We start from the raw sequence: 72,089 nt of genomic DNA, 5'->3' as shown, positions 1-72,089 counted from the left end.
TACAGATAGCGGTGTAGATATTTCCATGTTCATACAGATAGCGGGTTAGATAATTCCATGTTCATACAGATTGCTCTGTAGATATATCCATGTTCATACAGATGGTGGTGTAGATATTTCCATATTCCTACACATAGCGGTGTAGATATTTCCATGTTCATACCGATAGCGGTGCTGTTATTTCCATGTTTATACAGGTAGCGGTGTAGATATTTCCATGTTCATACACATAGCGGTGTAGATATTTCCATGTTTATACAGACAGCAGTGTAGATATTTCCTTGTTTATACAGATAGCGATGTAGATTTCTCCTTCTTAATACAGACGGCGGTGTAGATGTTTATATGTTCATACAGATGGCGGTGCAGATATTTCCATGTTCATACAGATGGCGGTGTAGATATTTCCATGTTCATACAGATAGAGGTGTAGATATTTCCATGTTCATACAGATAGCGGTGTAGATATTTCCATGTTCATACAGATAGAGGTGTAGATATTTCCATCTTCATACAGATAGCGGTGTAGGTATTTCCATGTTCATACAGATAGCGGTGCTGATATTTCCATGTTTATGCAGGTAGCGGTGTAGATATTTCCATGTTTATACAGATAGCGGTGTAGATATCTCCATCTTAATACAGATGGCGGTGTAGATATTTATATGTTCATACAGATGGCGGTGCAGATATTCCCATGTTAATACAGATGGCGGTGTAGATATTTCCATGTTCATACAGATAGCGGTGTAGTTTTTTCCATGTGTAAAGAGATAGCTGTGTAGATATTTCCTTGTATATGCAGATAGGTGTGTAGATATTCCCATTTTCATGCAGATAGCGGTGTATATATTTCCATGTTCAAACAGATAGCGGTGTAGATATTTCCATGTTTATACAGATAGCGGTGAAGATGTATGCATGTCTACACAGATAGCAGTGTAGATATTTCCATGTTCATCCAGATGGCTGTGTAGATATATCCATGTTCATACAGATAGCGGTGTAGATATTTCCATGTTCATACAGATAGCGGTGTAGATATTTCCATGTTCATCCAGATGGCTGTGTAGATATATCCATGTTCATACAGATAGCGGTGTAGATATTTCCATGTTCATACAGACAGTGGTGTAGATATTTCCATGTTTATACAGATAGCGGTGTAGATATTTCCAAGTTTATACAGATAGATGTGTAGATATCTCCATCTTAATACAGATGGTGGTGTAGATATTTATATGTTCATACAGATGGCGGTGCAGATATTTCCGTGTTCATATAGATGGCCGTGTAGATATTTCCATGTTTATAGAGATAGCGGTGTAGTTATTTCCATGTTCATACAGATAGCGGTGTATGTATTTCCATGTTCATACAGATAGCGGTGTAGATATTTCCATGTTCATCCTGATGGCTGTGTAGATATTTCCATGTTCATACAGATAGCGGTGTAGATATTTCCATGTTCATACAGATAGCGGTGTAGATATTTCCATGTTCATCCAGATGGCTGTGTATATATATCCATATTCATACAGATGGCGGTGAAGATATTTCCATGTTCATACAGATGGCGTTGTAGATATTTCCATGTTCATACAGATAGCCGTGTAGATATTGCCATGTTCATACCGATAGCGGTGCTGATACTTCCATGTTTTTACAGGTAGCGGTGTACATATTTCTGTGTTTATACAGGTAGCGTTGTAGATATTTCCGTGTTCATATAGATAGCGGTGTAGATATTTCCATGTTTATACAGATAGCGGTGTAGATATCTCCTTCTTAATACAGATGGCGGTGTAGAGATTTATATGTTCATACAGATGGCGGTGCAGATATTTCCATGTTCATACAGATGGTGGTGTAGATATTTCCATGTTTATAGAGGTAGCGGTGTAGTTATTTCCATGTGCAAAGAGATAGCTGTGTAGATATTTCCATGTATATGCAGATAGCTGTGTAGATATTTCCATTTTCATGCAGATAGCGGTGTAGATATTTCCATGTTCAAACAGATAGCGGTGTAGATATTTCCATATTCATACAGATAGCGGTGTGGATATTTCCATGTTTATACAGATAGCGGTGAAGATGTATGCATGTTTACACAGATAGCGGTGTAGATATTTCCATGTTCATACAGATAGCGGTGTAGATATTTCCATGTTCATCCAGACGGCTGTGTAGACATATCCCTGTTCATACAGATGGCGGTGAAGATATTTCCATGTTCATACAGATGGCTGTGTAGATATATCCATGTTCATACAGATGGCGGTGAAGGTTTCTCCATGTTCATACAGATGGCGGTGTAGATATTTCCATGTTCATACAGATAGCGGTGCTGATATTTCCATGTTTATACAGGTAGCAGTGTAGATATTTCCATGTTTATACAGATAGCGGTGTAGATATTTCCATGTTTATACACATAGCGGTATAGATATTTCCATTTTTATACAGATAGCGGTGTAGATATCTCCATCTTAATACAGATGGCGGTGTAGATATTTATATGTTCATACAGATGGCGGTGCAGATATTTCCATGTTCATACACATGGCGGTGAAGATATTTCCATGTTCATACAGATGGCGGTGTAGATACTTCCATGTTCATACTGATAGCGGTGCTGATATTTCCATGTTTATACAGGTAGCGGTGTAGACATTTCCATGTTTATAGAGATAGCGGTGTAGATATTTCCATGTTTATAGAGATAGCGGTGTAGATATTTCCATGTTTATACAGATAGCGGTGTAGATATCTCCATCTTAATACAGATGGCGGTGTAGATATTTATATGTTCATTCAGATGGCGGTGCATATATTTCCATGTTCATACAGATGGCAGTGTAGATATTTCCATGTTCATACAGATAGCGGTGTAGTTATTACCATGTGTAAAGAGATAGCTGTGTAGATATTTACATGTATATGCAGATAGCTGTGTAGACATTTCCATTTTCATGCAGATAGCGGTGTATATATTTCCCAGTTCAAACAGTTAGCGGTGTAGATATTTCCATGTTCATAAAGATAGCAATGTAGATATTTTCATCTTTATACAGATAGCGGTGAAGATGTATGCATGTTTACACAGATAGCGGTGTAGATATTTCCATGTTCATCCAGATGGCTGTGTAGATATATCCATGTTCATACAGATAGCGGTGTAGATATTTCCATGTTCATACAGATAGCGGTGCAGATATTTCCATGTTCATCCAGATGTCTGTGCAGATATATCCATGTTCATACAGACGGCGGTGAAGATATTTCCATGTTCATTCAGACAGCGGTGTAGATAATTCCATGTTCATACAGATAGCGGTGTAGATATTTCCATGTTCATGGAGATAGCGGTGTATGTATTTCCATGTTCATACAGATAGCGGTGTAGATGTTTCCATGTTCATCCTGATGGCTGTGTAGATATATCCATGTTCATACAGATAGCGGTGTAGATATTTCCATGTTCATCCAGATGGCTGTGTAGCTATTTCCATGTTCATACAGATAGCGGTGTAGATATTTCCATGTTCATACAGATAGCGGTGTAGATATTTCCATGTTCATACAGATAGCGGTGTAGGTATTTCCATGTTCATACAGATAGTGGTGCTGATATTTCCATGTTTATACAGGTAGCGGTGTAGATATTTCCATGTTTATACAGATAGCGGTGTAGATATCTCCATCTTAATACAGATGGCGGTGTAGATATTTATATGTTCATACAGATGGCGGTGCAGATATTCCCATGTTAATACAGATGGCGGTGTAGATATTTCCATGTTCATACAGATAGCGGTGTAGTTTTTTCCATGTGTAAAGAGATAGCTGTGTAGATATTTCCTTGTATATGCAGATAGCTGTGTAGATATTCCCATTTTCATGCAGATAGCGGTGTATATATTTCCATGTTCACACAGATAGCGGTGTAGATATTTCCGTGTTTATACAGATAGCGGTGAAGATGTATGCATGTCTACACAGATAGCAGTGTAGATATTTCCATGTTCATCCAGATGGCTGGGTAGATATATCCATGTTCATACAGATAGCGGTGTAGATATTTCCATGTTCATACAGATAGCGGTGTAGATATTTCCATGTTCATCCAGATGGCTGTGTAGATATATCCATGTTCATACAGATAGCGGTGTAGATATTTCCATGTTCATACAGACAGTGGTGTAGATATTTCCATGTTTATACAGATAGCGGTGTAGATATTTCCAAGTTTATATATATAGATGTGTAGATATCTCCATCTTAATGCAGATGGTGGTGTAGATATTTATATGTTCATACAGATGGCGGTGCAGATATTTCCGTGTTCATATAGATGGCCGTGTAGATATTTCCATGTTTATAGAGATAGCGGTGTAGTTATTTCCATGTTCATACAGATAGCGGTGTATGTATTTCCATGTTCATACAGATAGCGGTGTAGATATTTCCATGTTCATCCTGATGGCTGTGTAGATATTTCCATGTTCATACAGATAGCGGTGTAGATATTTCCATGTTCATACAGATAGCGGTGTAGATATTTCCAGGTTTATACAGATAGCGGTGAAGATATCTCCATCTTAATACAGATGGCGGTGTAGATATTTATATGTGCATACAGATAGCGGTGCTGATATTTCCATGTTGATACAGGTAGCCGTGTAGATATTTCCATGCTTATACAGATAGTGGTGTAGATTTTTCCAAGTTTATACAGAAAGCGGTGTCGATATCTCCATCTTAATACAGATGGCGGTGTAGAAATTTATATGTTCATACAGATGGCGGTGCAGATATTTCCATGTTCATACAGATGGCGGTGTAGATATTTCCATGATTATAGAGATAGCAGTGTAGTTATTTCCATGTGTAAAGAGATAGCTTTGTAGATATTTCCATGTATATGCAGATAGCTGTGTAGATATTTCCATTTTCATGCAGATAGCGGTGAAGATGTATGCATGTTTACACAGATAGCGGTGTAGATATTTCCATGTGCATACAGATAGCGGTGTAGATATTTCCATGTTCATCCAGATGGCTGTGTAGATATATCCATGTTCATACAGATGGCGTTGAAGATATTTCCATGTTCATAGAGATAGTGGTGTAGATATTTCCATGTTCATCCAGATGGCTGTGTAGATATATCCATGTTCATGCAGATAGCGGTGTACATATTTCCATGTTCATACAGATAGTGGTGTAGATATTTCCATGTTCATAAAGATAGTGGTGCAGCTATTTCCATGTTCATACAGATAGCGGTGTAGATATTTCCATGTTCAAAGAGATAGCGGTGTAGATATTTCCATGTTCTTACAGATATCTGTGCTGATATTTCCATATTTATACAGGTAGCGGTGTAGATATTTCCATGTTTAGACAGACAGTGGTGTAGATATTTCCATGTTTATACAGATAGCGGTGTAGATATTTCCAAGTTTATACAGATAGATGTGTAGATATCTCCATCTTAATACAGATATTGGTGTAGATATTTATATGTTCATACAGATGGCGGTGCAGATATTTCCGTGTTCATATAGATGGCCGTGTAGATATTTCCATGTTTATAGAGATAGTGGTGTAGTTATTTCCATGTGTAAAGAGATAGCTTTGTAGATATTTCCATGTGTATGCAGAGAGCTGTGTAGATATTTCCATTTTCATGCGGATAGCGGTGTAGATATTTCCATGTTCAAACAGATAGCGGTGTAGATATTTCCATGTTCATACAGATAGCGGTGTAGATATTTCCATGTTTATACAGATAGCGGTGAAGATGTATGCATGTTTACAAGGATAGCAGTGTAGATATTTCCATGTTCATACAGATAGCGGTGTAGATATTTCCATGTTCATCCAGATGGCTGTGTAGTTATATCCATGTTCATACAGATGGCAGTGAAGATATTTCCATGTTCACACAGATGGCGGTGTAGATATTTCCATGTTCCTACACATAGCGGTGTAGATATTTCCATGTTCATACCGGTAGCGGTGCTGTTATTTCCATGTTTATACAGGTAGCGGTGTAGATATTTACATGTTCATACAGATAGCGGTGTAGATATTTCCATGTTTATACAGACAGCAGTGTAGATATTTCCTTGTTTATACAGATAGCGGTGTAGATATCTCCTTCTTAATACAGACGGCGGTTTAGATGTTTATATGTTCATACAGATGGCGGTGCAGATATTTCCATGTTCATACAGATGGCGGTGTAGATATTTCCATGTTTATAGAGATAGCGGTGTAGATATCTCCTTCTTAATACAGATGGCGGTGTAGATGTTTATATGTTCATACAGATGGCGGTGCAGATATTTCCATGTTCATACAGATAGCTGTGTAGATATTTCCATGTATATGCAGATAGCTGTGTAGATATTTCCATTTTCATGCAGATAGCGGTGTAGATATTTCCATGTTCAACCAAATAGCGGTATAGATATTTCCATGTTCATACAGATAGCGATGTAGATATTTCCATGTTCATACAGATAGAGGTGTAGATATTTCCATGTTCATACAGATAGCGGTGTATATATTTCCATGTTCATCCAGATATCGGTGCTGATATTTCCATGTTTATACAGGTAGCGGTGTAGATATTTCCATGTTTATACAGATAGCGGTGTAGATATCTCCATCTTAATACAGATGGCGGTGTAGATATTTATATGTTCATACAGATGGCGGTGCAGACATTCCCATGTTAATACAGATGGCGGTGTAGTTATTTCCATGTTCAAACAGATAGCGGTGTAGATATTTCCACGTTTATACAGATAGCGGTGAAGATGTATGCATGTCTACACAGATAGCAGTGTAGATATTTCCATGTTAATCGAGATGGCTGTGTAGATATATCCATGTTCATACAGATAGCGGTGTAGATATTTCCATGTTCATACAGATGGCTGTGTAGATATATCCATGTTAATACAGATAGCGGTGTAGATATTTCCATGTTCATACAGATAGTGGTGTAGATATTTCCATGTTCATACAGATAGCGGTGTAGATATCTCCATCTTAATACAGATGGCGGTGTAGATATTTATATGTTCATACAGATGGCGGTGCAGATATTTCCATGTTCATACAGATGGCGGTGAAGATATTTCCATGTTCATACAGATGGCGGTGTAGATACTTCCATGTTCATACTGATAGTGGTGCTGATATTTCCATGTTTACACAGGTAGCGGTGGAGATATTTCCATGTTTATACAATTAGCGGTGTAGATATCTCCATGTTTATACAGATAGCGGTGTAGATATTTCCAGGTTTAAACAGATAGCGGTGAAGATATCTCCATCTTAATACAGATGGCGGTGTAGATATTTATATGTGCATACAAATAGCGGTGCTGATATTTCCATGTTAATACAGGTAGCCGTGTAGATATTTCCATGCTTATACAGATAGTGGTGTAGATTTTTCCAAGTTTATACAGAGAGCGGTGTCGATATCTCCATCTTAATACAGATGGCAGTGTAGAAATTTATATGTTCATACAGATGGCGGTGCAGATATTTCCATGTTCATACAGATGGCGGTGTAGATATTTCCATGATTATAGAGATAGCAGTGTAGTTATTTCCATGTGTAAAGAGATAGCTTTGTAGATATTTCCATGTATATGCAGATAGCTGTGTAGATATTTCCATTTTCATGCAGATAGCGGTGAAGATGTATGCATGTTTACACAGATAGCGGTGTAGATATTTCCATGTGCATACAGATAGCGGTGTAGATATTTCCATGTTCATCCAGATGGCTGTGTAGATATATCCATGTTCATACAGATGGCGTTGAAGATATTTCCATGTTCATAGAGATAGTGGTGTAGATATTTCCATGTTCATCCAGATGGCTGTGTAGATATATCCATGTTCATGCAGATAGCGGTGTACATATTTCCATGTTCATACAGATAGTGGTGTAGATATTTCCATGTTCATAAAGATAGTGGTGCAGCTATTTCCATGTTCATACAGATAGCGGTGTAGATATTTCCATGTTCAAAGAGATAGCGGTGTAGATATTTCCAAGTTCTTACAGATATCTGTGCTGATATTTCCATATTTATACAGGTAGCGGTGTAGATATTTCCATGTTTAGACAGACAGTGGTGTAGATATTTCCATGTTTATACAGATAGCGGTGCAGATATCTCCATCTTAATACAGATATTGGTGTAGATATTTATACGTTCATACAGATGGCGGTGCAGATATTTCCGTGTTCATATAGATGGCCGTGTAGATATTTCCATGTTTATAGAGATAGCGGTGTAGTTATTTCCATGTGTAAAGAGATAGCTTTGTAGATATTTCCATATGTATGCAGATAGCTGTGTAGATATTTCCATTTTCATGCGGATAGTGGTGTAGATATTTCCATGTTCAAACAGATAGCGGTGTAGATATTTCCATGTTCATACAGATAGCGGTGTAGATGTTTCCATGTTTATACGGATAGCAGTGAAGATGTATGCATGTTTACAAGGATAGCAGTGTAGATATTTCCATGTTCATACAGATAGCGGTGTAGATATTTCCATGTTCATCCAGATGGCTGTGTACATATATCCATGTTCATAAAAATGGCAGTGAACATATTTCCATGTTCATACAGATAGCGGTGTAGATATTTCCATGTTCATACAGATAGCGGTGTAGATATTTCCGTGTTCATACCGATAGTGGTGCTGATATTTCCATGTTTATACATGTAGCGGTGTAGATATTTCCATGTTTATACAGATAGCGGTGTAGATATTTCCATGTTTATACAGATAGCAGTGTAGATATTTCCATTTTTATACAGATAGCGGTGTAGATATCTCCTTCTTAATACAGATGGCGGTGTAGATATTCATATGTTCATACAGATGGCGGTGCAGATATTTCCATGTTCATACAGATAGCGGTGTAGATATTTCCATATGTAAAGAGATAGCTGTGTAGATATTTCCATTTTCATGCAGATAGCGGTGTATATATTTCCCTGTTCAAACAGATAGCGGTGTAGATATTTCCATGTTCATACAGATAGAGGTGTAGATATTTCCATGTTCATACAGATAGTGGTGTAGATATTTCCATGTTCATACAGATAGCGGTGTAGCTATTTCCATGTTCATACAGATAGCGGTGTAGGTATTTCCATGTTCATAGAGATAGCGGTGTAGATATTTACATGTTCATACAGATAGCGGTGCTGATATTTCCATGTTTATACAGGTAGCGGTGTAGATATTTCCATGTTTATACAGATACTGATGTAGATATTTCCATGTTTATTCAGATAGCGGTGTAGATATTTCCAAGTTTATACAGATAGCCGTGTAGATATCTCCATCTTAATACAGATTTCGGTGTAGCTATTTCCATGTTCATACAGATAGCGGTGTGGATATTTCCATGTTCATAGGGATAGCGGTGTAGATATTTCCATGTTCATACAGATAGCGGTGCTGATATTTCCATGTTTATACAGGTAGCGGTGTAGATATTTCCATGTTTATACAGATAGCGGTGAAGATGTATGCATGTATACACATATAGCGGTGTACATATTTTCATGTTCATCCAGATGTCTGTATAGATATTTCCATGTTCATACAGATAGCGGTGTAGATATTTCCATGTTTATACAGATACTGATGTAGATATTTCCATGTTTATTCAGATAGCGGTGTAGATATTTCCAAGTTTATACAGATAGCGGTGTAGATATCTCCATCTTAATACAGATGGCGGTGTAGATATTTATATGTTCATACAGATGGCGGTGCAGATATTTCCATGTTCATATAGATGGCGGTGTAGATATTTCCATGTTTATAGAGATAGCGGTGTAGTTATTTCCATGTGTAAAGAGATAGCTTTGTAGATATTTCCATGTGTATGCAGATAGCTGTGTAAATATTTCCATTTTCATGCAGATAGCGGTGTAGATATTTCCATGTTCAAACAGATAGCGGTGTAGATATTTCCATGTTCATACAGATAGCGGTGTAGATATTTCCATGTTTATACAGAGAGCGGTGAAGATTTATGCATGTTTACAAGGATAGCAGTGTAGATGTTTCCATGTTCATGCAGATAGCGGTGTAGATATTTCCATGTTCATCCAGATGGCATTGTAGATATATCCATGTTCATACAGATGGCAGTGAAGATATTTCCATGTTCATACAGATAGCGGTGTAGATATTTCCATGTTCATACAGATAGCGGTGGAGATATTTCCGTGTTCATACCGATAGCGGTGCTGATATTTCCATGTTTATACAGGTAGCGATGTAGATATTTCCATGTTTGTACAGATAGCGGTGTAGATATTTCCATGTTTATACAGATAGCAGTGTAGATATTTCCATGTTTATACAGATATCGGTGTAGATATCTCCTTCTTAATACAGATGGCGGTGTAGATATTTATATGTTCATACAGATGGCGGTGCAGATATTTCCATGTTCATACAGATGGCGGTGTAGATATTTCCATGTTCATACAGATAGCGGTGTAGTTATTTCCATGTGTAAAGAGATAGCTGGGTAGATCATCCCATGTATATTCAGATAGCTGTGTAGATATTTCCATTTTCATGCAGATAGCGGTCTATATATTTCCCTGTTCAAACAGATAGCGGTGTAGATATTTCCATGTTCATACAGATAGTGGTGTAGATATTTCCATGTTCATTCAGATAGCGGTTTAGATATTTCCATGTTCATACAGATAGCGGTGTGGATATTTCCATGTTCATAGAGATAGCGGTGTAGATATTTCCATGTTCATACAGATAGCGGTGCTGATATTTCCATGTTTATACAGGTAGCAGTGTAGATATTTCCATGTTTATACAGATAGCGGTGAAGATGTATGCATGTTTACACATATAGCGGTGTACATATTTTCATGTTCATCCAGATGGCTGTGTAGATATTTCCATGTTCATACAGATAGCAGTGTAGATATTTCCATGTTCATCCAGATGGCTGTGTAGATATATCCATGTTCATACAGATGGCAGTGAAGATATTTCCATGTTCATACAGATAGCGGTGTAGATATTTCCATGTTCATACAGATAGCGGTGTAGATATTTCCGTGTTCATACCGATAGCGGTGCTGATATTTCCATGTTTATACTGGTAGTGGTGTAGATATTTCCATGTTTATACAGATAGCGGTGTAGATATTTCCATGTTTATACAGATAGCAGTGTAGATATTTCCATGTTTATACAGATAGCGGTGTAGATATCTCTTTCTTAATACAGATGGCAGTGTAGATATTTATATGTTCATAGAGATGGCGGTGCAGTTATTTCCATGTTCATACCGATGGCGGTGTAGATATTTCCATGTTCATACAGATAGCGGTGTGGTTATTTCCATGTGTAAAGAGATAGCTGCATAGATATTTCCCTGTATATGCAGATAGCTGTGTAGATATTTCCATTTTCATGCAGATAGCGGTGTATATATTTCCCTGTTCAAACAGATAGCGGTGTAGATATTTCAATGTTCATACAGATAGTGGTGTAGATATTTCCATGTTCATACAGATAGCAGTGTAGATATTTCCATGTTTATACAGATAGCGGTGTAGATATCTCCATCTTAATACAGATGGTGGTGTAGATATTTGTATGTTCATAGAGATGGTGGTGCAGATATTTCCATGTTCATACAGATGGCGGTGTAGATATTTCCATGTTTATAGAGATATCAGTGTATTTATTTCCATGTGTAAAGAGATAGCTTTTTAGATATTTCCATGTATATGCAGATAGCTGTGTAGATATTTCCATTTTCATGCAGATAGCAGTGTAGATATTTCCATGTTCAAGTAGATAGCAGTGTGGATATTTCCATGTTCATACAGATAGCGGTGTAGATATTTCCATGTTTATACAGATAGCGGTGAAGATGTATGCATGTTTACACAGATAACTTTGTAGATATTTCCATGTTCATACAGATAGCGGTGTAGATATTTCCATGTTCATCCAGATGGCTGTGTAGACATATCCATTTTCATACAGATGGCGTTGAAGATATTTCCATGTTCATACAGATAGCGGTGTAGATATTTCCATGTTCATACAGATAGCGTGTTAGATATTTCCATGTTCATACAGATGGCTGTGTAGATATATCCATGTTCATACAGATGGCGGTGAAGATATTTCCATGTTCATACAGATGGCGGTGTAGATATTTCCATGTTGCAACACATAGCGGTGTAGATATTTCCATGTTTATACAGACAGCAGTGTAGATATTTCCTTGTTTATACAGATAGCGGTGTAGATTTCTCCTTCTTAATACAGAGGGCGGTGTAGATGTTTATATGTTCATACAGATGGCGGTGCAGATATTTCCATGTTCATACAGATAGAGGTGTAGATATTTCCATGTGCATACAGATAGCGGTGTAGATATTTCCATGTTCATCCATATGGCTGGGTAGATATATCCATGTTCATACAGATGGCGGTGAAGATATTTCCATGTTCATACACATAGCGGTGTAGATATTTCCATGTTCATACAGATAGCGGTGTAGATATTTCCATGTTCATACAGATAGCGGTGTAGATATTTCCATGTTTATACAGATAGCGGTGTAGATATCTCCTTCTTTATACAGATGGCGGTGGAGATATTTATATGTTCATACAGATGGCGGTGCAGATATTTCCATGTTCATACAGATGGCGGTGTAGATATTTCCATGTTTATAGAGATAGCGGTGTAGATATTTCCATGTGTAAAGAGATAGCTGTGTAGATATTTCCATGTATATGCAGATATCTGTGTAGATATTTCCATTTTCATGCAGACAGCCGTGTAGATATTTCCATGTTCAAATAGATAGCAGTGTAGATATTTCCATGTTCATACAGATAGCGGTGTAGATATTTCCATGTTTATGCAGATAGCGGTGAAGATGTATGCATGTTTACACAGATAGCGGTGTAGATATTTCTATGTTGATACAGATAGCGGTGTAGATATTTCCATGTTCATCCAGATGGCTGTGTAGACATATCCATTTTCATACAGATGGCGTTGAAGATATTTCCATGTTCATACAGATAGCGGTGTAGATATTTCCATGTTCATCCAGACGGCTGTGTAGACATATCCATGTTCATACAGATGGCGGTGAAGATATTTCCATGTTCATACAGATGGCTGTGTAGATATATCCATGTTCATACAGATGGCGGTGAAGATTTTTCCATGTTCATACAGATGGCGGTGTAGATATTTCCATGTTCATGCAGATAGCGGTGCTGATATTTCCATGTTTATACAGGTAGCAGTGTAGATATTTCCATGTTTATACAGATAGCGGTGTAGTTATTTCCATGTTTATACACGTATCGCTGTAGATATTTCCATGTTTATACAGATAGCGGTGTAGATATCTCCATCTTAATACAGATGGCGGTGTAGATATTTATATGTTCATACAGATGGCGGTGCAGATATTTCCATGTTCATACAGATGGCGGTGAAGATATTTCCATGTTCATACAGATGGCGGTGTAGATACTTCCATGTTCATACTGATAGCGGTGCTGATATTTCCATGTTTATACAGGTAGCGGTGTAGATATTTCCATGTTTATACAGATAGCGGTGTAGATATGTCCATGTTTATACAGATAGCGGTGTAGATATTTCCAGATTTATACAGATAGCGGTGAAGATATCTCCATCTTAATACAGATGGCGGTGTAGATATTTATATGGGCATACAGATAGCGGTGCTGATATTTCCATGTTTATACAGGTAGCCGTGTAGATATTTCCATGCTTATACAGATAGTGGTGTAGATTTTTCCTAGTTTATACAGATAGCGGTTTAGATTTCTCCATCTTAATACAGATGGCGGTGTAGAAATTTATATGTTCATACAGATGGCGGTGCAGATATTTCCATGTTCATAGAGATGGCGGTGTAGATATTTCCATGATTATAGAGATAGCAGTGTAGTTATTTCCATGTGTAAAGAGATAGCTTTGTAGATATTTCCATGTATATGCAGATAGCTGTGTAGATATTTCCATTTTCATGCAGATAGCGGTGAAGATGTATGCATGTTTACACAGATATCGGTGTAGATATTTCCATGTGCATACAGATAGCGGTGTAGATATTTCCATGTTCATCCAGATGGCTGTGTAGATATATCCATGTTCATACAGATGGCGTTGAAGATATTTCCATGTTCATACACATAGCGGTGTAGATATTTCCATGTTCATCCAGATGGCGGTGTAGATATTTCCATGTTCATAAAGATAGCGGTGTAGATATTTCCATGTTTATACAGATAGCGGTGTAGATATCTCCTTCTTTATACAGATGGCGGTGTAGATATTTATATGTTCATACAGATGGCGGTGTAGATATTTCCATGTTCATACAGATGGCGGTGTAGATATTTCCATGTTTGTAGTGATAGCGGTGTAGATATTTCCATGTGTAAAGAGATAGCTGTGTAGATATTTCCATGTATATGCAGATAGCTGTGTAGATATTTCCATGTTCATCCAGATGGCTGTGTAGATATATCCATGTTCATACAGATAGCGGTGTAGATATTTCCATGTTCATACAGATACCGGTGTAGATATTTCCATGTTCATAAAGATAGTGGTGCAGCTATTTCCATGTTCATACAGATAGAGGTGTAGATATTTCCATGTTCAAAGAGATAGCGGTGTAGATATTTCCATGTTCATACAGATAGCTGTGCTGATATTTCCATATTTATACAGGTAGCGGTGTAGATATTTCCATGTTTAGACAGACAGTGGTGTAGATATTTCCATGTTTATACAGATAGCGGTGAAGATGTATGCATGTTTACAAGGATAGCAGTGTAGATATTTCCATGTTCATACAGATAGCGGTGTAGATATTTCCATGTTCATCCAGATGGCTGTGTAGTTATATCCATGTTCATACAGATGGCAGTGAAGATATTTCCATGTTCACACAGATGGCGGTGTAGATATTTCCATGTTCCTACACATAGCGGTGTAGATATTTCCATGTTCATACCGATAGCGGTGCTGTTATTTCCATGTTTATACAGGTAGCGGTGTAGATATTTCCATGTTCATACAGATAGCGGTGTAGATATTTCCATGTTTATACAGACAGCAGTGTAGATATTTCCTTGTTTATACAGATAGCGGTGTAGATATCTCCTTCTTAATACAGACGGCGGTGTAGATGTTTATATGTTTATACAGATGGCGGTGCAGATATTTCCATGTTCATACAGATGGCGGTGTAGACATTTCCATGTTTATAGAGATAGCGGTGTAGATATGTCCTTCTTAATACAGATGGCGGTGTAGATGTTTATATGTTCATACAGATGGCGGTGCAGATATTTCCATGTTCATACAGATAGCTGTGTAGATATTTCCATGTATATGCAGATAGCTGTGTAGATATTTGCATTTTCATGCAGATAGCGGTGTAGATATTTCCATGTTCAAACAAATAGCGGTGTAGATATTTCCATGTTCATACAGATAGCGATGTAGATATTTCCATGTTCATACAGATAGAGGTGTAGATATTTCCATGTTCATACAGATAGCGGTGTAGATATTTCCATTTTCATACAGATAGCGGTGTAGATATTTCCATGTTTATACAGACAGCAGTGTAGATATTTCCTTGTTTATACAGATAGCGGTGTAGATTTCTCCTTCTTAATACAGACGGCGGTGTAGATGTTTATATGTTCATACAGATGGCGGTGCAGATATTTCCATGTTCATACAGATAGTGGTGTAGATATTTCCATGTTCATACAGATAGCAGTGTAGCTATTTCCATGTTCATACAGATAGCGGTGTAGATATTTCCATGTTCATAGAGATAGCGGTGTAGATATTTTCATGTTCATACAGATAGCGGTGCTGATATTTCCATGTTTATACAGGTAGCGGTGTAGATATTTCCATGTTTATAGAGATGGTGGTGTAGATATTTCCATGTTCATACAGATAGCGGTGTAGATATTTCCAAGTTTATACAGATAGCGGTGTAGATATCTCCATCTTAATACAGATGGCGGTGTAGCTATTTCCATGTTCATACAGATAGCCGTGTAGATATGGCCATGTTTATACCGATAGCGGTGCTGATACTTCCATGTTTATACAGGTAGCGGTGTACATATTTCCATGTTTATACAGTTAGCGGTGTAGATATTTCCATCTTCATACAGATAGCGGTGTAGATATTTCCATGTTCATAGAGATAGCGGTGTAGATATTTCCATGTTCATACAGATAGCGGTGCTGATATTTCCATGTTTATACAGGTAGCGGTGTAGATATTTCCTTGTTTATACAGATAGCGGTGAAGGTGTATGCATGTTTACACATATAGCGGTGTACATATTTTCATGTTCATCCAGATGTCTGTGTAGATATTTCCATGTTCATACAGATAGCGGTGTAGATATTTCCATGTTTATACAGATACTGATGTAGATATTTCCATGTTTATTCAGATACCGGTGTAGATATTTCCATGTTTATTCAGATAGCGGTGTAGATATTTCCAAGTTTATACAGATAGCGGTGTAGATATCTCCATCTTAATACAGATGGCGGTGTAGATATTTATATGTTCATACAGATGGCGGTGCAGATATTTCCATGTTCATATAGATGGCGGTGTAGATATTTCCATGTTTATAGAGATAGCGGTGTACTTATTTCCATGTGTAAAGAGATAGCTTTGTAGATATTTCCATGTGTATGCAGATAGCTGTGTAAATATTTCCATTTTCATGTAGATAGCGGTGTATATATTTCCATGTTCAAACAGATAGCGGTGTAGATATTTCCATGTTCATACAGATAGCGGTGTAGATATTTCCATGTTTATACAGGGAGCGGTGAAGATTTATGCATGTTTACAAGGATAGCAGTGTAGATGTTTCCAAGTTCATGCAGATAGCGGTGTAGATACTTCCATGTTCATCCAGATGGTATTGTAGATATATCCATGTTCATACAGATGGCAGTGAAGATATTTCCATGTTCATACAGATAGCGGTGTAGATATTTCCATGTTCATACAGATAGCGGTGGAGATATTTCCGTATTCATACCGATAGCGGTGCTGATATTTCCATGTTTATACAGGTAGCGATGTAGATATTTCCATGTTTGTACAGATAGCGGTGTAGATATTTCCATGTTTATACAGATAGCAGTGTAGATATTTCCTTGTTTATACAGATATCGGTGTAGATATCTCCTTCTTAATACAGATGGCGGTGTAGATATTTATATGTTCATACAGATGGCGGTGCAGATATTTCCATGTTCATACAGATGGCGGTGTAGATATTTCCATCTTCATACAGATAGCGGTGTAGTTATTTCCATGTGTAAAGAGATAGCTGTGTAGATCATCCCATGTATATTCAGATAGCTGTGTAGATATTTCCATTTTCATGCAGATAGCGGTGTATATATTTCCCTGTTCAAACAGATAGCGGTGTAGATATTTCCATGTTCATACAGATAGTGGTGTAGATATTTCCATGTTCATACAGATAGCAGTTTAGATATTTCCATGTTTATACAGATAGCGGTGTAGATATCTCCATCTTAATACAGATGGTGGTGTAGATATTTGTATGTTCATAGAGATGGTGGTGCAGATATTTCCATGTTCATACAGATGGCGGTGTAGATATTTCCATGTTTATAGAGATATCAGTGTATTTACTTCCATGTGTAAAGAGATAGCTTTGTAGATATTTCCATATGTATGCAGATAGCTGTGTAGATATTTCCATTTTCATGCGGATAGCGGTGTAGATATTTCCATGTTCAAACAGATAGCGGTGTAGATATTTCCATGTTCATACAGATAGCGGTGTAGATATTTCCATGTTTATACAGATAGAGGTGAAGATGTATGCATGTTTACAAGGATAGCAATGTAGATATTTCCATCTTCATACAGATAGCGGTGTAGATATTTCCATGTTCATCCAGATGGCTGTGTACATATATCCATGTTCATAAAAATGGCAGTGAACATATTTCCATGTTCATACAGATAGCGGTGTAGATATTTCCATGTTCATACAGATAGCGGTGTAGATATTTCCGTGTTCATACCGATAGTGGTGCTGATATTTCCATGTTTATACATGTAGCGGTGTAGATATTTCCATGTTTATACAGATAGCAGTGTAGATATTTCCATTTTTATACAGATAGCGGTGTAGATATCTCCTTCTTAATACAGATGGCGGTGTAGATATTTATATGTTCATACAGATGGCGGTGCAGATATTTCCATGTTCATACAGATGGCAGTGTAGATATTTCCATGTTCATACAGATAGCGGTGTAGTTATTTCAATATGTAAAGAAATAGCTGTGTAGATATTTCCATGTATATGCAGATAGCTGTGTAGATATTTCCATTTTCATGCAGATAGCGGTGTATATATTTCCCTGTTCAAACAGATAGCGGTGTAGATATTTCCATGTTCATACAGATAGAGGTGTAGATATTTCCATGTTCATAGAGATAGTGGTGTAGATATTTCCATGTTCATACAGATAGCGGTGTAGCTATTTCCATGTTCATACAGATAGCGGTGTAGATATTTCCATGTTCATAGAGATAGCGGTGTAGATATTTACATGTTCATACAGATAGCGGTGCTGATATTTCCATGTTTATACAGGTAGCGGTGTAGATATTTCCATGTTTATACAGATACTGATGTAGATATTTCCATGGTTATTCAGATAGCGGTGTAGATATTTCCAAGTTTATACAGATAGCGGTGTAGATATCTCCATCTTAATACAGATGGCGGTGTAGCTATTTCCAAGTTCATACAGATAGCGGTGTGGATATTTCCATGTTCATAGAGATAGCGGTGTGGATATTTTCATGTTCATACCGATAGCGGTGCTGATACTTCCATGTTTATACAGGTAGCGGTGTACATATTTCCGTGTTTATACAGGTAGCGCTGTAGATATTTCCATGTTCATATAGATAGCGGTGTAGATATTTCCATGTTTATACAGATAGCGGTGTAGATATCTCCTTCTTAATACAGATGGCGGTGTAGATATTTATATGTTCTTACAGACGGCGGTGCAGATATTTCCATGTTCATACAGATGGTGGTGTAGATATTTCCATGTTCATACAGATTGCGGTGTGGATATTTCCATATTTATACAGATAGCGGTGAAGATGTATGCATGTTTAAACAGATAGTGGTGTAGATATTTCCATGTTCATACAGATAGCGGTGTAGATATTTCCATGTTCATCCAGACGGCTGTGTAGACAAATCCATGTTCATACAGATGGCGGTGAAGATATTTCCATGTTGATACAGATGGCTGTTTAGATATATCCATGTTCATACAGATGGCGGTGAAGATTTTTCCATGCTCATACAGATGGCGGTGTAGATATTTCCATATTCATACAGATAGCGGTGCTGATATTTCCATGTTTATACAGGTAGCAGTGTAGATATTTCCATTTTTATACAGATAGCGGTGTAGATATTTCCATGTTTATACACGTAGCGGTGTAGATATTTCCATGTTTATACAGATAGCGGTGTGGATATCTCCATCTTATTACAGATGGTGGTGTAGATATTTATATGTTCATACAGATGGCGGTGCAGATATTTCCATGTTCATACAGATGGCGGTGAAGATATTTCCATGTTCACACAGATGGCGGTGTAGATACTTCCATGTTCATACTGATAGCAGTGCTGATATTTCCATGTTTATACTGGTAGCGGTGTAGATATTTCCATGTTTATACAGATAGCGGTGTAGATATTTCCATGTTTTTACACATAGCGGTGTAGATATTTCCATGTTTATACAGATAGCGATGTAGATATCTCCATCTTAATACAGATGGCGGTGAAGATATTTATATGTTCATTCAGATGGCGGTGCAGCTATTTACATGTTCATACAGATGGCGGTGTAGATATTTCCATGTTCATACAGATAGCGGTGTAGTTATTTCCATGTGTAAAGAGATAGCTGTGTAGATATTTCCATGTATATGCAGTTAGCTGTGTAGAATTTTCCATTTTCAAGCAGATAGCGTTGTATATATTTCCCTGTTCAAACAGTTAGCGGTGTAGATATTTCCATGTTCATAAAGATAGCAGTGTAGATATTTCCATGTTTATACAGATAGCAGTGAAGATGTATGCATGTTTACACAGATAGCGGTGTAGATATTTCCATGTTCATCCAGATGGCTGTGTAGATATATCCATGTTCTTACAGATGGCGGTGAAGATATTTCCATGTTCATACAGATAGCGGTGTAGATATTTCCATGTTCATACAGATAGCGGTGTAGATATTTCCATGTTCATACAGACAGCAGTGCAGATATTTCCATGTTCATCCAGATGGCTGTGTAGATATATCCATGTTCATATAGATGGCGGTGAAGATATTTCCATGTTCATACAGATAGCGGTGTAGATATTTCCATGTTCATACAGATAGCGGTGCAGATATTTCCATGTTCATACAGATAGCGGTGTAGATATTTCCATGTTTATACAGATAGCGGTGTATGTATTTCCATGTTCATACAGATAGCGGTGTAGATATTTCCATGTTCATCCAGATGGCTGTGTAGATATATCCATGTTCATACAGATAGCGGTGTAGATATTTCCATGTTCATCCAGATGGCTGTGTAGCTATTTCCATGTTCATACAGATAGTGGTGTAGATATTTCCATGTTCATACAGATAGCGATGTAGATATTTCCATGTTCATACAGATAGCCGTGTAGATATTGCCATGTTCATACCGAGAGCGGTGCTGATACTTCCATGTTTATACAGGTAGCGGTGTACATATTTCCGTGTTTATACAGGTAGTGCTGTAGATATTTCCATGTTCATATAGATAGCGGTGTAGATATTTCCATGTTTATACAGATAGCGGTGTAGATATCTCCTTCTTAATACAGATGGCGGTGTAGATATTTATATGTTCATGCAGACGGCGGTGCAGATATTTCCATGTTCATACAGATGGTGGTGTAGATATTTCCATGTTCATACAGATAGCGGTGTGGATATTTCCTTGTTTATACAGATAGCGGTGAAGATGTATGCATGTTTACACAGATAGTGGTGTAGATATTTCCATGTTCATACAGATAGCGGTGTAGATATTTCCATGTTCATCCAGACGGCTGTGTAGACATATCCATGTTCATACAGATGGCGGTGAAGATATTTCCATGTTGATACAGATGGCTGTGTAGATATATCCATGTTCATACAGATGGCGGAGAAGATTTTTCCATGTTCATACATATGGCGGTGTAGATATTTCCATGTTCATACAGATAGCGGTGCTGATATTTCCATGTTTATACAGGTAGCAGTGTAGATATTTCCATGTTTATACAGATAGCGGTGTAGATATTTCCATGTTTATACACATAGCGGTGTAGATATTTCCATGTTTATACAGATAGCGGTGTAGATATCTCCATCTTAATACAGATGGTGGTGTAGATATTTATATGTTCATACAGATGGCGGTGCAGATATTTCCATGTTCATACAGATGGCGATGAAGATATTTCCATGTTCACACAGATGGCGGTGTAGATACTTCCATGTTCATACTGATAGCAGTGCTGATATTTCCATGTTTATACAGGTAGCGGTGTAGATATTTCCATGTTTATACAGATAGCGGTGTAGATATTTCCATGTTTTTACACATAGCGATGTAGATATTTCCATGTTTATACAGATAGCGATGTAGATATCTCCATCTTAATACAGATGGCGGAGAAGATATTTATATGTTCATTCAGATGGCGGTGCAGCTATTTACATGTTCATACAGATGGCGGTGTAGATATTTCCATGTTCATACAGATAGTGGTGTAGATATTTCCATGTGTAAAGAGATAGCTGTGTAGATATTTCCATGTATATGCAGTTAGCTGTGTAGAATTTTCCATTTTCAAGCAGATAGCGTTGTATATATTTCCCTGTTCAAACAGTTAGCGGTGTAGATATTTCCATGTTCATAAAGATAGCAGTGTAGATATTTCCATGTTTATACAGATAGCGGTGAAGATGTATGCATGTTTACACAGATAGCGGTGTAGATATTTCCATGTTCATCCAGATGGCTGTGTAGATATATCCATGTTCTTACAGATGGCGGTGAAGATATTTCCATGTTCATACAGATAGCGGTGTAGATATTTCCATGTTCATACAGATAGCGGTGTAGATATTTCCATGTTCATACAGATAGCAGTGCAGATATTTCCATGTTCATCCAGATGGCTGTGTAGATATATCCATGTTCATACAGATGGCGGTGAAGATATTTCCATGTTCATACAGATAGCGGTGTAGATATTTCCATGTTCATACAGATAGCGGTGTAGATATTTCCATGTTCATACAGATAGCGGTGTAGATATTTCCATGTTTATACAGATAGCGGTGTATGTATTTCCATGTTCATACAGATAGCGGTGTAGATATTTCCATGTTCATCCAGATGGCTGTGTAGATATATCCATGTTCATACAGATAGCGGTGTAGATATTTCCATGTTCATCCAGATGGCTGTGTAGCTATTTCCATGTTCATACAGATAGTGGTGTAGATATTTCCAAGTTCATACAGATAGCGATGTAGATATTTCCATGTTCATACAGATAGCCGTGTAGATATTGCCATGTTCATACCGATAGCGGTGCTGATACTTCCATGTTTATACAGGTAGCGGTGTACATATTTCCGTGTTTATACAGGTAGCGCTGTAGATATTTCCATGTTCATATAGATAGCGGTGTAGATATTTCCATGTTTATACAGATAGCGTTGTAGATATCTCCTTCTTAATACTGATGGCGGTGTAGATATTTATATGTTCATACAGACGGCGGTGCAGATATTTCCATGTTCATACAGATGGTGGTGTAGATATTTCCATGTTCATACAGATAGCGGTGTGGATATTTCCATGTTTATACAGATAGCGGTGAAGATGTATGCATGTTTACACAGATAGTGGTGTAGATATTTCCATGTTCATACAGATAGCGGTGTAGATATTTCCATGTTCATCCAGACGGCTGTGTAGACATATCCATGTTCATACAGATGGCGGTGAAGATATTTCCATGTTGATACAGATGGCTGTGTAGATATATCCATGTTCATACAGATGGCGGTGAAGATTTTTCCATGTTCATACATATGGCGGTGTAGATATTTCCATGTTCATACAGACAGCGGTGCTGATATTTCCATGTTTATACAGGTAGCAGTGTAGATATTTCCATGTTTATACAGATAGCGGTGTAGATATTTCCATGTTTATACACATAGCGGTGTAGATATTTCCATGTTTATACAGATAGCGGTGTAGATATCTCCATCTTAATACAGATGGTGGTGTAGATATTTATATGTTCATACAGATGGCAGTGCAGACATTTAAATGTTCATACAGATGGCGGTGAAGATATTTCCATGTTCACACAGATGGCGGTGTAGATACTTCCATGTTCATACTGATAGCGGTGCTGATATTTCCATGTTTATACAGGTAGCGGTGTAGATATTTCCATGTTTATACAGATAGCGGTGTAGATATTTCCATGTTTATACACATAGCGGTGTAGATATTTCCATGTTTATACAGATAGCGGTGTAGATATCTCCATCTTAATACAGATGGCGGTGCAGATATTTATAAGTTCATTCAGATGGCGGTGCAGTTATTTCCATGTTCATACAGATGGCGGTGTAGATATTTCCATGTTCATACAGATAGCGGTGCAGTTATTTCCATGTTCATCCAGATGGCTGTGTAGATATATCCATGTTCATACAGATGGCGGTGAAGATATTTCCATGTTCATACAGATAGCGGTGTAGATATTTCCATGTTCATACAGGTAGCGGTGTAGATATTTCCATGTTCATACAGATAGCGGTGTAGATATTTCCATGTTCATACAGATAGCGGTGTATGTATTTCCATGTTCATACAGATAGCGGTGTAGATATTTCCATGTTCATCCAGATGGCTGTGTAGATATATCCATGTTCATACATATAGCGGTGTAGATATTTCCATGTTCATCCAGATGGCTGTGTAGCTATTTCCAGGTTCATACAGATAATGGTGTAGATATTTCCATGTTCATACAGATAGCGATGTAGATATTTCTATGTTCATACAGATAGCCGTGTAGATATTGCCATGTTCATACCGATAGCGGTGCTGATACTTCCATGTTTATACAGGTAGCGGTGTACATATTTCCGTGTTTATACAGGTAGCGCTGTAGATATTTCCATGTTCATATAGATAGCGGTGTAGATATTTCCATGTTTATACAGATAGCGGTGTAGATATCTCCTTCTTAATACAGATGGCGGTGTAGATATTTATATGTTCTTACAGACGGCGGTGCAGATATTTCCATGTTCATACAGATGGTGGTGTAGATATTTCCATGTTCATACAGATTGCGGTGTGAATATTTCCATATTTATACAGATAGCGGTGAAGATGTATGCATGTTTAAACAGATAGTGGTGTAGATATTTCCATGTTCATACAGATAGCGGTGTAGATATTTCCATGTTCATCCAGACGGCTGTGTAGACATATCCATGTTCATACAGATGGCGGTGAAGATATTTCCATGTTGATACAGATGGCTGTGTAGATATATCCATGTTCATACAGATGGCGGGGAAGATTTTTCCATGTTCATACAGATGGCGGTGTAGATATTTCCATATTCATACAGATAGCGGTGCTGATATTTCCATGTTTATACAGGTAGCAGTGTAGATATTTCCATGTTTATACAGATAGCGGTGTAGATATTTCCATGTTTATACACATAGCGGTGTAGATATTTCCATGTTTATACAGATAGCGGTGTAGATATCTCCATCTTAATACAGATGGTGGTGTAGATATTTATATGTTCATACAGATGGCGGTGCAGATATTTCCATGTTCATACAGATGGCGGTGAAGATATTTCCATGTTCACACAGATGGCGGTGTAGATACTTCCATGTTCATACTGATAGCAGTGCTGATATTTCCATGTTTATACAGGTAGCGGTGTAGATATTTCCATGTTTATACAGATAGCGGTGTAGATATTTCCATGTTTTTACACATAGCGGTGTAGATATTTCCATGTTTATACAGATAGCGATGTAGATATCTCCATCTTAATACAGATGGCGGTGAAGATATTTATATGTTCATTCAGATGGCGGTGCAGCTATTTACATGTTCATACAGATGGCGGTGTAGATATTTCCATGTTCATACAGATAGCGGTGTAGTTATTTCCATGTGTAAAGAGATAGCTGTGTAGATATTTCCATGTATATGCAGTTAGCTGTGTAGAATTTTCCATTTTCAAGCAGATAGCGTTGTATATATTTCCCTGTTCAAACAGTTAGCGGTGTAGATATTTCCATGTTCATAAAGATAGCAGTGTAGATATTTCCATGTTTATACAGATAGCGGTGAAGATGTATGCATGTTTACACAGATAGCGGTGTAGATATTTCCATGTTCATCCAGATGGCTGTGTAGATATATCCATGTTCATACAGATAGCAGAGTAGATATTTCCATGTTCATACAGATAGCGGTGCAGTTATTTCCATGTTCATCCAGATGGCTGTGTAGATATATCCATGTTCATACAGATGGCGGTGAAGATATTTCCATGATCATACAGATAGCGGTGTAGATATTTCCATGTTCATACAGATAGCGGTGTAGATATTTCAATGTTCATACAGATAGCGGTGCAGGTATTTCCATGTTCATCCAGATGGCTGTGTAGATATATCCATGTTCATACAGATGGCGGTGTAGATATTACCATGTTCATACAGATAGCGGTGTAGATATTTCCATGTTCATACAGGTAGCGGTGTAGATATTTCCATGTTCATACAGATAGCGGTGTAGATATTTCCATGTTCATACAGATAGCGGTGTATGTATTTCCATGTTCATACAGATAGCGGTGTAGATATTTCCATGTTCATCCAGATGGCTGTGTAGATATATCCATGTTCATACATATAGCGGTGTAGATATTTCCATGTTCATCCAGATGGCTGTGTAGCTATTTCCAGGTTCATACAGATAATGGTGTAGATATTTCCATGTTCATACAGATAGCGATGTAGATATTTCCATGTTCATACAGATAGCCGTGTAGATATTGCCATGTTCATACCGATAGCGGTGCTGATACTTCCATGTTTATACAGGTAGCGGTGTACATATTTCCGTGTTTATACAGGTAGCGCTGTAGATATTTCCATGTTCATATAGATAGCGGTGTAGATATTTCCATGTTTATACAGATAGCGGTGTAGATATCTCCTTCTTAATACAGATGGCGGTGTAGATATTTATATGTTCTTACAGACGGCGGTGCAGATATTTCCATGTTCATACAGATGGTGGTGTAGATATTTCCATGTTCATACAGATTGCGGTGTGGATATTTCCATATTTATACAGATAGCGGTGAAGATGTATGCATGTTTAAACAGATAGTGGTGTAGATATTTCCATGTTCATACAGATAGCGGTGTAGATATTTCCATGTTCATCCAGACGGCTGTGTAGACAAATCCATGTTCATACAGATGGCGGTGAAGATATTTCCATGTTGATACAGATGGCTGTTTAGATATATCCATGTTCATACAGATGGCGGTGAAGATTTTTCCATGTTCATACAGATGGCGGTGTAGATATTTCCATATTCATACAGATAGCGGTGCTGATATTTCCATGTTTATACAGGTAGCAGTGTAGATATTTCCATGTTTATACAGATAGCGGTGTAGATATTTCCATGTTTATACACATAGCGGTGTAGATATTTCCATGTTTATACAGATAGCGGTGTAGATATCTCCATCTTATTACAGATGGTGGTGTAGATATTTATATGTTCATACAGATGGCGGTGCAGATATTTCCATGTTCATACAGATGGCGGTGAAGATATTTCCATGTTCACACAGATGGCGGTGTAGATACTTCCATGTTCATACTGATAGCAGTGCTGATATTTCCATGTTTATACAGGTAGCGGTGTAGATATTTCCATGTTTATACAGATAGCGGTGTAGATATTTCCATGTTTTTACACATAGCGGTGTAGATATTTCCATGTTTATACAGATAGCGATGTAGATATCTCCATCTTAATACAGATGGCGGTGAAGATATTTTTATGTTCATTCAGATGGCGGTGCAGCTATTTACATGTTCATACAGATGGCGGTGTAGATATTTCCATGTTCATACAGATAGCGGTGTAGTTATTTCCATGTGTAAAGAGATAGCTGTGTAGATATTTCCATGTATATGCAGTTAGCTGTGTAGAATTTTCCATTTTCAAGCAGATAGCGTTGTATATATTTCCCTGTTCAAACAGTTAGCGGTGTAGATATTTCCATGTTCATAAAGATAGCAGTGTAGATATTTCCATGTTTATACAGATAGCGGTGAAGATGTATGCATGTTTACACAGATAGCGGTGTAGATATTTCCATGTTCATCCAGATGGCTGTGTAGATATATCCATGTTCATACAGATAGCAGAGTAGATATTTCCATGTTCATACAGATAGAGGTGCAGTTATTTCCATGTTCATCCAGATGGCTGTGTAGATATATCCATGTTCATACAGATGGCGGTGAAGATATTTCCATGTTCATACAGATAGCGGTGTAGATATTTCCATGTTCATACAGATAGCGGTGTAGATATTTCAATGTTCATACAGATAGCGGTGCAGGTATTTCCATGTTCATCCAGATGGCTGTGTAGATATATCCATGTTCATACAGATGGCGGTGTAGATATTTCCATGTTCATACAGATAGCGGTGTAGATATTTCCATGTTCACACAGGTAGCGGTGTAGATATTTCCATGTTCATACAGATAGCGGTGTAGATATTTCCATGTTCATACAGATAGCGGTGTATGTATTTCCATGTTCATACAGATAGCGGTGTAGATATTTCCATGTTCATCCAGATGGCTGTGTAGATATATCCATGTTCATACATATAGCGGTGTAGATATTTCCATGTTCATCCAGATGGCTGTGTAGCTATTTCCAGGTTCATACAGATAATGGTGTAGATATTTCCATGTTCATACAGATAGCGATGTAGATATTTCCATGTTCATACAGATAGCCGTGTAGATATTGCCATGTTCATACCGATAGCGGTGCTGATACTTCCATGTTTATACAGGTAGCGGTGTACATATTTCCGTGTTTATACAGGTAGCGCTGTAGATATTTCCATGTTCATATAGATAGCGGTGTAGATATTTCCATGTTTATACAGATAGCGGTGTAGATATCTCCTTCTTAATACAGATGGCGGTGTAGATATTTATATGTTCTTACAGACGGCGGTGCAGATATTTCCATGTTCATACAGATGGTGGTGTAGATATTTCCATGTTCATACAGATTGCGGTGTGGATATTTCCATATTTATACAGATAGCGGTGAAGTTGTATGCATGTTTAAACAGATAGTGGTGTAGATATTTCCATGTTCATACAGATAGCGGTGTAGATATTTCCATGTTCATCCAGACGGCTGTGTAGACAAATCCATGTTCATACAGATGGCGGTGAAGATATTTCCATGTTGATACAGATGGCTGTTTAGATATATCCATGTTCATACAGATGGCGGTGAAGATTTTTCCATGTTCATACAGATGGCGGTGTAGATATTTCCATATTCATACAGATAGCGGTGCTGATATTTCCATGTTTATACAGGTAGCAGTGTAGATATTTCCATGTTTATACAGATAGCGGTGTAGATATTTCCATGTTTATACACATAGCGGTGTAGATATTTCCATGTTTATACAGATAGCGGTGTAGATATCTCCATCTTATTACAGATGGTGGTGTAGATATTTATATGTTCATACAGATGGCGGTGCAGATATTTCCATGTTCATACAGATGGCGGTGAAGATATTTCCATGTTCACACAGATGGCGGTGTAGATACTTCCATGTTCATACTGATAGCAGTGCTGATATTTCCATGTTTATACAGGTAGCGGTGTAGATATTTCCATGTTTATACAGATAGCGGTGTAGATATTTCCATGTTTTTACACATAGCGGTGTAGATATTTCCATGTTTATACAGATAGCGATGTAGATATCTCCATCTTAATACAGATGGCGGTGAAGATATTTATATGTTCATTCAGATGGCGGTGCAGCTATTTACATGTTCATACAGATGGCGGTGTAGATATTTCCATGTTCATACAGATAGCGGTGTAGTTATTTCCATGTGTAAAGAGATAGCTGTGTAGATATTTCCATGTATATGCAGTTAGCTGTGTAGAATTTTCCATTTTCAAGCAGATAGCGTTGTATATATTTCCCTGTTCAAACAGTTAGCGGTGTAGATATTTCCATGTTCATAAAGATAGCAGTGTAGATATTTCCATGTTTATACAGATAGCAGTGAAGATGTATGCATGTTTACACAGATAGCGGTGTAGATATTTCCATGTTCATCCAGATGGCTGTGTAGATATATCCATTTTTCTTACAGTTGGCGGTGAAGATATTTCCATGTTCATACAGATAGCGGTGTAGATATTTCCATGTTCATACAGATAGCGGTGTAGATATTTCCATGTTCATACAGATAGCGGTGTAGATATTTCCATGTTCATACAGATAGCGGTGCAGATATTTCCATGTTCATCCAGATGGCTGTGTAGATATATCCATGTTCATATAGATGGCGGTGAAGATATTTCCATGTTCATACAGATAGCGGTGTAGATATTTCCATGTTCATACAGATAGCGGTGCAGATATTTCCATGTTCATACAGATAGCGGTGTAGATATTTCCATGTTTATACAGATAGCGGTGTATGTATTTCCATGTTCATACAGATAGCGGTGTAGATATTTCCATGTTCATCCAGATGGCTGTGTAGCTATTTCCATGTTCATACAGATAGTGGTGTAGATATTTCCATGTTCATACAGATAGCGATGTAGATATTTCCATGTTCATACAGATAGCCGTGTAGATATTGCCATGTTCATACCGAGAGCGGTGCTGATACTTCCATGTTTATACAGGTAGCGGTGTACATATTTCCGTGTTTATATAGGTAGTGCTGTAGATATTTCCATGTTCATATAGATAGCGGTGTAGATATTTCCATGTTTATACAGATAGCGGTGTAGATATCTCCTTCTTAATACAGATGGCGGTGTAGATATTTATATGTTCATGCAGACGGCGGTGCAGATATTTCCATGTTCATACAGATGGTGGTGTAGATATTTCCATGTTCATACAGATAGCGGTGTGGATATTTCCATGTTTATACAGATAGCGGTGAAGATGTATGCATGTTTACACAGATAGTGGTGTAGATATTTCCATGTTCATACAGATAGCGGTGTAGATATTTCCATGTTCATCCAGACGGCTGTGTAGACATATCCATGTTCATACAGATGGCGGTGAAGATATTTCCATGTTGATACAGATGGCTGTGTAGATATATCCATGTTCATACAGATGGCGTAGAAGATTTTTCCATGTTCATACATATGGCGGTGTAGATATTTCCATGTTCATACAGATAGCGGTGCTGATATTTCCATGTTTATACAGGTAGCAGTGTAGATATTTCCATGTTTATACAGATAGCGGTGTAGATATTTCCATGTTTATACACATAGCGGTGTAGATATTTCCATGTTTATACAGATAGCGGTGTAGATATCTCCATCTTAATACAGATGGTGGTGTAGATATTTATATGTTCATACAGATGGCAGTGCAGATATTTCCATGTTCATACAGATGGCGATGAAGATATTTCCATGTTCACACAGATGGCGGTGTAGATACTTCCATGTTCATACTGATAGCGGTGCTGATATTTCCATGTTTATACAGGTAGCGGTGTAGATATTTCCATGTTTATACAGATAGCGGTGTAGATATTTCCATGTTTATACACATAGCGGTGTAGATATTTCCATGTTTATACAGATAGCAGTGTAGATATCTCCATCTTAATACAGATGGCGGTGCAGATATTTATAAGTTCATTCAGATGGCTGTGCAGATATTTCCATGTTCATACAGATGGCGGTGTAGATATTTCCATGTTCATACAGATAGCGGTGTAGTTATTTCCATGTGTAAAAAGATAGCTGTGTAGATATTTCCATGTATATGCAGTTAGATGTGTAAACATTTCCATTTTCAAGCAGATAGCGGTGTATATATTTCCCTGTTCAAACAGTTAGCGGTGTAGATATTTCCATGTTCATAAAGATAGCAGTGTAGATATTTCCATGTTTATACAGATAGCGGTGAAGATGTATGCATGTTTACACAGATAGCGGTGTAGATATTTCCATGTTCATCCAGATGGCTGTGTAGATATATCCATGTTCATACAGATAGCGGTGTAGATACTTCCATATTCATACAGATAGCGGTGCAGTTATTTCCATGTTCATCCAGATGGCTGTGTAGATATATCCATGTTCATACAGATGGCGGTGAAGATATTTCCATGTTCATACAGATAGCGGTGTAGATATTTCCATGTTCATACAGATAGCGGTGTAGGTATTTCCATGTCCATACAGATAGCGGTGTAGCTATTTCCATGTTCATACATATAGCGGTGTAGATATTTCCATGTTCATCCAGATGGCCGTGAAGATATATCCATGTTCATACAGATAGCGGTGTAGATATTTCCCTGTTCATCCAGATGGCTGTGTAGCTATTTCCATGTTCATACAGATAGCGGTGTAGATATTTCCATGTTCCTACAGAGGGCGGTGCTGATATTTCCATGTTTATACAGGTAGCGGTGTAGATATTTCCATGTTTATACAGATAGCGGTGTAGATATTTCCATGTTTATACACCTAGCGGTGTAGATATTTCCATGTTTATACAGATAGCGGTGTAGATATCTCCATCTTAATACAGATGGCGGTGAAGATATTTATATGTTCATTCAGATGGCGGTGCAGCTATTTACATGTTCATACAGATGGCGGTGTAGATATTTCCATGTTCATACAGATAGCGGTGTAGTTATTTCCATGTGTAAAGAGATAGCTGTGTAGATATTTCCATGTATATGCAGTTAGCTGTGTAGACTTTTCCATTTTCAATCAGATAGCGTTGTATATATTTCCCTGTTCAAACAGTTAGCGGTGTAGATATTTCCATGTTCATAAAGATAGCAGTGTAGATATTTCCATGTTTATACAGATAGCGGTGAAGATGTATGCATGTTTACACAGATAGCGGTGTAGATATTGTCATGTTCATCCAGATGGCTGTGTAGATATATCCATGTTCATACAGATAGTGGTGTAGATATTTCCATGTTCATACAGATAGCGGTGTAGATATTTCCATGTTCATCCAGACGGCTGTGTAGACATATCCATGTTCATACAGATGGCGGTGAAGATATTTCCATGTTCATACAGATGGCGGTGTAGATATATCCATGTTCATACAGATGGCGGTGAAGATTTTTCCATGTTCAAACAGATGGCGGTGTAGATATTTCCATGTTCATACAGATAGCGGTGCTGATATTTCCATGTTTATACAGGTAGCAGTGTAGATATTTCCATGTTTATACAGATAACGGTGTAGATATTTCCATGTTTATACACATAGCGGTGTAGATATTTCCATGTTTATACAGATAGCGGTGTAGATATCTCCATCTTAATACAGATGGTGGTGTAGATATTTATATGTTCATACAGATGGCGGTGCAGATATTTCCATGTTCATACAGATGGCGGTGAAGATATTTCCATGTTCACACAGATGGCGGTGTAGATACTTCCATGTTCATACTGATAGCAGTGCTGATATTTCCATGTTTATACAGGTAGCGGTGTAGATATTTCCATATTTATACAGATAGCGGTGTAGATATTTCCATGTCTTTACACATAGCGATGTAGATATTTCCATGTTTATACAGATAGCGATGTAGATATCTCCATCTTAATACAGATGGCGGTGAAGATATTTATATGTTCATTCAGATGGCGGTGCAGCTATTTACATGTTCATACAGATGGCGGTGTAGATATTTCCATGTTCATACAGATAGCGATGTAGTTATTTCCATGTGTAAAGAGATAGCTGTGTAGATATTTCCATGTATATGCAGTTAGTTGTGTAGAATTTTCCATTTTCAAGCAGATAGCGTTGTATATATTTCCCTGTTCAAACAGTTAGCGGTGTAGATATTTCCATGTTCATAAAGATAGCAGTGTAGATATTTCCATGTTTATACAGATAGCGGTGAAGATGTATGCATGTTTACACAGATAGCGGTGTAGATATTTCCATGTTCATCCAGATGGCTGTGTAGATATATCCATGTTCTTACAGATGGCGGTGAAGATATTTCCATGTTCATACAGATAGCGGTGTAGATATTTCCATGTTCATACAGATAGCGGTGTAGATATTTCCATGTTCATACAGATAGCAGTGCAGATATTTCCATGTTCATCCAGATGGCTGTGTAGATATATCCATGTTCATACAGATGGCGGTGAAGATATTTCCATGTTCATACAGATAGCGGTGTAGATATTTCCATGTTCATACAGATAGCGGTGTAGATATTTCCATGTTCATACAGATAGCGGTGTAGATATTTCCATGTTTATACAGATAGCGGTGTATGTATTTCCATGTTCATACAGATAGCGGTGTAGATATTTCCAAGTTCATCCAGATGGCTGTGTAGATATATCCATGTTCATACAGATAGCGGTGTAGATATTTCCATGTTCATCGAGATGGCTGTGTAGCTATTTCCATGTTCATACAGATAGTGGTGTAGTTATTTCCATGTTCATACAGATAGCGATGTAGATATTTCCATGTTCATACAGATAGCCGTGTAGATATTGCCATGTTCATACCGATAGCGGTGCTGATACTTCCATGTTTATACAGGTAGCGGTGTACATATTTCCGTGTTTATACAGGTAGCGCTGTAGATATTTCCATGTTCATATAGATAGCGGTGTAGATATTTCCATGTTTATACAGATAGCGTTGTAGATATCTCCTTCTTAATACTGATGGCGGTGTAGATATTTATATGTTCATACAGACGGCGGTGCAGATATTTCCATGTTCATACAGATGGTGGTGTAGATATTTCCATGTTCATACAGATAGCGGTGTGGATATTTCCATGTTTATACAGATAGCGGTGAAGATGTATGCATGTTTACACAGATAGTGTTGTAGATATTTCCATGTTCATACAGATAGCGGTGTAGATATTTCCATGTTCATCCAGACGGCTGTGTAGACATATCCATGTTCATACAGATGGCGGTGAAGATATTTCCATGTTGATACCGATGACTGTGTAGATATATCCATGTTCATACAGATGGCGGTGAAGATTTTTCCATGTTCATACATATGGCGGTGTAGATATTTCCATGTTCATACAGATAGCGGTGCTGATATTTCCATGTTTATACAGGTAGCAGTGTAGATATTTCCATGTTTATACAGATAGCGGTGTAGATATTTCCATGTTTATACACATAGCGGTGTAGATATTTCCATGTTTATACAGATAGCGGTGTAGATATCTCCATCTTAATACAGATGGTGGTGTAGATATTTATATGTTCATACAGATGGCAGTGCAGACATTTCCATGTTCATACAGATGGCGGTGAAGATATTTCCATGTTCACACAGATGGCGGTGTAGATACTTCCATGTTCGTACTGATAGCGGTGCTGATATTTCCATGTTTATACAGGTAGCGGTGTAGATATTTCCATGTTTATACAGATAGCGGTGTAGATATTTCCATGTTTATACACATAGCGGTGTAGATATTTCCATGTTTATACAGATAGCGGTGTAGATATCTCCATCTTAATACAGATGGCGGTGCAGATATTTATAAGTTCATTCAGATGGCGGTGCAGTTATTTCCATGTTCATACAGATGGCGGTGTAGATATTTCCATGTTCATACAGATAGCGGTGCAGTTATTTCCATGTTCATCCAGATGGCTGTGTAGATATATCCATGTTCATACAGATGGCGGTGAAGATATTTCCATGTTCATACAGATAGCGGTGTAGATATTTCCATGTTCATACAGGTAGCGGTGTAGATATTTCCATGTTCATACAGATAGCGGTGTAGATATTTCCATGTTCATACAGATAGCGGTGTATGTATTTCCATGTTCATACAGATAGCGGTGTAGATATTTCCATGTTCATCCAGATGGCTGTGTAGATATATCCATGTTCATACATATAGCGGTGTAGATATTTCCATATTCATCCAGATGGCTGTGTAGCTATTTCCAGGTTCATACAGATAATGGTGTAGATATTTCCATGTTCATACAGATAGCGATGTAGATATTTCCATGTTCATACAGATAGCCGTGTAGATATTGCCATGTTCATACCGATAGCGGTGCTGATACTTCCATGTTTATACAGGTAGCGGTGTACATATTTCCGTGTTTATACAGGTAGCGCTGTAGATATTTCCATGTTCATATAGATAGCGGTGTAGATATTTCCATGTTTATACAGATAGCGGTGTAGATATCTCCTTCTTAATACAGATGGCGGTGTAGATATTTATATGTTCTTACAGACGGCGGTGCAGATATTTCCATGTTCATACAGATGGTGGTGTAGATATTTCCATGTTCATACAGATTGCGGTGTGGATATTTCCATATTTATACAGATAGCGGTGAAGATGTATGCATGTTTAAACAGATAGTGGTGTAGATATTTCCATGTTCATACAGATAGCGGTGTAGATATTTCCATGTTCATCCAGACGGCTGTGTAGACATATCCATGTTCATACAGATGGCAGTGAAGATATTTCCATGTTGATACAGATGGCTGTGTAGATATATCCATGTTCATACAGAGGGCGGTGAAGATTTTTCCATGTTCATACAGATGGCGGTGTAGATATTTCCATATTCATACAGATAGCGGTGCTGATATTTCCATGTTTATACAGGTAGCAGTGTAGATATTTCCATGTTTATACAGATAGCGGTGTAGATATTTCCATGTTTATACACATAGCGGTGTAGATATTTCCATGTTTATACAGATAGCGGTGTAGATATCTCCATCTTAATACAGATGGTGGTGTAGATATTTATATGTTCATACAGATGGCGGTGCAGATATTTCCATGTTCATACAGATGGCGGTGAAGATATTTCCATGTTCACACAGATGGCGGTGTAGATACTTCCATGTTCATACTGATAGCAGTGCTGATATTTCCATGTTTATACAGGTAGCGGTGTAGATATTTCCATGTTTATACAGATAGCGGTGTAGATATTTCCATGTTTTTACACATAGCGGTGTAGATATTTCCATGTTTATACAGATAGCGATGTAGATATCTCCATCTTAATACAGATGGCGGTGAAGATATTTATATGTTCATTCAGATGGCGGTGCAGCTATTTACATGTTCATACAGATGGCGGTGTAGATATTTCCATGTTCATACAGATAGCGGTGTAGTTATTTCCATGTGTAAAGAGATAGCTGTGTAGATATTTCCATGTATATGCAGTTAGCTGTGTAGAATTTTCCATTTTCAAGCAGATAGCGTTGTATATATTTCCCTGTTCAAACAGTTAGCGGTGTAGATATTTCCATGTTCATAAAGATAGCAGTGTAGATATTTCCATGTTTATACAGATAGCGGTGAAGATGTATGCATGTTTACACAGATAGCGGTGTAGATATTTCCATGTTCATCCAGATGGCTGTGTAGATATATCCATGTTCTTACAGATGGCGGTGAAGATATTTCCATGTTCATACAGATAGCGGTGTAGATATTTCCATGTTCATACAGATAGCGGTGTAGATATTTCCATGTTCATACAGATAGCAGTGCAGATATTTCCATGTTCATCCAGATGGCTGTGTAGATATATCCATGTTCATACAGATGGCGGTGAAGATTTTTCCATGTTCATACAGATGGCGTTGTAGATATTTCCATATTCATACAGATAGCGGTGCTGATATTTCCATGTTTATACAGGTAGCAGTGTAGATATTTCCATGTTTATACAGATAGCGGTGTAGATATTTCCATGTTTATACACATAGCGGGGTAGATATTTCCATGTTTATACAGATAGCGGTGTAGATATCTCCATCTTAATACAGATGGTGGTGTAGATATTTATATGTTCATACAGATGGCGGTGCAGATATTTCCATGTTCATACAGATGGCGGTGAAGATATTTCCATGTTCACACAGATGGCGGTGTAGATACTTCCATGTTCATACTGATAGCAGTGCTGATATTTCCATGTTTATACAGGTAGCGGTGTAGATATTTCCATGTTTATACAGATAGCGGTGTAGATATTTCCATGTTTTTACACATAGCGGTGTAGATATTTCCATGTTTATACCGATAGCGATGTAGATATCTCCATCTTAATACAGATGGCGGTGAAGATATTTATATGTTCATTCAGATGGCGGTGCAGCTATTTACATGTTCATACAGATGGCGGTGTAGATATTTCCATGTTCATACAGATAGCGGTGTAGTTATTTCCATGTGTAAAGAGATAGCTGTGTAGATATTTCCATGTATATGCAGTTAGCTGTGTAGAATTTTCCATTTTCAAGCAGATAGCGTTGTATATATTTCCCTGTTCAAACAGTTAGCGGTGTAGATATTTCCATGTTCATAAAGATAGCAGTGTAGATATTTCCATGTTTATACAGATAGCGGTGAAGATGTATGCATGTTTACACAGATAGCGGTGTAGATATTGTCATGTTCATCCAGATGGCTGTGTAGATATATCCATGTTCATACAGATAGCGGTGTAGATATTTCCATGTTCATACAGATAGCGGTGCAGTTATTTCCATGTTCATCCAGATGGCTGTGTAGATATATCCATGTTCATACAGATGGCGGTGAAGATATTTCCATGTTCATACAGATAGCGATGTAGATATTTCCATGTTCATACAGATAGCGGTGTAGATAATTCCATGTTCATACAGATAGCGGTGCAGATATTTCCATGTTCATCCAGATGGCAGTGTAGATATATCCATGTTCATACAGATGGCGGTGAAGATATTTCCATGTTCATACATATAGCGGTGTAGATATTTCCATGTTCATACAGATAGCGGTGTAGCTATTTCCATCTTCATACAGATAGTGGTGTAGATATTTCCATGTTTATACAGATAGCGGTGTATGTATTTCCATGTTCATACAGATAGCGGTGTAGATATTTCCATGTTCATCCAGATGGCTGTGTAGATATATCCATGTTCATACAGATAGCGGTGTAGATATTTCCATGTTCATCCAGATGGCTGTGTAGCTATTTCCATGTTCATACAGATAGTGGTGTAGATATTTCCATGTTCATACAGATAGCGATGTAGATATTTCCATGTTCATACAGATAGCCGTGTAGATATTGCCATGTTCATACCGATAGCGGTGCTGATACTTCCATGTTTATACAGGTAGCGGTGTACATATTTCCGTGTTTATACAGGTAGCGGTGTAGATATTTCCATGTTCATATAGATAGCGGTGTCGATATTTCCATGTTTATACAGATAGCGGTGTAGATATCTCCTTCTTAATACAGATGGCGGTGTAGATATTTATATGTTCATACACACGGCGGTGCAGATATTTCCATGTTCATACAGATGGTGGTGTAGATATTTCCATGTTCATACAGATAGCGGTGTGGATATTTCCATGTTTATACAGATAGCGGTGAAGATGTATGCATGTTTACACAGATAGTGGTGTAGATATTTCCATGTTCATACAGATAGCAGTGTAGATATTTCCATGTTCATCCAGATGGCTGTGTAGACATATCCATGTTCATACAGATGGCGGTGAAGATATTTCCATGTTGATACAGATGGCTGTGTAGATATATCCATGTTCATACAGATGGTGGTGAAGATTTTTCCATGTTCATACATATGGCGGTGTAGATATTTCCAAGTTCATACAGATAGCGGTGTAGATATTTCCATGTTTATACAGATAGCGGTGTATGTATTTCCATGTTCATACAGATAGCGGTGTAGATATTTCCATGTTCATCCAGATGGCTGTGTAGATATACCCATGTTCATACAGATAGCGGTGTAGATATTTCCATGTTCATCCAGATGGCTGTGTAGCTATTTCCATGTTCATACAGATAGTGGTTTAGATATTTCCATGTTCATACAGATAGCGATGTAGATATTTCCTTGTTCATACAGATAGCCGTGTAGATATTGCCATGTTCATACCGATAGCGGTGCTGATACTTCCATGTTTATACAGGTAGCGGTGTACATATTTCCGTGTTTATACAGGTAGCGGCGTAGATATTTCCATGTTCATATAGATAGCGGTGTCGATATTTCCATGTTTATACAGATAGCGGTGTAGATATCTCCTTCTTAATACAGATGGCGGTGTAGATATTTATATGTTCATACAGACGGCTGTGCAGATATTTCAATGTTCATACAGATGGTGGTGTAGATATTTCCATGTTCATACAGATAGCGGTGTGGATATTTCCATGTTTATACAGATAGCGGTGAAGATGTATGCATGTTTACACAGATAGTGGTGTTGATATTTCCATGTTCATACAGATAGCGGTGTAGATAATTCCATGTTCATCCAGATGGCTGTGTAGACATATCCATGTTCATACAGATGGCGTTGAAGATATTTCCATGTTGATCCAGATGGCTGTGTAGATATATCCATGTTCATACAGATGGCGGTGAAGATATTTCCATGTTCATACAGATAGCGGTGTAGATATGTCCATGTTCATACAGATAGCGGTGTAGATATTTCCATGTTCATACAGATAGCGGTGTAGCTTTTTCCATGTTCATACATATAGCGGTGTAGATATTTCCATGTTCATCCAGATGGCTGTGAAGATATATCCATGTTCATACAGATAGCGGTGTAGATATTTCCCTGTTCATCCAGATGGCTGTGTAGCTATTTCCATGTTCATACAGATAGCGGTGTAGATATTTCCATGTTCCTACAGAGGGCGGTGATGATATTTCCATGTTTATACAGGTAGCGGTGTAGATTTTTCCATATTCATCCAGATGGCTGTGTAGATATATCCATGTTCATCCAGATGGCTGAGTAGATATATCCATGTTCATACAGATGGCGGTGAAGATATTTCCATCTTCATACAGATAGCGGTGTAGATATTTCAATATTCATACAGATAGCAGTGTATGTATTTCCATGTTCATACAGATGGCGGTGTAGATATTTCCATGTTCATCCAGATGGCTGTGTAGATATATCCATGTTCATACAGATAGCGGTGTAGATATTTCCATGTTCATACAGATAGCCGTCTAGATATTGCCATGTTCATACCGATACCGGTACTGATACTTCCATGTTTATACAGGTAGCGGTGTACATATTTCCTTGTTTATACAGGTAGCGGTGTAGATATTTCCATGTTCATACAGATCGCGGTGTAGATGTTTCCATGTTTATTCAGATAGCGGTGTTGATATCTCCTTCTTAATACAGATGGCGGTGTAGATATTTATATGTTCACACAGATGGCGGTGCAGATATTTCCATATTCATACAGATGGTGGTGTAGATATTTCCATGTTTATAGAGATAGCGGTGTAGTTATTTCCATGTGCAAAGAGATAGCTGTGTAGATATTTCCATGTATATGCAGATAGCTGTGTAGATATTTCCATTTTCATGCAGATAGCGGTGTAGATATTTCCATGTTCAAACAGATAGCGGTGTAGATATTTCCATGTTCATACAGATAGCGGTGTGGATATTTCCATGTTTATACAGATGGCAGTGAAGATGTATGCATGTTTACACTGATAGCGGTGTAGATATTTCCATGTTCATACAGATAGCGGTGTAGATATTTCCTTGTTCATCCAGACGGCTGTGTAGACATATCCATGTTCATACAGATGGCGGTGAAGATATTTTCATGTTCATACAGATGACTGTGTAGATATATCCATGTTCATACAGATGGCGGTGAAGATTTTTCCATGTTCATACAGATGGCTGTGTAGATATTTCCATGTTCATACAGATAGCGGTGCTGATATTTCCAAGTTTATACAGGTAGCAGTGTTGATATTTCCATGTTTACACAGATAGCGGTGTAGATATTTCCATGTTCATCCAGATGGCTCTGTAGATATATCCATGTTCATACAAATAGAGGTGTAGATATTTCCATGTTCATACAGATAGCGGTGTAGATATTTCCATGTTCATCCAGATGGCTGTGTAGCTATTTCCATGTTCATACAGATAGTGGTGTAGATATTTCCATGTTCATACAGATAGCGGTGTAGATATTTCCATGTTCATACAGATAGCCGTGTAGATATTGCCATGTTCATACCGATAACGGTGATGATACTTCCATGTTTATACAGGTAGCGGTGTACATATTTCCGTGTTTATACAGGTAGCGGTGTAGATATTTCCATGTTCATACAGATTGCGGTGTAGATATTTCCATGTTTATACAGATAGCGGTGTAGATATCTCCTTCTTAATACAGATGGCGGTGTAGATATTTATATGTTCATACAGATGGCGGTGCAGATATTTCCATCTTCATACAGATGGTGGTGTAGATATTTCCATGTTCATACAGATAGCGGTGTGGATATTTCCATGTTTATACAGATAGCGGTGAAGATGTATGCATGTTTACACAGATAGCGGTGTAGATATTTCTATGTTAATACAGACGGCTGTGTAGACATATCCATGTTCATACAGATGGCTGTGAAGATATTTCCATGTTCATACAGATGGCTGTGTAGATATATCCATGTTCATACAGGTGGCGGTGAAGATTTTTCCATGTTCATACAGATGGCGGTGTAGATATTTCCATGTTCATACAGATAGCGGTGCTGATATTTCCATTTTTATACAGGTAGCAGTGTAGATATTTCCATGTTTATATAGATAGCGGTGTAGATATTTCCATGTTTATACACATAGCGGTGTAGATATTTCCATGTTTATACAGATAGTGGTGTAGCTATCTCCATCTTAATACAGATGGCGGTGTAGATATTTATATGTTCATACAGATGGCGGTGCAGATATTTCCATGTTCATACAGATGGCGGTGAAGATATTTCCATGTTCATACAGATGGCGGTGAATATACTTCCATGTTCATACTGATAGCGGTGGTGATATTTCCATGTTTATACTGGTAGCGGTGTAGATATTTCCATGTTTATACAGATAGCGGTGTAGATATTTCCATGTTTATACACATAGCGGTGTAGATATTTCCATGTTTATACAGATAGCGGTGTAGATATCTCCATCTTAATACAGATGGCGGTGTAGATATTAATATGTTCATTCAGATGGCGGTGCAGACATTTCCATGTTCATACAGATGGCGGTGTAGATATTTCCATGTTCATACAGATAGCGGTGTAGTTATTTCCATGTGTAAAGAGATAGCTGTGTAGATATTTCCATGTATATGCAGTTAGCTGTGTAGACATTTCCATTTTCAAGCAGATAGCGGTGAATATATTTCCCTGTTCAAACAGTTAGCGGTGTAGATATTTCCATGTTCATAAAGATAGCAGTGCAGATATTTCCATGTTTATACAGATAGCGGTGAAGATGTATGCATGTTTACACAGATAGCGGTGTAGATATTTCCATGTTCATCCAGATGGCTGTGTAGATATATCCATGTTCATACAGATAGCGGTGTAGATATTTCCATGTTCATACAGATAGCGGTGCTGATATTTCCATGTTCATCCAGATGGCTGTGTAGATATATCCATGTTCATACAGATGGCGGTGAAGATATTTCCATGTTCTTACAGATAGTGGTGTAGATATTTCCATGTTCATCCAGATGGCTGTGTAGATATATCCATGTTCAAACAGATAGCGGTGTAGATATTTCCATGTTCATCCAGATGGCTGTGTAGATATTTCCATGTTCATACAGATAGCGGTGTAGATATTTCCATGTTCATACAGATAGCGGTGTAGATATTTCCATGTTTATACAGATAGTGGTGTAGATATTTCCATGTTCCTACAGATAGCGGTGTAGATATTTCCATGTTCATCCAGATGTCTGTGTAGATATATCCATGTTCATACAACTAGTGGTGTAGATATTTCCATGTTCATACAGATAGCGTTGCAGATATTTCCATGTTCATGCAGATAGCGGTGTAGATATTTCCATGTTCATACAGATAGTGGTGTATGTATTTCCATGTTCATACAGATAGTGGTGTAGATATTACCATGTTTATACACATAGCGGTGTAGATATTTCCATGTTTGTACAGATAGCGGTGTAGATATCTCCATGCTAATACAGATGGCGGTGTAGATATTTATATGTTCATACAGACGGCGGTGCAGATATTTCCATGTTCATACAGACGGCGGTGTAGATATTTCCATGTTCATACAGATAGTGGTGTAGTTAATTCCATGTGTAAAGAGATAGCTGTGTAGATATTTCCATGTATATGCAGATAGCTGTGTAGATAATTCCATTTTCATGTAGATAGCGGTGTATATAATTCCCTGTTCAAACAGTTAGCAGTGTAGATATTTCCATGTTCAGAAAGATAGCGGTGTAGATATTTCCATGTTCATCCAGATGGCTGTGTAGCTATTTCCATGTTCATACAGATAGTGGTGTAGATATTTCCATGTTCATACAGATAGCGGTGTAGATATTTCCATGTTCATACAGATAGCCGTGTAGATATTGCCATGTTCATACCGATAACGGTGATGATACTTCCATGTTTATACAGGTAGCGGTGTACATATTTCCGTGTTTATACAGGTAGCGGTGTAGATATTTCCATGTTCATACAGATTGCGGTGTAGATATTTCCATGTTTATACAGATAGCGGTGTAGATATCTCCTTCTTAATACAGATGGCGGTGTAGATATTTATATGTTCATACAGATGGCGGTGCAGATATTTCCATCTTCATACAGATGGTGGTGTAGATATTTCCATGTTCATACAGATAGCGGTGTGGATATTTCCATGTTTATACAGATAGCGGTGAAGATGTATGCATGTTTACACAGATAGCGGTGTAGATATTTCTATGTTAATACAGACGGCTGTGTAGACATATCCATGTTCATACAGATGGCTGTGAAGATATTTCCATGTTCATACAGATGGCTGTGTAGATATATCCATGTTCATACAGGTGGCGGTGAAGATTTTTCCATGTTCATACAGATGGCGGTGTAGATATTTCCATGTTCATACAGATAGCGGTGCTGATATTTCCATTTTTATACAGGTAGCAGTGTAGATATTTCCATGTTTATATAGATAGCGGTGTAGATATTTCCATGTTTATACACATAGCGGTGTAGATATTTCCATGTTTATACAGATAGTGGTGTAGCTATCTCCATCTTAATACAGATGGCGGTGTAGATATTTATATGTTCATACAGATGGCGGTGCAGATATTTCCATGTTCATACAGATGGCGGTGAAGATATTTCCATGTTCATACAGATGGCGGTGAATATACTTCCATGTTCATACTGATAGCGGTGGTGATATTTCCATGTTTATACTGGTAGCGGTGTAGATATTTCCATGTTTATACAGATAGCGGTGTAGATATTTCCATGTTTATACACATAGCGGTGTAGATATTTCCATGTTTATACAGATAGCGGTGTAGATATCTCCATCTTAATACAGATGGCGGTGTAGATATTAATATGTTCATTCAGATGGCGGTGCAGACATTTCCATGTTCATACAGATGGCGGTGTAGATATTTCCATGTTCATACAGATAGCGGTGTAGTTATTTCCATGTGTAAAGAGATAGCTGTGTAGATATTTCCATGTATATGCAGTTAGCTGTGTAGACATTTCCATTTTCAAGCAGATAGCGGTGAATATATTTCCCTGTTCAAACAGTTAGCGGTGTAGATATTTCCATGTTCATAAAGATAGCAGTGCAGATATTTCCATGTTTATACAGATAGCGGTGAAGATGTATGCATGTTTACACAGATAGCGGTGTAGATATTTCCATGTTCATCCAGATGGCTGTGTAGATATATCCATGTTCATACAGATAGCGGTGTAGATATTTCCATGTTCATACAGATAGCGGTGCTGATATTTCCATGTTCATCCAGATGGCTGTGTAGATATATCCATGTTCATACAGATGGCGGTGAAGATATTTCCATGTTCTTACAGATAGTGGTGTAGATATTTCCATGTTCATCCAGATGGCTGTGTAGATATATCCATGTTCAAACAGATAGCGGTGTAGATATTTCCATGTTCATCCAGATGGCTGTGTAGATATTTCCATGTTCATACAGATAGCGGTGTAGATATTTCCATGTTCATACAGATAGCGGTGTAGATATTTCCATGTTTATACAGATAGCGGTGTAGATATTTCCATGTTCCTACAGATAGCGGTGTAGATATTTCCATGTTCATCCAGATGTCTGTGTAGATATATCCATGTTCATACAACTAGTGGCGTAGATATTTCCATGTTCATACAGATAGCGTTGCAGATATTTCCATGTTCATGCAGATAGCGGTGTAGATATTTCCATGTTCATACAGATAGTGGTGTATGTATTTCCATGTTCATACAGATAGTGGTGTAGATATTACCATGTTTATACACATAGCGGTGTAGATATTTCCATGTTTGTACAGATAGCGGTGTAGATATCTCCATGCTAATACAGATGGCGGTGTAGATATTTATATGTTCATACAGACGGCGGTGCAGATATTTCCATGTTCATACAGACGGCGGTGTAGATATTTCCATGTTCATACAGATAGTGGTGTAGTTAATTCCATGTGTAAAGAGATAGCTGTGTAGATATTTCCATGTATATGCAGATAGCTGTGTAGATAATTCCATTTTCATGTAGATAGCGGTGTATATAATTCCCTGTTCAAACAGTTAGCAGTGTAGATATTTCCATGTTCAGAAAGATAGCGGTGTAGATATTTCCATGTTTATACAGATAGCGGTGAAGATGTATGCATGTTTACACAGATAGCGGTGTAGATATTTCCATGTTCATCCAGATGGCTGTGTAGGTATATCCATCTTCATACAGATAGCGTTGTAGATATTTCCATCTTCATACAGATAGCGGTGCAGATATTTCCATGTTCATCCAGATGGCTGTGTAGATATATCCATGTTCATACACATGGTGGTGAAGATATTTCCATGTTCATACAGATAGCGGTGTAGATATTTCCATGTTCTTACAGAAAGTGGTGTAGATATTTCCATGTTCATACAGATAGCGGTGTATATATTTCCATGTTCATACAGATAGCAGTGTAGATATTTCCATTTTCAAGCAGATAGCGCTGTATATATTTCCATGTTCAAACAGATAGCGGTGTAGATATTTCCATGTTCATAAAGATAGGGGTGTAGATATTTCCATGTTTATACAGATAGCGGTGAAAATGTATGCATGTTTACACAGATAGCGGTGTAGATATTTCCATGTTCATCCAGATGGCTGTGTAGATATATGCATGTTCATACAGATGGCGGTGAAGATATTTCCATGTTCATACAGATAGCGGTGTAGATATTTCCATGTTCATACAGATAGCGGTGTAGATATTTCCATGTTCATATAGATAGGGGTGCATGTATTTCCATGTTCATACTGATAGCGGTGTAGATATTTCCATGTTCACCCAGATGGCTGTGTAGATATTTCCATGTTCATACAGATAGCGGTGTAGTTATTTCCGTGTGCAAAGAGATAGCTGTGTAGATATTTCCATTTATATGCAGATAGTTGTTTAGATATTTCCATTTTCATGCAGATAGCGGTGTAGATATTTCCATGTTCAAACAGATAGAGGTGAAGATATTTCCATGTTCATACAGATGGCGGTGACGATATGTCCATGTTCATACAGACGGCGGTGTAGATATTTCCATGTTCATACAGATAGCGGTGCTGATATTTTCATGTTTATACAGGTAGCGGTGTAGATATTTCCATGTTTATACAGATAGCGGTGTAGATATTTCCATGTTCATCCAGATGGCTGTGTAGATATATCCATGTTCATACAGATAGCGGTGTAGATATTTGCATGTTCATACAGATAACCGTGTAGATATTGCCATGTTCATACCGATAGCGGTGCTGATACTTCCATGTTTATACAGGTAGCGGTGTAGATATTTCCATGTTTATACACATAGCGGTGTAGATATTTCCATGTTTATACAGATATCGGTGTAGATATCTCCATCTTAATACAGATGGCGGTGTAGATGTTTATATGTTCATACAGATGGCGGAGCAGGTTTTTCCATGTTCATACGGATGGCGTTGAAGATATTTCCATGTTCATACAGATGGCGGTGTAGAAACTTCCATGTTCATACTGATAACAGTGCTGACATTTCCATGTTTACACAGGTAGCGGTGTAGATATTTCCATGTTTATACAGATAGCAGTGTAGATATTTCCATGTTTATACATATAGCGGTGTAGATATTTCCATGTTTATAAAGATAGCGGTGTAGATATTTCCATGTTTATGCAGATAGTGGTGTAGATATCTCCATCTTAATACAGATGGCGGTGTAGATATTTAAATGTTCATACAGATGGCGGTGCAGATATTTCCATCTTCATACAGATGGCGGTGTAGATATTTCCATGTTCATACAGATAGCGGTGTAGTTATTTCCATGTGTAAAGAGATAGCTGTGTAGATATTTCCATGTATAAGCAGATAGCTGTGTAGATATTTCCGTTTTCATGCAGATAGCGGTGTATATATTTCCCTGTTCAAACAGTTAGCGGTGTAGATATTTCCATGTTCATAAAGATAGCGGTGTAGATATTTCCATGTTTATACAGATAGCGGTGTAGATATTTCCATGTTCATACAGATAGCCGTGTAGATATTGCCATGTTCATACCAATAGCGGTGCTGATACTTCCATGTTTATACAGGTAGTGGTGTACATATTTCCTTGTTTATACAGATAGCGGTGTAGATATTTCCATGTTCATACAGATAGCGGTGTAGATATTTCCATGTTTATACAGATAGCAGTGTAGATATCTCCTTCTTAATACAGATGGCGGTGTAGATATTTCCATTTTCATACAGATGGCGGTGTAGATATTTCCATGTTTATAGAGATAGCGGTGTAGTTATTTCCATGTGCAAAGAGATAGCTGTGTGGATATTTCCATTTATATGCAGATGGTTGTGTAGACATATCCATTTTCATGCAGATAGCGGTGTAGATATTTCCATGTTCATACAGATAGCGGTGTAGGTATTTCCATGTTTATACAGATAGCGGTGTAGATATCTCCATCTTAATACAGATGGCGGTGTAGATATTTATATGTTCATACAGATGGCGGTGCAGATATTTCCATGTTCATACGTATGGCGGTGATGATATTTCCATGTTCATACAAATGGCGGTGTAGATATTTCCATGTTCATTCAGATAGCGTGGCTGATATTTCCATGTTTATACATGTAGCGGTGTAGATATTTCCATGTTTATACAGATAGCGGTGTAGATATTTCCATGTTTATACACATAGCGGTGTAGATATTTCCATGTTGATACAGATAGTGGTGTATGCATTTCCATTTTCATACAGATAGCGGTGTAGATATTTCCATTTTCCTGCAGATAGCGGTGTATATATTTCCCAGTTCAAACAGTTAGCGGTGTAGATATTTCCATGTTCATAAGGATAGCGGTGTAGATATTTCCATGTTTACAGAGATACCGGTGAAGTTGTATGCATGTTTACTCAGATAGCGGTGTAGATATTTCCACGTTCATCCAGATGGCTGTGTAGATATATCCATGTTCATACAGATGGCGGTGATGATATTTCCAAGTTCATACAGATAGCGGTGTAGATATTTCCATGTTCATACAGATAGCGGTGTAGATATTTCCATGTTCATACAGATAGCGGTGTAGATATTTCCATGTTCATACAGATAGCGGTGTATGTATTTTCATGTTCATACAGATAGCGGTGTAGATATTTCCATGTTCATCCAGATGGCTGTGTAGATATTTCCATGTTCATACAGATAGCGGTGTAGATATTTCCTTTTTCATCCAGATGGCTGTGTAGATATATCCATGTTCATACAGATGGCGGTGAAGACATTTCCATGTTCATACAGATAGCGGTGTAGATATTTCCATGTTCATACAGATAGCCGTGTAGATATTGCCATGTTCATACCGATAGCGGTGCTGATACTTCCATGTTGATACAGGTAGCGGTGTAGATATTTCCATGTTTATACACATAGCGGTGTAGATATTTCCATGTTTATACAGATGGCGGTGTAGATATCTCCATCTTAATACAGATGGCGGTGAAGATATTTATATGTTCATACAGATGGCGGTGCACATATTTCCATGTTCATATGGATGGCGCTGAAGATATTTCCATGTTCATACAGATGGCGGTGTAGAAACTTCCATGTTCATACTGATAGCGGTGCTGATATTTCCATGTTTATACAGGTAGCGGTGTAGATATTTCCATGTTTATACAGATAGCAGTGTAGATATTTCCATGTTTATACTCATAGCGGTGTAGATATTTCCATGTTCATCCAGATGGCTGTGTAGATATATCCATGTTCATACAGATAGCGGTGTAGATATTTGCATGTTCATACAGATAACCGTGTAGATATTGCCATGTTCATACCGATAGCGGTGCTGATACTTCCATGTTTATACAGGTAGCGGTGTAGATATTTCCATGTTTATACACATAGCGGTGTAGATATTTCCATGTTTATACAGATATCGGTGTAGATATCTCCATCTTAATACAGATGGCGGTGTAGATGTTTATATGTTCATACAGATGGCGGAGCAGGTTTTTCCATGTTCATACGGATGGCGTTGAAGATATTTCCATGTTCATACAGATGGCGGTGTAGAAACTTCCATGTTCATACTGATAACAGTGCTGACATTTCCATGTTTACACAGGTAGCGGTGTAGATATTTCCATGTTTATACAGATAGCAGTGTAGATATTTCCATGTTTATACATATAGCGGTGTAGATATTTCCATGTTTATAAAGATAGCGGTGTAGATATTTCCATGTTTATGCAGATAGTGGTGTAGATATCTCCATCTTAATACAGATGGCGGTGTAGATATTTAAATGTTCATACAGATGGCGGTGCAGATATTTCCATCTTCATACAGATGGCGGTGTAGATATTTCCATGTTCATACAGATAGCGGTGTAGTTATTTCCATGTGTAAAGAGATAGCTGTGTAGATATTTCCATGTATAAGCAGATAGCTGTGTAGATATTTCCGTTTTCATGCAGATAGCGGTGTATATATTTCCCTGTTCAAACAGTTAGCGGTGTAGATATTTCCATGTTCATAAAGATAGCGGTGTAGATATTTCCATGTTTATACAGATAGCGGTGTAGATATTTCCATGTTCATACAGATAGCCGTGTAGATATTGCCATGTTCATACCAATAGCGGTGCTGATACTTCCATGTTTATACAGGTAGTGGTGTACATATTTCCTTGTTTATACAGATAGCGGTGTAGATATTTCCATGTTCATACAGAAAGCGGTGTAGATATTTCCATGTTTATACAGATAGCAGTGTAGATATCTCCTTCTTAATACAGATGGCGGTGTAGATATTTCCATTTTCATACAGATGGCGGTGTAGATATTTCCATGTTTATAGAGATAGCGGTGTAGTTATTTCCATGTGCAAAGAGATAGCTGTGTGGATATTTCCATTTATATGCAGATGGTTGTGTAGACATATCCATTTTCATGCAGATAGCGGTGTAGATATTTCCATGTTCATACAGATAGCGGTGTAGGTATTTCCATGTTTATACAGATAGCGGTGTAGATATCTCCATCTTAATACAGATGGCGGTGTAGATATTTATATGTTCATACAGATGGCGGTGCAGATATTTCCATGTTCATACGTATGGCGGTGATGATATTTCCATGTTCATACAAATGGCGGTGTAGATATTTCCATGTTCATTCAGATAGCGTGGCTGATATTTCCATGTTTATACATGTAGCGGTGTAGATATTTCCATGTTTATACAGATAGCGATGTAGATATTTCCATGTTTATACACATAGCGGTGTAGATATTTCCATGTTGATACAGATAGTGGTGTATGCATTTCCATTTTCATACAGATAGCGGTGTAGATATTTCCATTTTCATGCAGATAGCGGTGTATATATTTCCCTGTTCAAACAGTTAGCGGTGTAGATATTTCCATGTTCATAAGGATAGCGGTGTAGATATTTCCATGTTTACAGAGATACCGGTGAAGTTGTATGCATGTTTACTCAGATAGCGGTGTAGATATTTCCACGTTCATCCAGATGGCTGTGTAGATATATCCATGTTCATACAGATGGCGCTGATGATATTTCCAAGTTCATACAGATAGCGGTGTAGATATTTCCATGTTCATACAGATAGCGGTGTAGATATTTCCATGTTCATACAGATAGCGGTGTAGATATTTCCATGTTCATACAGATAGCGGTGTATGTATTTTCATGTTCATACAGATAGCGGTGTAGATATTTCCATGTTCATCCAGATGGCTGTGTAGATATTTCCATGTTCATACAGATAGCGGTGTAGATATTTCCTTTTTCATCCAGATGGCTGTGTGGATATATCCATGTTCATACAGATGGCGGTGAAGACATTTCCATGTTCATACAGATAGCGGTGTAGATATTTCCATGTTCATACAGATAGCCGTGTAGATATTGCCATGTTCATACCGATAGCGGTGCTGATACTTCCATGTTGATACAGGTAGCGGTGTAGATATTTCCATGTTTATACACATAGCGGTGTAGATATTTCCATGTTTATACAGATGGCGGTGTAGATATCTCCATCTTAATACAGATGGCGGTGAAGATATTTATATGTTCATACAGATGGCGGTGCACATATTTCCATGTTCATATGGATGGCGCTGAAGATATTTCCATGTTCATACAGATGGCGGTGTAGAAACTTCCATGTTCATACTGATAGCGGTGCTGATATTTCCATGTTTATACAGGTAGCGGTGTAGATATTTCCATGTTTATACAGATAGCAGTGTAGATATTTCCATGTTTATACTCATAGCGGTGTAGATATTTCCATGTTTATACAGATAGCGGTGTAGATATTTCCATGTTTATGCAGATAGTGGTGTAGATATCTCCATCTTAATACAGATGGCGGTGTAGATATTTAAATGTTGATACAGATGGCAATGCAGATATTTCCATTTTCATACAGATGGCGGTGTAGATATTTCCATGTTCATACAGATAGCGGTGTAGTTATTTCCGTGTGTAAAGAGATAGCTGTGTAGATATTTCCATGTATAAGCAGATAGATGTGTGGATATTTCCGTTTTCATGCAGATAGCGGTGTGTGTATTTCCCTGTTCAAACAGTTAGCGGTGTAGATATTTCCACGTACATAAAGATAGCGGTGTAGTTATTTCCATGTTTATACAGATAGCGGTGAAGATGTATGCATGTTTACACAGATAGCGGTGTAGATATTTCCATGTTCATCCACATGGCTGTGTAGATATATCCATGTTCATACAGATGGCGGTGAAGATATTTCCATGTTCATACAGATAGCGGTGTAGATATTTCCATGTTCATACAGATAGTGGTGTAGATATTTCCATGTTCATACAGATAGCGGTGTATGTATTTCCATGTTCATACAGATACCGGTGTAGATATTTCCATGTTCATCCTGATGGCTGTGTAGATATTTCCATGTTCATACAGATAGCGGTGTAGATATTTCCATGTTCATACAGATAGCGGTGTAGATATTTCCATGTTCATCCAGATGGCTGTGTAGATATATCCATGTTCATACAGATGGCGGTGAAGATATTTCCATGTTCATACAGATGGCGTTGTAGATATTTCCATGTTCATACAGATAGCCGTGTAGATATTGCCATGTTCATACCGATAGCGGTGCTGATACTTCCATGTTTATACAGGTAGCGGTGTACATATTTCCGTGTTTATACAGGTAGTGGTGTAGATATTTCCATGTTCATACAGATAGCGGTGTAGATATTTCCATGTTTATACAGATAGCGGTGTAGATATCTCCTTCTTAATACAGATGGTGGTGTAGATATTTATATGTTCATACAGACGGCGGTGCAGATATTTCCATGTTCATACAGATGGTGGTGTAGATATTTCCATGTTTATAGAGGTAGCGGTGTAATTATTTCCATGTGCAAAGAGATATCTGTGTAGATATTTCCATGTATATGCAGATAGCTGTGTAGATATTTCCATTTTCATGCAGATAGCGGTGTAGATATTTCCATGTTCAAACAGATAGCGGTGTAGATATTTCCATATTCATACAGATAGCGGTGTGGATATTTCCATGTTTATACAGATAGCGGTGAAGATGTATGCATGTTTACACAGATAGCGGTGTAGATATTTCCATGTTCATACAGATAGCGGTGTAGATATTTCCATGTTCATCCAGACTGCTGTGTAGACATATCCATGTTCATACAGATGGCGGTGAAGATATTTCCATGTTCATACAGATGGCTGTGTAGATATATCCATGTTCATACAGATGGCGGTGAAGGTTTTTCCATGTTCATACAGATGGCGGTGTAGATATTTCCATGTTCATACAGATAGCGGGGCTGATATTTCCATGTTTATACAGGTAGCATTGTAGATGTTTCCATGTTTATACAGATAGCGGTGTAGATATTTCCATGTTTATACACATAGCGGTATAGATATTTCCATTTTTATACAGATAGCGGTGTAGATATCTCGATCTTAATACAGATGGCGGTGTAGATATTTATATGTTCATACAGATAGCGGTGTAGATATTTCCATGTTCATACAGATAGCGGTGTAGATATTTCCATGTTCATACAGATAGCGGTGTAGATATTTCCATGTTCATACAGATAGCGGTGTATGTATTTTCATGTTCATACAGATAGCGGTGTAGATATTTCCATGTTCATCCAGATGGCTGTGTAGATATTTCCATGTTCATACAGATAGCGGTGTAGATATTTCCTTTTTCATCCAGATGGCTGTGTGGATATATCCATGTTCATACAGATGGCGGTGAAGACATTTCCATGTTCATACAGATAGCGGTGTAGATATTTCCATGTTCATACAGATAGCCGTGTAGATATTGCCATGTTCATACCGATAGCGGTGCTGATACTTCCATGTTGATACAGGTAGCGGTGTAGATATTTCCATGTTTATACACATAGCGGTGTAGATATTTCCATGTTTATACAGATGGCGGTGTAGATATCTCCATCTTAATACAGATGGCGGTGAAGATATTTATATGTTCATACAGATGGCGGTGCACATATTTCCATGTTCATATGGATGGCGCTGAAGATATTTCCATGTTCATACAGATGGCGGTGTAGAAACTTCCATGTTCATACTGATAGCGGTGCTGATATTTCCATGTTTATACAGGTAGCGGTGTAGATATTTCCATGTTTATACAGATAGCAGTGTAGATATTTCCATGTTTATACTCATAGCGGTGTAGATATTTCCATGTTTATACAGATAGCGGTGTAGATATTTCCATGTTTATGCAGATAGTGGTGTAGATATCTCCATCTTAATACAGATGGCGGTGTAGATATTTAAATGTTGATACAGATGGCAATGCAGATATTTCCATTTTCATACAGATGGCGGTGTAGATATTTCCATGTTCATACAGATAGCGGTGTAGTTATTTCCGTGTGTAAAGAGATAGCTGTGTAGATATTTCCATGTATAAGCAGATAGATGTGTGGATATTTCCGTTTTCATGCAGATAGCGGTGTGTGTATTTCCCTGTTCAAACAGTTAGCGGTGTAGATATTTCCACGTACATAAAGATAGCGGTGTAGTTATTTCCATGTTTATACAGATAGCGGTGAAGATGTATGCATGTTTACACAGATAGCGGTGTAGATATTTCCATGTTCATCCACATGGCTGTGTAGATATATCCATGTTCATACAGATGGCGGTGAAGATATTTCCATGTTCATACAGATTGCGGTGTAGATATTTCCATGTTCATACAGATAGTGGTGTAGATATTTCCATGTTCATACAGATAGCGGTGTATGTATTTCCATGTTCATACAGATAGCGGTGTAGATATTTCCATGTTCATCCTGATGGCTGTGTAGATATTTCCATGTTCATACAGATAGCGGTGTAGATATTTCCATGTTCATACAGATAGCGGTGTAGATATTTCCATGTTCATCCAGATGGCTGTGTAGATATATCCATGTTCATACAGATGGCGGTGAAGATATTTCCATGTTCATACAGATGGCGTTGTAGATATTTCCATGTTCATACAGATAGCCGTGTAGATATTGCCATGTTCATACCGATAGCGGTGCTGATACTTCCATGTTTATACAGGTAGCGGTGTACATATTTCCGTGTTTATACAGGTAGTGGTGTAGATATTTCCATGTTCATACAGATAGCGGTGTAGATATTTCCATGTTTATACAGATAGCGGTGTAGATATCTCCTTCTTAATACAGATGGTGGTGTAGATATTTATATGTTCATACAGACGGCGGTGCAGATATTTCCATGTTCATACAGATGGTGGTGTAGATATTTCCATGTTTATAGAGGTAGCGGTGTAATTATTTCCATGTGCAAAGAGATATCTGTGTAGATATTTCCATGTATATGCAGATAGCTGTGTAGATATTTCCATTTTCATGCAGATAGCGGTGTAGATATTTCCATGTTCAAACAGATAGCGGTGTAGATATTTCCATATTCATACAGATAGCGGTGTGGATATTTCCATGTTTATACAGATAGCGGTGAAGATGTATGCATGTTTACACAGATAGCGGTGTAGATATTTCCATGTTCATACAGATAGCGGTGTAGATATTTCCATGTTCATCCAGACTGCTGTGTAGACATATCCATGTTCATACAGATGGCGGTGAAGATATTTCCATGTTCATACAGATGGCTGTGTAGATATATCCATGTTCATACAGATGGCGGTGAAGGTTTTTCCATGTTCATACAGATGGCGGTGTAGATATTTCCATGTTCATACAGATAGCGGGGCTGATATTTCCATGTTTATACAGGTAGCATTGTAGATATTTCCATGTTTATACAGATAGCGGTGTAGATATTTCCATGTTTATACACATAGCGGTATAGATATTTCCATTTTTATACAGATAGCGGTGTAGATATCTCGATCTTAATACAGATGGCGGTGTAGATATTTATATGTTCATACAGATGGCGGTGCAGATATTTCCATGTTCATACAGATGGCGGTGAGGATATTTCCATGTTCATACAGATGGCGGTGTAGATACTTCCATGTTCATACTGATAGCGGTGCTGATATTTCCATGTTTATACAGGTAGCGGTGTAGATATTTCCATGTTTATAGAGATAGCGGTTTAGATATTTCCATGTTTATACACATAGAGGTGTAGATATTTCCATGTTTATACAGATAGCGGTGTAGATATCTCCAGCTTAATACAGATGGCCGTGTAGATATTTATGTGTACATTCAGATGGCGGTGCAGATATTTCCATGTTCATACAGATGGTGGTGTAGATATTTCCATGTTCATACAGATAGCGGTGTAGTTATTTCCATGTGCAAAGGGATAGCCGTGTAGATATTTCCATGTATATGCAGATAGCTGTGTAGACATTTCCATTTTCATGCAGATAGCGGTGTATATATTTCCCTGTTCAAACAGTTAGCGGTGTAGATATTTCCATGTTCATAAAGATAGCAGTGTAGATATTCCCATGTTTATACAGATAGCAGTGAAGATCTATGCATGTTTACACAGATAGCAGTGTAGATATTTCCATGTTCATCCAGATGGCTGTGTAGATATATCCATGTTCATACAGATAGCGGTGTAGATATTTCCATGTTCATACAGATAGCGGTGCAGATATTTCCATGTTCATCCAGAAGGCTGTGTAGATATATCCATGTTAATACAGATGGCAGTGAGGATATTTCCATGTTCATACAGATGGCGGTGTAGATATTTCCATGTTCATACAGATAGCGGTGTAGATATTTCCATGTTCATACAGATAGCGGTGTATGTATTTCCATGTTCATACAGGTAGCGGTGTAGATATTTCCATGTTCATCCAGATGGCTGTGTAGATATATCCATGTTCATTCTGATAGCGGTGTAGATATTTCCATGTTCATCCAGATGGCTGTGTAGATATTTCCATGTTCATACAGATAGTGGTGTAGATATTTCCATGTTCATGCAGATAGCGGTGTAGATATTTCCATGTTCATACAGATAGCCGTGTACATAATGCCATGTTCATTCCGATAGCGGTGCTGATACTTCCATGTTTATACAGGTAGCGGTGTACATATTTCCGTGTTTATATAGGTAGCGTTGTAGATATTTCCATGTTCATACAGATAGCGGTGTAGATATTTCCATGTTTATACAGATAGCGGTGTAGATATCTCCTTCTTAATACAGATGGCGGTGTAGATATTTATATGTTCATACAGATGGCGGTGCAGATATTTCCATGTTCATACAGATGGTGATGTAGATATTTCCATGTTTATAGAGATAGCGGTGTAGTTATTTCCATGTGCAAAGAGATAGCTGTGTTGATATTTCCATGTAAATGCAGAGAGCTGTGTAGATATTTCCATTTTCATGCAAATAGCGGTGTAGATATTTCCATGTTCAAACAGATAGTGGTGTAGATATTTCCATGTTCATACAGATAGCGTTGTGGATATTTCCATGTTTATACAGATAGCGGTGAAGATGTATGCATGTTTACACAGATAGCGGTGTAGATATTTCCATGTTCATACAGATAGCGGTGTAGATATTTCCATGTTCATCCAGACGGCTGTGTAGATATATCCATGTTCATACAGATGGCGGTGAAGATACTTCCATGTTCATACAGATGGCGGTGTACATATTTCCATGTTCATGCAGATAGCGGTGCTGATATTTCCATGTTTATACAGATAGCAGTGTAGTTATTTCCATGTTTATACACGTATCGGTGTAGATATTACCATGTTTATACAGATAGCGGTGTAGATATCTCCATCTTAATACAGATGGCGGTGTAGATATTTATATGTTCATACAGATGGCGGTGCAGATATTTCCATGTTCATACAGATGGCGGTGAAGATATTTCCATGTTCATACAGATGGCGGTGTAGATACTTAGATGCACATACTGATAGCGGTGCTGATATTTCCATGTTTATACAGGTAGCGGTGTAGATATTTCCTTGTTTATACAGATAGCGGTGTAGATATATCCATGTTTATACAGATAGCGGCGTAGATATTTCCAGGTTTATACAGATAGCGGTGAAGATATCTCCATCTTAATACAGATGGCGGTGTAGATATTTATATGTGCATACAGATAGCGGTGCTGATATTTCCATGCTTATACAGGTAGCCGTGTAGATATTTCCATGTTCATACAGATAGCGGTGTAGATATATCCATGTTCATACAGATAGCGGTGCTGATATTTCCATGTTTATACAGGTAGCGGTGTAGATATTTCCATGTTTATACATATAGCGGTGTAGATATCTCCATCTTAATACAGATGGCGGTGTAGATATTTATATGCTCATACAGATGGCGGTGCAGATATTCCCATGTTAATACAGATGGCGGTGTAGATATGTCCATGTTCATACAGATAGCGGTGTAGTTTTTTCCATGTGTAAAGAGATAGCTGTGTAGATATTTCCATGTATATGCAGATAGCTGTGTAGATATTTCCATTTTCATGCAGATAGCGGTGTATATATTTCCATGTTCAAACAGATAGCGGTGTAGATATTTCCATGTTTATACAGACAGCAGTGTAGATATTTCCTTCTTTATACAGATATTGGTGTAGATATCTCCTTCTTAATACAGACGGCGGTGTAGATGTTTATATGTTCATACAGATGGCGGTGCAGATATTTCCATGTTCATACAGATGGCGGTGTAGATATTTCCATGTTTATAGAGATAGCGGTGTAGATATCTCCTTCTTAATACAGATGGCGGTGTAGATGTTTATATGTTCATACAGATGGCGGTGCAGATATTTCCATGTTCATACAGATAGCTGTGTAGATATTTCCATGTATATGCAGATAGCTGTGTAGATATTTCCATTTTCATGCAGATAGCGGTGTAGATATTTCCATGTTCAAACAAATAGCGGTGTAGATATTTCCATGTTCATACAGATAGCGATGTAGATATTTCCATGTTCATACAGATAGAGGTGTAGATATTTCCATGTTCATACAGATAGCGGTGTAGATATTTCCATGTTCATACAGATAGCGGTGTAGATATTTCCATGTTAAAGAGATAGTGGTGTAGATATTTCCATGTTCATACAGATAGCTGTGCTGATATTTCCATGTTTATACAGGTAGCGGTGTAGATATTTCCATGTTTATACAGATAGTGGTGTAGATATTTCCATGTTAATACAGATAGCGGTGTAGATATTTCCAAGTTTATACAGATAGATGTGTAGATATCTCCATCTTACTACAGATGGCGGTGTAGATATTTATATGTTCATACAGATGGCAGTGCAGATATTTCCATGTTCATATAGATGGCGGTGTAGATATTTCCATGTTTATAGAGATAGCGGTGTAGTTATTTCCATGTGAAAAGAGATAGCTTTGTAGATATTTCCATATGTATGCAGATAGCTGTGTAGATATTTCCATTTTCATGCGGATAGCGGTGTAGATATTTCCATGTTCAAACAGATAGCGGTGTAGATATTTCCATGTTCATGCAGATAGTGGTGTAGATATTTCCATGTTTATACAGATAGTGGTGAAGATGTATGCATGTTTGCAAGGATAGCAGTGTAGATATTTTCATGTTCATACAGATAGCGGTGTATATATTTCCATGTTCATCCAGATGGCTGTGTAGATATATCCATGTTCATAAAAATGGGAGTGAACATATTTCCATGTTCATACAGATAGCGGTGTAGATATTTCCATGTTCATACAGATAGCAGTGTAGATATTTCCGTGTTCATACCGATAGCGGTGCTGATATTTCCATGTTTATACATGTAGCGGTGTAGATATTTCCATGTTTATACAGATAGCGGTGTAGATATTTCCATGTTTATACAGATAGCAGTGTAGATATTTCCATGTTTATACAGATAGCGGTGTAGATATCTCCTTCTTAATACAGATGGCGGTGTAGATATTTATATGTTCATACAGATGGCGGTGCAGATATTTCCATGTTCATACAGATGGCGGTGTAGATATTTCCATGTTCATACAGATAGCGGTGTAATTATTTCCATGTGTAAAGAGATAGCTGTGTAGATATTTCCATGTATATGCAGATAGCTGTGTAGATATTTCCATTTTCATGCAGATAGCGGTGTATATATTTCCCTGTTCAAACAGATAGCGGTGTAGATATTTCCATGTTCATACAGATAGAGGTGTAGATATTTCCATGTTCATACAGATAGTGGTGTAGATATTTCCATGTTCATACAGATAGCGGTGTAGCTATTTCCATGTTCATACAGATAGCGGTGTAGATATTTCCATGTTCATAGAGATAGCTGTGTAGATATTTACATGTTCATGCAGATAGCGGTGCTGATATTTCCATGTGTAAAGAGATAGCTGTGTAGATCATCCCATGTATATTCAGATAGCTGTGTAGATATTTCCATTTTCATGCAGATAGCGGTGTATATATTTCCCTGTTCAAACAGATAGCGGTGTAGATATTTCCATGTTCATACAGATAGTGGTGTAGATATTTCCATGTTCATACAGATAGCGGTGTAGCTATTTCCATGTTCATACAGATAGCGGTGTGGATATTTCCATGTTCATAGAGATAGCGGTGTAGATATTTCCATGTTCATACAGATAGCGGTGCTGATATTTCCATGTTTATACAGGTAGCGGTGTAGATATTTCCATGTTTATACAGATAGCGGTGAAGATGTATGCATGTTTACACATATAGCGGTGTACATATTTTCATGTTCATCCAGAGGGCTGTGTAGATATTTTCATGTTCATACAGATAGCGGTGTAGATATTTCCATGTTTATACAGATACTGAAGTAGATATTTCCATGTTTATTCAGATAGCGGTGTAGATATTTCCAAGTTTATACAGATAGCGGTGTAGATATCTCCATCTTAATAGAGATGGCGGTGTAGATATTTATATGTTCATACAGATGGCGGTGCAGATATTTCCATGTTCATATAGATGGTGATGTAGATATTTCCATGTTTATAGAGATAGCGGTGTAGTTATTTCCATGTGTAAAGAGATAGCTTTGTAGATATTTCCATGTGTATGCAGATAGCTGTGTAGATATTTCCATTTTCATGCAGATAGCGGTGTATATATTTCCATGTTCAAACAGATAGCGGTGTAGATATTTCCATGTTCATACAGATAGCCGTGTAGATATTTCCATGTATATACAGATAGCGGTGAAGATGTATGCATGTTTACAAGGATAGCAGTGTAGATGTTTCCATGTTCATGCAGATAGCGGTGTAGATATTTCCATGTTCATCCAGATGGCATTGTAGATATATCCATGTTCATACAGATGGCAGTGAAGATATTTCCATGTTCATACAGATAGCGGTGTAGATATTTCCATGTTCATCCAGATGGCTGTGTACATATATCCATGTTCATACAGATGGCGGTGAAGATATTTCCATGTTCATACGGATGGCGTTGTAGATATTTCCATGTTCATACAGATAGCCGTGTAGATATTGGCATGTTCATACCGATAGCGGTGCTGATACTTCCATGTTTATACAGATAGCGGTGTAGCTATTTCCATGTTCATACAGATAGCGGTGTGGATATTTCCATGTTCATAGAGATAGCGGTGTAGATATTTCCATGTTCATACAGATAGCGGTGCTGATATTTCCATGTTTATACAGATAGCGATGAAGATGTATGCATGTTTACACATATAGCCGTGTACATATTTTCATGTTCATCCAGATGGCTGTGTAGATATTTCCATGTTCATACAGATAGCGGTGTAGATATTTCCATGTTCATCCAGATGGCTGTGTAGATATATCCATGTTCATACAGATGGCGGTGAAGATATTTCCATGTTCATACATATAGCGGTGTAGATATTTCCATGTTCATACAGATAGCGGTGTAGATATTTCCGTGTTCATACCGATAGCGGTGCTGATATTTCCATGTTTATACAGGTAGCGGTGTAGATATTTCCATGTTTATAAAGATAGCGGTGTAGATATTTCCATGTTTATACAGATAGCAGTGTAGATATTTCCATGTTTATACAGATAGCGGTGTAGATATCTCTTTCTTAATACAGATGGCAGTGTAGATATTTATATGTTCATAGAGATGGCGGTGCAGATATTTCCATGTTCATACAGATGGAGGTGTAGATATTTCCATGTTCATACAGATAGCGGTGTAGTTATTTCCATGTGTAAAGAGATAGCTGTATAGATATTTCCTTGTATATGCAGATAGCTGTGTAGATATTTCCATTTTCATGCAGATAGCGGTGTCTATATTTCCCTGTTCAAACTGATAGCGGTGTAGATATTTCCATGTTCATACAGATAGTGGTGTAGATATTTCCATGTTCATACAGATAGCGGTGTAGATATTTCCATGTTTATACAGATAGCGGTGTAGATATCTCCATCTTAATACAGATGGCGGTGTAGATATTTGTATGTTCATAGAGATGTTGGTGCACATATTTCCATGTTCATACAGATGACGGTGTAGATATTTCCATGTTTATAGAGATATCAGTGTATTTATTTCCATGTGTAAAGAGATAGCTTTGTAGATATTTCCATGTATATGCAGATAGCTGTGTAGATATTTCCATTTTCATGCAGATAGCAGAGTAGATATTTCCATGTTCAAATAGATAGCAGTGTAGATATTTCCATGTTCATACAGATAGCGGTGTAGATATTTCCATGTTTATACAGATAGCGGTGAAGATGTATGCATGTTTACACAGATAGCTGTGTAGATATTTCCATGTTCATACAGATGGCTGTGTAGACATATCCATTTTCATACAGATGGCGTTGAAGATATTTCCATGTTCATACAGATAGCGGTGTAGATATTTCCATGTTCATACAGATAGCGGGTTAGATATTTCCATGTTCATACAGATGGCTGTGTAGATATATCCATGTTCATACAGATGGCGGTGAAGATATTTCCATGTTCATACAGATGGCTGTGTAGATATTTCCATGTTGCTACACATAGCGGTGTAAATATTTCCATGTTCATACCGATAGCGGTGTAGATATTTCCATGTTTATACAGGTAGCGGTGTAGATATTTCCATGTTCATACAGATAGCGGTGTAGGTATTTCCATGTTTATACAGACAGCAGTGTAGATATTTCCTTGTTTATACAGATAGTGGTGTAGATTTCTCCTTCTTAATACAGACGGCGGTGTAGATGTTTATATGTTCATACAGATGGTGGTGCAGATATTTCCATGTTCATACAGATAGAGGTGTAGATATTTCCATGTGCATACAGATAGCGGTGTAGATATTTCCATGTTCATCCAGATGGCTGGGTAGATATATCCATGTTCATACAGATGGCGGTGAAGATATTTCCAGGTTCATACACATAGCGGTGTAGATATTTCCATGTTCATACAGATAGCGGTGTAGATATTTCCATGTTCATACAGATAGCGGTGTAGATATTTCCATGTTTATACAGATAGCGGTGTAGATATCTCCTTCTTTTTACAGATGGCTGTGGAGATATTTATATGTTCATACAGATGGCAGTGCAGATATTTCCATGTTCATACAGATGGCGGTGTAGATATTTCCATGTTTATAGAGATAGCGGTGTAGATATTTCCATGTGTAAAGAGATAGCTGTGTAGATATTTCCATGTATATGCAGATATCTGTGTAGATATTTCCATTTTCATGCAGATAGCGGTGTAGATATTTCCATGTTCAGATAGATAGCAGTGTAGATATTTCCATGTTCATACAGATAGCGGTGTAGATATTTTCATGTTTATACAGATAGCGGTGAAGATGTATGCATGTTTACACAGATAGCGGTGTAGATATTTCTATGTTCATACATATAGCGGTTCAGATATTTCCATGTTCATCCAGATGGCTGTGTAGACATATCCATTTTCATACAGATGGCGTTGAAGATATTTCCATGTTCATACAGATAGCGGTGTAGATATTTCCATGTTCATACAGATAGCGGGTTAGGTATTTCCATGTTCATACAGATGGCTGTGTAGATATATCCATGTTCATACAGATGGCTGTGTAGTTATATCCATGTTCATACAGATGGCGGTGAAGATATTTCCATGTTCATACAGATGGCGCTGTAGATATTTCCATGTTCCTACACAAAGCGGTGTAGATATTTCCATGTTCATACCGATAGCGGTGCTGTTATTTCCATGTTCATACAGGTAGCGGTGTAGATATTTCCATGTTCATACAGATAGCGGTGTAGATATTTCCATGTTTATACGGACAGCAGTGTAGATATTTCCTTGTTTATACATATAGCGGTGTAGATTTCTCCTTCTTAATACAGACGGCGGTGTAGATGTTTATATGTTCATACAGAAAGCGGTGTAGATATTTCCTTGTTCATACAGATAGCGGTGTAGATATTTCCATGTTCATACAGATAGCGGTGTAGATATTTCCATGTTCATACAGATAGCGGTGTATGTATTTCCATGTTCATACAGATAGCGGTTTAGATATTTCCATGTTCATCCAGATGGCTGTGTAGATATATCCATCTTCATACAGATAGCGGTGTAGATATTTCCATGTTCATCCAGATGGCTGTGTAGCTATTTCCATGTTCATACAGATAGTGGTGTAGATATTTCCATGTTCATACAGATAGCGGTGTAGATATTTCCACGTTCATACAGATAGCCGTGTAGATATTGCCATGTTCATACCGATAGCGGTGCTGATACTTCCATGTTTATACAGGTAGCGGTGTACATATTTCCGTGTTTATACAGGTAGCGGTGTAGATATTTCCATGTTCATACAGATAGCGGTGTAGATATTTCCATCTTTATACAGATAGCGGTGTAGGTATCTCCTTCTTAATACAGATGGCGGAGTAGATATTAGTATGTTCATACAGATGGCAGTGCATATATTTCCATGTTCATACAAATGGTGGTGTAGATATTTCCATGTTTATAGAGATAGCGGTGTAGTTATTTCCATGTGCAAAGAGATAGCTGTGTAGATATTTCCGTGTATATGCAGATAGCTTTGTAGATATTTCCATTTTCATGCAGATAGCGGTGTAGATATTTCCATGTTCATACGGATAGCGGTGTGGATATTTCCATGTTTTTACAGATAGCGGTGAAGATGTATGCATGTTTACACAGATAGCGGTGTAGATATTTTCATGTTCACAGATAGCGGTGTAGATAATTCCATGTTCATCCAGACGGCTGTGTAGACATATCCATGTTCATACAGATGGCGGTGAAGATATTTCCATGTTCATACAGATGGCTGTGTAGATATTTCCATGTTCATACAGATGGCCGTGAAGATTTTTCCATGTTCATACAGATGGCGGTGTAGATATTTCCATGTTCATACAGATAGCGGGGCTGATATTTCCATGTTTATACAGGTAGCAGTGTAGATATTTCCATGTTTATACAGATAGCGGTGTAGATATTTCCATGTTTATACACATAGCGGTGTAGATATTTCCATGTTTATACAGATAGCGGTGTAGATATCTCCATCTTAATACAGATGGCGGTGTAGATATTTATATGTTCATACACATGGCGGTGCAGATATTTCCATGTTCATACAGATGGCGGTGAAGATATTTCCATGTTCATACAGATGGCGGTGTAGATACTTCCATGTTCATACTGATAGCTGTGGTGATATTTCCATGTTTATACAGGTAGCGGTGTAGATATTTCCATGTTTATACAGATATCAGTGTAGATATTTCCATGTTTATAGACATAGCGGTGTAGATATTTCCATGTTTATACAGATAGCGGTGTAGATATCTCCATCTTAATACAGATAGCGTTGTAGATATTTATATGTTCATTCAGATGGCGGTGCAGATATTTCTATGTTCATACAGATGGCGGTGTAGATATTTCCATGTTGATACAGATAGCGGTGTAGTTATTTCCATGTGTAAAGAGATAGCTGTGTAGATATTTCCATGTATATGCAGATAGCTGTGAAGACATTTCCATTTTCATGCAGATACAGGTGTATATATTTCCCTGTTCAAACAGTTAGCGGTGTAGATATTTCCATGTTCATATAGATAGCAGTGTAGATATTTCCATGTTTATACAGATAGCGGTGAAGGTGTATGCATATTTACACAGATAGCGGCGTAGATATTTCCATGTTCATCCAGACGGCTGTGTAGATATATCCATGTTCATACAGATAGCGGTGTAGATATTTCCATGTTCATACAGATAGCGGTGCAGATATTTCCATGTTCATCAAGATGGCTGCGCAGATATATCCATGTTCATACAGATGGCGGTGAAGATACTTCCATTTTCATACAGATGGCGGTGTAGATATTTCCATGTTCATACAGATGGCGTTGTAGATATTTCCATGTTCATACAGATAGCGGTGAAGATATTTCCATGTTCATACAGATAGCGGTGTATGTATTTCCATGTTCATACAGATAGCGGTGTAGATATTTCCATGTTCATCCAGATGGCTGTGTAGATATATCCATGTTCATTCAGATAGCGGTGTAGATATTTCCATGTTCATCCAGATGGCTGTGCAGCTATTTCCATGTTCATACAGATAGTGGTGTAGATATTTCCATGTTCATACAGATAGCAGTGTAGATATTTCCATGTTCATACAGATAGCCGTGTAGATATTGCCATGTTCATACCGATAGCAGTGCTGATACTTCCATGTTTATACAGGTAGCGGTGTACATATTTCCGTGTTTATACAGGTAGCGGTGTAGATATTTCCATGTTCATACAGATAGCGGTGTACATATTTCCATGTTTATACAGATAGCGGTGTAGATATCTCCTTCTTAATACAGATGGCGGTGTAGATATTTATATGTTCATACAGATGGCGGTGCAGATATTTCCATGTTCATACAGATGGTGGTGTGGATATTTCCATGTTCAGATAGATAGTAGTGTAGATATTTCCATGTTCATACAGATAGCGGTGTAGATATTTCCATGTTCAGATAGATAGAAGTGTAGATATTTCCATGTTCATACAGATAGCGGTGTAGATATTTCCATGTTTATACAGATAGCGGTGAGGATGTATGCAGGTTTACACAGATAGCGGTGTAGATATTTCTATGTTCATACAGATAGCGGTGTAGATATTTCCATGTTCATCCAGATGGCTGTGTAGACATATCCATTTTCATACAGATGGCGTTGAAGATATTTCCATGTTCATACAGATAGCGGTGTAGATATTTCCATGTTCATACAGATAGCGGGTTAGATATTTCCATGTTCATACAGATGGCTGTGTAGATATATCCATGTTCATACAGATGGCTGTGTAGTTATATCCATGTTCATACAGATGGCGGTGAAGATATTTCCATGTTCATACAGATGGCGGTGTAGATATTTCCATGTTCCTACACAAAGCGGTGTAGATATTTCCATGTTCATACCGATAGCGGTGCTGTTATTTCCATGTTCATACAGGTAGCGGTGTAGATATTTCCATGTTCATACAGATAGCGGTGTAGATATTTCCATGTTCATACAGATAGCGGTGTAGATATTTCCATGTTCATACAGATAGCGGTGTATGTATTTCCATGTTCATACAGATAGCGGTGTAGATATTTCCATGTTCATCCAGATGGCTGTGTAGATATATCCATCTTCATACAGATAGCGGTGTAGATATTTCCATGTTCATCCAGATGGCTGTGTAGCTATTTCCATGTTCATACAGACAGTGGTGTAGATATTTCCATGTTCATACAGATAGCGGTGTAGATATTTCCATGTTCATACAGATAGCCGTGTAGATATTGCCATGTTCATACCGATAGCGGTGCTGATACTTCCATGTTTATACAGGTAGCGGTGTACATATTTCCGTGTTTATACAGGTAGCGGTGTAGATATTTCCATGTTCATACAGATAGCGGTGTAGATACTTCCATCTTTATACAGATAGCGGTGTAGATATCTCCTTCTTAATACAGATGGCGGTGTAGATATTAGTATGTTCATACAGATGGCAGTGCATATATTTCCATGTTCATACAAATGGTGGTGTAGATATTTCCATGTTTATAGAGATAGCGGTGTAGTTATTTCCATGTGCAAAGAGATAGCTGTGTAGATATTTCCGTGTATATGCAGATAGCTTTGTAGATATTTCCATTTTCATGCAGATAGCGGTGTAGATATTTCCATGTTCATACGGATAGCGGTGTGGATATTTCCATGTTTTTACAGATAGCGGTGAAGATGTATGCATGTTTACACAGATAGCGGTGTAGATATTTTCATGTTCACAGATAGCGGTGTAGATAATTCCATGTTCATCCAGACGGCTGTGTAGACATATCCATGTTCATACAGATGGCGGTGAAGATATTTCCATGTTCATACAGATGGCTGTGTAGATATATCCATGTTCATACAGATGGCGGTGAAGATTTTTCCATGTTCATACAGATGGCGGTGTAGATATTTCCATGTTCATACAGATAGCGGGGCTGATATTTCCATGTTTATACAGGTAGCAGTGTAGATATTTCCATGTTTATACAGATAGCGGTGTAGATATTTCCATGTTTATACACATAGCGGTGTAGATATTTCCATGTTTATACAGATAGCGGTGTAGATATCTCCATCTTAATACAGATGGCGGTGTAGATATTTATATGTTCATACACATGGCGGTGCAGATATTTCCATGTTCATACAGATGGCGGTGAAGATATTTCCATGTTCATACAGATGGCGGTGTAGATACTTCCATGTTCATACTGATAGCTGTGGTGATATTTCCATGTTTATACAGGTAGCGGTGTAGATATTTCCATGTTTATACAGATATCAGTGTAGATATTTCCATGTTTATAGACATAGCGGTGTAGATATTTCCATGTTTATACAGATAGCGGTGTAGATATCTCCATCTTAATACAGATGGCGGTGTAGATATTTATATGTTCATTCAGATGGCGGTGCAGATATTTCTATGTTCATACAGATGGCGGTGTAGATATTTCCATGTTGATACAGATAGCGGTGTAGTTATTTCCATGTGTAAAGAGATAGCTGTGTAGATATTTCCATGTATATGCAGATAGCTGTGAAGACATTTCCATTTTCATGCAGATACAGGTGTATATATTTCCCTGTTCAAACAGTTAGCGGTGTAGATATTTCCATGTTCATAAAGATAGCAGTGTAGATATTTCCATGTTTATACAGATAGCGGTGAAGATGTATGCATATTTACACAGATAGCGGCGTAGATATTTCCATGTTCATCCAGACGGCTGTGTAGATATATCCATGTTCATACAGATAGCGGTGTAGATATTTCCATGTTCATACAGATAGCGGTGCAGATATTTCCATGTTCATCAAGATGGCTGCGCAGATATATCCATGTTCATACAGATGGCGGTGAAGATACTTCCATGTTCATACAGATGGCGGTGTAGATATTTCCATCTTCATACAGATGGCAGTGTAGATATTTCCATGTTCATACAGATAGCGGTGAAGATATTTCCATGTTCATATAGATAGCGGTGTATGTATTTCCATGTTCATACAGATAGCGGTGTAGATATTTCCATGTTCATCCAGATGGCTGTGTAGATATATCCGTGTTCATTCAGATAGCGGAGTAGATATTTCCATGTTCATCCAGATGGCTGTGTAGCTATTTCCATGTTCATACAGATAGTGGTGTAGATATTTCCATGTTCATACAGATAGCGGTGTAGATATTTCCATGTTCATACAGATAGCCGTGTAGATATTGCCATGTTCATACCGATAGCGGTGCTGATACTTCCATGTTTATACAGGTAGTGGTGTACATATTTCCGTGTTTATACAGGTAGCGGTGTACATATTTCCGTGTTTATACAGGTAGCGGTGTAGATATTTCCATGTTCATACAGATAGCGGTGTAGATATTTCCATCTTTATACAGATAGCGGTGTAGATATCTCCTTCTTAATACAGATGGCGGTGTAGATATTTATATGTTCATACAGATGGCCGTGCAGATATTTCCATGTTCATACAGATGGTGGTGTAGATATTTCCATGTTTATAGAGATAGCGGTGTATTTATTTCCATGTGCAAAGAGATAGCTGTGTTCATATTTCCATGTATATGCAGATAGCTGTGTAGATATTTTCTTTTTCATGCAAATAGCGGTGTAGATATTTCCATGTTCAAACAGATAGCGGTGTAGATATTTCCATGTTCATACAGATAGCGGTGTGGATATTTCCATGTTTATACAGATAGCGGTGAACATGTATGCATGTTTACACAGATTGCAGTGTAGATATTTCCATGTTCATACAGATAGGGGTATAGATATTTCCATGTTCATCCAGACGGCTGTGTAGACATATCCATGTTTATACAGATGGCGGTGAAGATATTTCCATGTTCATACAGATGGCTGTGTAGATATATTCATGTTCATACAGATGGCGGTGAAGATTTTTCCATGTTCATACAGATGGCGGTGTAGATATTTCCATGTTCATGCAGATAGCGGTGCTGATATTTCCATGTTTATACAGGTAGCAGTGTAGATATTTCCATGTTTATACAGATAGCGGTGTAGATATTTCCATGTTTATACACATAGCGGTGTAGATATTTCCATGTTTATACAGATAGCGGTGTAGATATCTCCATCTTAATACAGATGGCGGTGTAGATATTTTTATGTTCATACAGATGGTGGTTCAGATATTTCCATGTTCATACAGGTAGCGGTGTAGATATTTCCATGTTCATACAGATAGCGGTGTAGATATTTCCATGTTCATACAGATAGCGGTGTAGATATTTCCATGTTCATACAGATAGCGGTGTATGTATTTCCATGTTCATACAGATAGCGGTGTAGATATTTCCATGTTCATCCAGATGGCTGTGTAGATATATCCATCTTCATACAGATAGCGGTGTAGATATTTCCATGTTCATCCAGATGGCTGTGTAGCTATTTCCATGT

Source organism: Gorilla gorilla, chromosome 6 (genome assembly GCF_029281585.2).
Source record: "Gorilla gorilla gorilla isolate KB3781 chromosome 6, NHGRI_mGorGor1-v2.1_pri, whole genome shotgun sequence".
NCBI classification, from domain to species: domain Eukaryota; kingdom Metazoa; phylum Chordata; class Mammalia; order Primates; family Hominidae; genus Gorilla; species Gorilla gorilla.
This window is presented reverse-complemented; position numbering follows the sequence as displayed.